The sequence below is a fragment of the Mytilus californianus genome, unplaced genomic scaffold, assembly GCF_021869535.1.
Source record: "Mytilus californianus isolate M0D057914Y unplaced genomic scaffold, xbMytCali1.0.p SCAF_58, whole genome shotgun sequence".
In the NCBI taxonomy this organism is placed as follows: Eukaryota; Metazoa; Mollusca; class Bivalvia; order Mytilida; family Mytilidae; genus Mytilus; species Mytilus californianus.
The window spans coordinates 482,507-554,595 of record NW_026262710.1 but is presented as its reverse complement, the minus strand read 5'-3'; the positions used below and the strand labels follow the sequence as shown (position 1 = coordinate 554,595).

Here is a 72,089-nt window from a genome sequence, read left to right as displayed (position 1 = left end):
TTCAAATAATTCCTTGTTCAAAGTCTAATTTTGGACCCTTTGGACCTCAATGTGGACCAATTTGATAACAAGGCCCAGAATCCAAATCTAAATACATGGTTAGATTCAGCATATCAAAGGACCTTATATATTCAATTTTTGTTGAAATCAAACACAGTTTAATTTTTGACCCCGATTTTGACCAACTTGAAAACTCTGTCTTAAATCAAATTTAAATACACAGTTAGATTCAGCATTTCAAAGAACACCTAGAATTCATTTTTTTTTAAAATCAATCAGAGATTTATTTTGGATTCTTTTGACCTTAATGAGGACCAATTTAATAAAGAGCTGCGCCATGAGCGCATGATACGCCCATTGTTTTTTCAAACAATAAATTTTCATAACTCCTCAATGTCATATCAGAAATTTATAAAAAAAAACTAAAGGGAGGTTATTTTAATAATTATAAACCAGTCACCAAAGTTTCATGAAAACTGGTCAAAAAACTTTTGAGTTATTGTCCGAAAACTGGAAAATCACCCTTTTTTAATGATATAAAACCAAATAACACAGAAATGTAAAATCTAAAATGTATAAAAATTGAAAGAGAGCTCAGGTCAATAGATATAAACAATTCACCAAAGTTTCGTGAAAACTGCTCAAAGCATTTTTGAGCTATTGTCCAAAAACTGGAAAAATCTCCATTTTATAATAAATAAAACCCCATAACTCAGAATCTTAAAATCTAAAATTTATAAAAATCGAAAGAGAGCTCACATCTATAGATATAAACAATTCACCAAAGTTTCATGAAGACTGCTCAAAGCATTTTTGAGTTATTGTCCGAAAACTGGAAAATCCCCCTATTTTAATGAATAAAACCCCATAACTCGGAAACGTAAAATCCAAAATATATAAAAATCGAAAGGGAGCTCACATCAATAGATACAAAGTTTCATGCAAATTGGTTAAAGCGTTTTTGAGTTATTGTCCGACATGTTGACGATGAACGAACATACAAAGGAATACCAAACATTTTGCAGTTGTATAAAAATTAGTTGAAAAAGGATTAACTCATCTGATCGATACAAAGCAGAAAAACAACTAACAACTAACAAAATAAATGTGGATAGGGTCCACATGTGGACACAGATGATGCCCCCGCTTGCATATCATATAGTTATAAAGGGACATAACTGAAGAACGATAAAAGTGACGCTACCCAAATTTGAACTTAATCTGAGTTTTGTGGTAATAAGCATTGTGTGTAAGTCTCATAACATTTGGTTGAGGCTAACTTAAGTAGAGAACAGAAACTAAAAATTCAGCAATTTTTCTATTTGTAAACTCGCACAACTCTAGAACGGTTGTGCATAAGTTTTATAACATTTGGTTGAGACTAACTAAACATGCTCAAGTTAGAGAACCAAAATAAAAAATTCAGCAATTTTTATGTTTATAAAGGGACATAACTCAAGAATGGTAAAAGTGTCACCACCAAATTTCGTACTTAATCTGTATTATGTAGTAATAAGCATTGTGTATAAGTTTCATAACATTTGGTTGAGGCAAACTAAAGTTAGAAAACGGAAACAAAAAATTTGTACTTGATCTTAGTTTTGTTGTAATGAATATTGTGTATAGGTTTCATAATGTTTGGTTGGGGCAAACTTAAGTTACAGAATGGAAACTAAAAATTTCGCAATCTTTCGATTTATAAAGGGGCATATCTCAATAATGGTTAAAGTGACACTACACAAATTCAACTTGATCTGTGTTTTATCAGTGGAAGTCAAAATTAAACAAGCATTGATTGTAGTTGATTCAACTATAATCATGGACAAAGGAAGATAACTCCAATTTTAAAAATTACTTGATATTGAGAAGAAAATAAAAATTTTGCAATATTTCCATTTATAAAGGGGCATAACTCTAGAACGGTTAAAGTGACAACACCAAAATTCAAATTTGATCTGTGTTTTGTGGTAATAAGCATTGTGTATAAGTTTCATAATATTTGGTTGAGGCAAACTTAAGTTAGAGAACGGAAACTAAATATTTTGCAATTTTTCCATTTATAAAGGGGCATAACTCTAGAACGGTTAAAATGACGCCACCAAAATTCAAACTTGATCTGTGTTTTGTGGTAATAAGCATTGTGTATAAGTTTCATAACATTTGGTTGAGGCAAACTCAAGTTAGAGAACGGAAACCAATTTTGGGATGTACGTACGTACTTCAGATGGACAAGGGTACAACTTAATGCCCCCTCTGCTACGGCAGAGGCATAAAAAGACTGGACGTGACAGGGATTTTATACATCCCCTCACAACAAAAAAGACACCAAGTACAGATCTGAGAGTACTCGCAGTTACAGACAGGTAGTTCAATGCAATTAATAACAAATAAAAATAATGTATCTAAGACTAAAATATCAATCAGTACACATCCAACATCCAATGGATTTAGTGTAAAAAGTTGGAGAAAAACAACATCTTGTGTAATGCCAAAATAAATGGTATCGACAGATTGTAGAACCGTGAATGTGCATATATGTATACCAATAATATTTAGTATGGTTTTAATATACAGATAACAAAATAAATATTTATACCAATAAAAACAATATTCAAAGATCTAATTACAGATTGAATTGGTAATATTTGAGAATAAGTTAATTTTAAGGATCGATAAGTTAACCCATATCATATCTAAATTTCCAGGCTGGGTCAGCAACATCACTGTAAAAATTAGGATGCGCTATATCCCCTTTGAAATAATTTTTCTACAGGTACAGCCAAATTTCCAAACCAAATCTTTGTTTCTATTGAATTATTTGGTTAAGGTTTAAGTAATTTGTGGAAACGAAATCCCTGACTAAATCATTTACTAGTAATAAATAGATTACACACATTGAAATTTGCATCTATATAGGTAATTCTGAAAGTGACTTGTTTTAAGGACTGCCTCTGACTGACGAAATCATTAATGCTCAGTGGACAACCTAAAATATTTTAGTTTGTAACTTTCATCAGAGGTGGGACAAGAAAATTACTTTAATACTTTCTTAAAAACTGCCTTTATTATATAAATACATACCAATTACTTTCCATTGTCCATTCTTTACTGTTAAATAAAATTTATCTTGGATATTATTTGTCTCTCTCTCTTGGCCTGTTTCTTTGTCTAGCAGATTGTGCCATAATGATGTTTTCCCAGAAGATTTAGCACCAATAATGATGAGGAATATCACCCTTTGTTTATAGACTTCAGTTTTGAAGACCCTCTTGAACATGTCAATGGCAGCTCTTCCATGTTGTTGTACTTCAGTTGGAATATGTTTTAATATAGCATCACCTAAACAGACATAAAGGTTATGATTATACTACTGTTGTAAAATCCTTACCACTTCTTCCTTTTTTGTTATTAAAGTCAATTATTTTCAATTTGAAGCACAACAAAGATGTTTTTTTTTCTTTCTTTTTGCACTGGAATTCTGTTTACCAATATACTTTGGACATTGGAAAATAGTGTTGGTTGGTTTGATTGTACCTTTTGGTATCTTTCGCCTCTCTTTGGCAACGCTTATCTAAGCAAATAAATTTAAAATCCATTACACTTTGTGACTGATATATTTCAAGTCTACAGATTTGATTGATAATTTCATATTGAATGCTCCTGGTGAATATTTCTCTATTATTTATATCAGCAATTTCAAATCACAGATCCTTTGCATTTGAAAAAAAATTAACACTTTGAGACGACCAAAATTATTTATTTCTTGTAGCTAGGTGATGTTAAACTCTGATGTTCAAGATAAATTTTATCTTAATCCATTGAAACAATGCAAAGATGGGTTATTCAATCAATACCAATTGTCTCTAAATACAAATAAATACACAAAAAAAGAATATATATTAGATTTTGATTCAAAAACATGGTAAGGTTTGAAGGGTTTGTTTTCTTCTATTTTAAGTTTTCTTTATGCATGTTTCTACATTGTGAAAATTTACAAAATAACCTGGTATTTGTTATTTTCTTTTAGCCAAGCATATTTGAGACATCATTACCGTATATAATTGACTAGCTAGTTATAATTCAAATAGGATCTTTGTTCAGAGGTTTGTTTCATTATTTTAATGCCCCCACGACAAAATGTTGTGGGGCATATCAATTTACCCTTGTCCGTCCGTCTGTCTGTCCGTCCGTCCGTCTGTCTGTCCGTCCGTCTGGATTAGGATTGCCAATGAGACAACTACCTGAGTTCAAATGAAGTGAATGTAAGCAACCCTAGTCTTCGACCATGAGTAAAACCCATAGCATGTAGTAGCCCACCATTATTCCACAGATAGTCATTGTGCTTAACTTTTTCATACCCCTTTTTCTGCACACCTTCAACCTTCACCCCAATAATGTGATATTAACTTATGTTTTCCACAAAATCAGATCATTGTCTCATCTTACAATAATAAACAAGAGATTTTTTTGACATATTAACTCTGCAAAAGAAAGTACAAAAAACTAAAAGTGTCAAGCCCAACAGTTGGTAATGGGAAGGAGTTTTAAATATTTTTTTTATAGAATTGGAAATCAGTGATGTGTATCAATTTATAAATATTTGCACCACCTGCTATTGAAATCACTTAAACACAGTCATTTTTATTGAATATAGGTAACCACTGTTAAGTCATGTGTTCTGTTAGCTTTCTCTGAACTTTGAATCAAAATTGCTTTAGAAGAAGAGGAAGTAAACAACAGTATTTTATCCGCCAGTCTCATTAATTTTTTTTTTATAGACGTATTTACACTTGTATGCAAATTTATCCGCCATTACGTAAAATCACACAGGTTCCCGTAAACTTTGACATCATAATTCAAAACATTTGACGTCACAATTAAAAAGTGATTGTTGCCTGACGTCAAAAGGTTATTCGGAGTAGATCTAAGGTCATTCGGAGGCAAAATATAGCTAAATACCTAAAGTGTAAATACGTTTATTGTAGTACCTGACATGACCAAAAATGAAGAATAGTTCTACCCAGGTACACACTTTGTGCTTATATTAATATATATCCAAGCAAACTGAAAATACTTTTGGAGATTCCAGGTTTTTCAAGTAATCTCAAGTCTTTGAATACTGCTGTATTTCATTGGTTTATCACTGATCAATTGTTAAAAATGGGCAGAAAACTTGTAAATACCAGGTAAATCAGTGACAAAAATGGGCAGATATTACTGTTTCTGTTATTGAGATTTAATATCACCTTTGACCAAATATAATACCCCTTCTTGCCAAAATTGTGGTGCTGAGGGAAGAGCCAAATTAAGTCTGAGCAGAGATAATTAAATGTCCTCATTAACCAATGAAATGAGCCATATCATCAAAGCAATTTGCATAAGATATATTATATCATAATATGGTCATCCAGGATTTCATATTACAAAGAGTAGCTAGATATATGGCATAACATTGGCATTTATTTTTAGACTTACATGTATATCATCCAAATCAAAGTTCTTAAGATCCATTACAGGTCTAATTATATACATTAAACATACCCTTGTATCTGTTGTATATATTCCATAAGTAAAAAAAAACCATGGTAACAACTGCAAAAATAATAATATTCAAATTATTCAATTTAATAGAACCTTTAATATTGAATAAAAGTTTGCAATAGTAATGATAAATATTTTACTATCACATCTTTATATAAAAGATTCACATACCCAGTGCCCCAACTTTTTTCAGGAAGCAACTACTAACCAGAACAATAGGTTTGACCTTTTTAAATCAGGCTTAAGGGGGCTAGAGGGTATAAATTCATTTTTTTTTTTCAAATATAGGATTTTGCTATTATTTTCTATAAATGAACTTTATCATATACTTAATAGAAAAATAAAATAAAAAAATGGGATCACCATTCATTTAAGCTCACAATCTGCCTTGGAAAGAAGCATGCATTTTTGTTAAAGTACTTTTTTCTGTTAAACTAATACACTGTGTCTAAACTACCCCGGCAAAAAATGTTTGGACTCGATAGTATCTAATGTCCGGTACGGTGACGGACAATCAACAGACAGAGAAAAGGTAGAATTTCTGTTTATTTATTTGTTATTTAATGACATTGAAGAATAAACATACACATATAACTATTTTCGATTGTGTGATGTAATATTTTCTACAACCGTTCTAGATTAATGGAGAAATAAGTAAAAAGGCACACGAAAATGGTGAATTGAGTGAACATTGTTACGAATTTGTTTAATTTCTCTTTAAATTGTGCACATTGCACGGAAAGAAAAGTACGGAAAGAAAGATATTAACACAGAGATTGCATGGCTAGTCACTATGAGCACCTCAATATTTGCATTTCTATGCATGGAACGAAATAAATGGGTCATGTCAAAATGGAAGGACCCTGTTTCGTCAATGTTGTTTATTACACAAGGACCCTGTTTTGTCTCAGTATAGGACCCGGTTTTGTTTTGTTTTGAAACCACAAAGGAATAGGCCCAGTAAGGCCCCTTTTTGGCCCAAAAATATAGCAGTTTTACAAAATTGTTAAAATGTAAATTTTTAGCTATTTATTGGAAAGAAGAATACTTCTGTTACATAAATATGTGCTGTTTTTGACAATACAATGCACATGTATCGGGTACTAGCATCATTAAGTCATGCTAAATTACTGAAATCTTCGAAATTTTCGCATTTTGGTTAATTTTTAGACGGTTTCCGTCTAAAATGGAAGTGGCCGCATTTGTGTTCATTCTTAATATTTAAATGTAAGTTGTATTTGATGATAATACATAACATATATAAAGGTTGAGAATGAACACGGATGCGGCCACTTTCATGTTTGACAAAAACCATCTGAAAAGGGACATATTATGGCATATTTGATAGATTTTTCATATTTAAGCTTGAATTTGAGCGTCTTTAATGACTAAATCAGTTCAAATCTTTCACATAAACTAATTGAATCGACTGAAGTAGATACTTAAGTGTTTAAAAAGTGTCCAAAATCTTTCATCAGATGAACCTGAATTTTGAGGCCAAAATCGGCCCTTACCGGACCTACTCCTTTATGAAAAGCTACGTTAGCACGGATCCGGACATTGCCCATCGGAAGAAATTAAATATTTGAGTCAAAAAGATGTTATAAAGATGTTATTGCAATACAAACATGTGTTAAAATATATTTCAAACGGGAACTTTTCGTAATAGGGAGTAGACATTTTTGAATGCTATACGTATACCTTATTGATCTTATCTTCGAACTTAGTTTAAATGGAAATAAATACTTTATATCATGTACTTACATTAATTCCTTATGATAGAAAAAAGAAGATGTGGTGTGATTGCCAATGAGACAGCTCGTCACAAGAGATCAAATGACACAGAAATTAACAACTATAGGTCGCTGTACGGCCTTCAACAATGAACAAAGCTCATACAACATAGTCAGCAATAAAGGCCCCCAAATGACAAGTGTAAAACAATTCAAACGAGGAAACTAACGGCCTAATTTATGTACAAAAAAATGAACGAAAAACAAATATGTAACACAGCAACAAACGACAACCACTGAAATACAGGCTCCTGGCTTGGGACCAGGTAAATATATACAGAATGGGGCGGGGTTAAACATCTTAGCGGGATCCCAACCCTCCCCCTAACCTAGGAAATTAGTGTAACAGTACAACATAAGAACGAACTAATAAAATCAGTTGAAAAAGGCTTCAGTCATCAGATGGATACAAATAGAAATACATCTCAAAAATGTTTGTTTGTTTTCTATACTACTGTAATGATGTAAAAATAAGATGTGGAATGATTGTGTTACCATATCAATTTATCAAAAGAGTAAGGATAGTATGCTTTACTACAATATACGCTATGTTTACAAAATATTTACTCATTCGTTCATCCATTGACGGACAGTGAGAGAAAAAGCTCCGTTTTGAAGGCCGTACTTTGACCTATAATGGTTTACTTTTACAAATTGTGACTTGGATGGAGAGTTGTCTCATTGGCACTCATACCACATCTTCTTATATCTATTAGAACGTTTTGGATATCTCAATCAAAATGGTTGCCTTTCGAACGTGTATTTTATGTCCGCTTTGAAATACACAAGTTCTAAACTTCCCCATTAGAAACAAAATAATTCTATCATGCCATGCTCTACGCTCATTTTAACATAGGTAGACATTATATTTGTCAATATTTAATACCTGGCTAACGCTTGGTTTAAAAATTTTAACAAATATAATGCCTTCCTATGTTAAAATGAGCATTGAGCATGGCATGAAAGAATTATTTCTTTTTATAAATAAAAGTTGGTTTGCAACATTATAACGTCCAATATCTTCGTCTTCGTCTTCGTAGAACAACCTAATAGGCAATTTAGCCCGTGAAAAATGACAATGAGACAACTTTCCATCAGAGACCAAATGACGTATAAGTTAACAAATATAGAACACCGTATGGCATCCAACAATGAGAAACGTCCATACGGCATAGCAAGCTAAAAAAGGCCCCGAAATGAAAACTGTAAAAAAAAACTAATGTGGAAACTAACGACCTAGATTTATGTACAAAATAAAAAACGAAAAACAAATACATGTATGATATATAGCAACAAAAGACAACAACCGATTTACAGGCTCCTTCTGTACCGCTCCCCCTCAAAAAAAAAAAAGAAAAAAAAAGTGGTATAACAGCACAACATATGAACAAACTATAAAATTCAGTGAGTTGAAAAAGGCTTAACTCATTTGATTACAGAGCCCCTATAGTAAATATGGGATTGGCGGCTGTCTCTGTTTTTTTCGTCTTTTTTTAAATTTTATGATGGTATACGATATAGTTACATTATATCAGTGGCGGATCCAGGGGAGTAGAGGGAGTACGCCGACCCCCCTTTTTTGGTGGCTAGAAATAATTATTTTATCATGTTTTTAAGGATTTAAATATGATTTTTCATTTAGCATTAAATCGTTAAAAAAAGTTCCCCTTGCTACGCTCGGCGGTATAAAATCCGTTTATGAATACGTCCCTTTCAAAAATCATGGCCTCGGTCCGCCCTTGCATATTGACAATTTTAAACTTGACCAAATTGCTTAAATTGTAGAACATTTGTCAATGTACGATAATCATTATACAATGAAGAGATAAACCTATATATAATAGTTGTATTATATAGGGCAGTTGTTAACAACTTGATACTAGTGCATTAAAGAATTTGTTAATGCTAAAAAAAAGAAAAAAAGAAAAAAAAAAGAGAGATGAAACATCGTTCATTTATATAAATTACTAATCAAATAATCATTATTGCAATTTCCGGATGGCCTAAGACTTTTATACTAATTTATACTTAGTATTATTATAACAAGGGGTAAACAGATTTTTAACGCACTATTATTGTGATCCTTTGCGCCGCATGGAAATTCCTTTTCTTGGGCGATTCTGGCATGCACATACATTTGTCTTATTCTCTTGCATTATAATGAACGTTTAGTTTCAGAATATTTATTTTCAAACGATTATACTGTCTTCCCTTTAAGTAGAGCGGAACACTAAGATAACCATCTTGTTGTCCCAAAAAATCACATATCAAATGTGTCCTTAAATTTTCAAGGCCGTACCCTAATTAAGTTTGAACACTTAAATTTACATAGATGATATAAAAAAAATCTAATTCCGTTTCAAAACCTTCATTTCTTTTTAATTTTTCCTTTTTTTTTTATACAAAACAAAATTGAAATTTGCTTTGTTCTAATATAGCAGGAGTTCAAGGGTTTACGGATTCAAAAAGGTTATAAGTTATCCTCTGAAAGAAAATGTTTTTCAACGATCCCTCAAACTGCTGTTGAACGCCATATTTTAATTTTCGTCACGCGATTATGCATTATTTTCTATGACAAAACCGGGTCTGCTTTGTGAAATATAAGGACAAAACCGGGTCGTACACATTGACAAAACCGGGTGCTTCAATTTTGACATGACCCACTTCTTTCATTCCATGCACAGACATGCAAATATTGAGGCGATCATAGTGAAAAGTCTTGAAATCTCATTGTTAATATCTTTCTTTCCGTACCTTTCTTTCCGTACAATGTGCTCAATTTAAAGAGAAATTAAACAAATTCGAGGCAGGGTTCACTCAATTCACCATTTTGATGTGCATTTTTACTTATTTCTCCATAAATATAGAACGTTGGTAGAAAATATTACATCACACTATCGAAAATAGTTATGTGTGTATGTATATTCTTCAATATCATTAAAACAACAAATAAATAAACAGAATTTCTACATTTCTCTGTCTGTTTATTGTCCGTCACCGTACCGGACATTAGATACTATTGAGTCCAAACATTTTTCGCCGGGGTAGTTTAGATACAGTGTAATAGGAGAAATAGAGGTAATATCGAAATAAAAAAAGAACTAAATGACAGAAATTGCTTAAATTTTACAATTATTTAGTTTAAGTACAGCTTATTTGTAAAAAATAATAAAAACATAGGTCACCAATGAGTTAAAAAAAGATATTTCAGTTTTAATGCAAAAAAATGGCATTGTTGCACCAAAAGGAGATAATTTGGAGCTTTTCAAATGATATAAACATTTTAAAAGTCATCTGGGGCCAAAACGAATCAATTTTTTTGGTTGTTTTTTGTACCATATCACAAAGTAACAACTAACAGTGTAATAAATAAAATTTGTAATGAAAAAAGAAATGTTTAAATTTTTGCTGAAATTTTTGTACCCTCGAGCCTCCTTAACCCTTTCATCCCCAACGATGCCTTGAGGCATCGCCTGTAGCGTGCCCAACGATGCCTCAAGGCATCGCCTGACGTTGGCCCAACGCATCGTTTTTCGGTATTTTTAAAATCAGTTTCACAACGAAATGACGGGGCGTATGAACGAGAAAATTGACGTAGTCATTGAGCGTATTTTGAAATTTGTTTCTATGCTTTGTTTAGTGCAATCGTACGGTTTAAAATAAGAAAAATACAGTTGAAATGTCGTTCACGATGGGGGAAATTAAAAGCTTCCTCCGTGGAGCAGCATGGGTTCAACAGCTGCTTATTTCAATGTTTTACGTTTTGAAAAAGGCTTTCTCCGGTTAAAATCATAAATATTTATTCCTTGACCTCATTTGCCATCATTTGCATATCAATGCGGATATTTAGGGGGCTTTTAATCCAAAATTTCATTGAAAGTTGTCATTTTCAAATTCAGATGCGCTAACCTTTGTGTTGCTTTGTTATTTCTTCAATTGTGCCTGCAAATGGCCACGACAAACATTTATTTAGTCCAAAAATGAGACAGCATGCAAATCTCTATTTGTGTTTTGTTTTTCGATTCTATTTTATAAATAAATTGACCTTTGAAGACGGCCTTCAGTTGACCAATAAAAATGGGGATTCCGTTTTTTTACGTCGTAGTGTCATGTGAGATGTCATGTGCTTGCAGTAAAAATAATGTGCATGTTTCGAAGTTATGAACACAAAATATACACAAGACGAAGAGAACTGTTTTTGGTGAATGGAACAAGGTATAAAATGATTCTAATTATATCTCCTCAGATATTTAAGAACGTGCAAGACTTTTAACTTACACTCCCAAGTATGCAGACCACACTTTTTAAAGTCCAGTCACAGCAGGCTGGATAAAAATAAATTATAAAATACACAAGCTAATACATGTGTATATCCAGTCTTTTTACTTTGTTATATATTGGAACTGTCCAGTCTTTTTACTTTGTTATATATTGGAATAAAATGGAAAAGGAGTTGATATTTGAACAGATTAAATTATAAAGATTGTTGTTAACTGGTATTGCAAAGTAGCCATAGACAAGAACAATATTTCAATGTGAAAGGAAAAGAACATTTTTACCTCCAGCTCCAGTTTAATGACATATATATATTTTCAATATAAAACCTCAGAAATTAAAGGGAAATATCTTATTAATATCCTGGTACTGTGGATTCATTTATTTTCGTGGGTATCAATTTTCGTGGATAGAGAAAAAAAGACGTTTCGTGGTATACGTAAATTCGTGGATCGCTGATTACAAAAAAAAAAAAAAAAATCAGATACGTAATTCGTGGATTTCTTTTTGATTTAGGAGATCATATAACCTCATTGGTTTGATTAATAATAAAACAAACAAACAAAAAGAAGAAGGAATTCATTGAAAAAGTTTTGAATTGTCAAAATTCTCGCTTGGTCATTCTAGGTTAAAGTGTTCATTGAAAACTTCTATTACAATAATGGACAGAGACAACTAATTATTTGTTTGTTTTACAATTTATAAATTCTTGTCGGAATTTTATAAGGCATTCAAAACTCTATGATTGAAAGCCCATTTCCCTAATCACGATATAATAATCGGTCATATAAGTAAAAGGTGTGAAAATAAATGTTCCTGTCATAAACAATATTACCTACGGGCAATATCCCTGTACTTAATCCTATTGATTTTTAATCGCCAGTAAACCAAACTATGACACGGTAATTAACAACTTGCAGTTATTTTCCATGAACAGTTTTGATCAATTTTAAAAAGTAAATTATCACTGATATTTTATATATTTATTATTGATTTAATCAAAATACTTGTATCTTCTTTCATTAAAAACACGTGTTATGTTACAATGTTTATCGCTAGTCAACACTAGACTAGAACTGCATAACATAACCGGAAATAAACATCCGACTCCATACACATTTCTAGGGATTATTCTTCGTTGAATTCTTAAATTCGTGGTTCGCTGTGACCCACGAAACCCACGAAAATTGGTATACCACGAATAAAAATGAATCCACAGTAATTTTTTTATGGAGGGCTTCAGTGGAAAGCAATACATTTTTTAAAATTTATTGACTAATACACCCACCAATATGCCCTAGGTAATAGTGGCTTAAGTTTACATTTTAAGGTACCCTAACTACAGGAGAGGAGTAATCTGACTAATATGTACTTCTGAAATATTGAGTCTTTTCAATTTCAAACCATAAAAATTAATATCACAAGTGACATATTCTATGATGTTTCATAATGAAACATATTAAAAAAATAAAATGTAAAAAGAAAGACTTTCAATTCAATATTAAATTTGAGACACCACAGATAATACCAAATTCTTATATTTTCCAAAATTGGAAAACAAATTAATGTATGTGATATGCCAGTCATGATGTACCATTTCCCTATCTATCAAGGACCATAAATCATGAAAAACAACAGTGAAACTAGTAAATACCAAATTTTACCTCCATTTTGTCTTCTTTAACAATACATTAAAGTTTGAAAAGCAATTGGTGAACAGTTCTCAAACTATTGCACAGAAAGGCTTGTAAAGTGCAATTTTTCAATCAATCAAAGAACATAGTTCTTGAATAGCAAAAGTAAAAATCGTCCATATATAACGGAACCTTCATTTTGTCATCATTCATCAATCATAAAATGTTATTAGCCTTGGAGGGAAAGGTTTTTAAATCATTTTACCGAAACATTTTGAGCGGCCAGCCAAAATGACCAGCAGCTCTGACATGGAGATTAAAAATTGTACCCTATTTCATCAGCCATTAATTTTTAAACTGATCCATTACATGGAGGTATGGAAGTTCTTTTATTGTATTATGAAAATGTGTACTTACTGTAGATAAATACAAGCAAAAGAATGGCACAGATGGCATTTTTTCTGTTCTTACTGTCTGAAAATGTAAAAAGAATTGTTTTAATAAAATTCTATCATATCAACACTACTGCTGTTGGTTTATTCATAGCATACTCAATGGCTTTGAATGATTACTCAATAACAGGTTAAATCATTCTTTATAACCCATGTCACTACAAAACAATTTGCATGTACTATACAATGTTTACTATACCACAAGCTTAAATTTATAAGCCTTCAGGGTTTATCAAGTTGTCTGAGTCAACAATTCACATATCTTTATTTTTGAACTTAGTAAAAATATGTTTTATAAACTTTTTTTAATTAGCACCACTTAGTATTAAACTTATCTAAAATAGAGTCAAGGATGTTATGCTAGCCTTCAAATTAATTCAACCCCTTTGGAAGCAATTTCTTTACCTCTTGGTCTTGCATGGTTTGAAATTAGCAGTCGCCCACTCGCCATTTGCAAGTGCTTTTTGATGTGGGCTAATAAATATGTAATCTGATTAGCCTACATGGCAAGTACACAAAAACAAGCTTTAATACAATAAGGCTTTTTTAAGCCCCAGGGATGACCAGAAGCTAAGTTAGGGCCAGGATCATCTGATCACAAGCTCCATTTTCACAACTTCATTTCATTTACGCATGTGTGTGTTAAACTCTTCTGGGTGTTCTTTCTATCTTATTAACAACTGTACATGTATAACAGGCATATTATGGTTTCTTATGTTCTGGTCTGATGCATGCATGTACATGATCCCTGAAGTTATAGTTGTCTAAGATGATATAAGCATATTAAAAAATGTTTTAAATGAAAATTGTTTTACTGCCTTAAGATTACATACCGGTACCTTATATCTTATTTGTACAGAATTTTCCAAATTATTTTGTCCTTAAATAAATCTATATATATTAGAAGTTAGAAAAGATGTTTCTCATGTCTTAATTGATAATACATGATTGCCCTGTCAGGGATTTTGTTTGGACATGTGAACTCGATGAAATGAAAGGACTAGACATTGGCCAAACTTATTGTAATACAAACTCAGCTAAATAAAACCAAATCCAATAGTTGCAATTCAATTTCAAAATGTTACCATATTAATATCTAAGGCAAATTTTTTACAGTTATTAGATATGGATCAACAGATACATCTATACTTGAGCAGCTTGTGCCTGCATATATGGTTTCAATTTATAGGTGTTAAAGCTGCAGAGAAAGCTTATTCACAATGGCCATTGGGCTTGGCAAATTTAAATAAAAAAAATTAATTTATTAAAGCTGACCCTCACCCCACTTCTGAACTAAAAATTTAGTTAAATTAAAACATGTTTGAAGGTTTTTTTCATAGATAAACATCATTAACAATTATTAAGATAGTCATATAAGTACAACTTTCGTATGCCTGATTTTAAAGGGGTATTCATTTCTACAACTTTTTTACTGTTTTTAATACTTGTTGTTTTCTTTTCTAAATAAGAGTTAAAAGCAGTGATCACTAAATACAAAAGAAAAATATTTTAACCATAACTAGAGGCTCTCAAGAGCCTGTGTCGCTCACCTGACTCTACTTTGGTTTTAGAAATCATGTAAAGATAGATAAAAATCATAACAGATACCCAAATAATGATTGAGGCCAAATTTAGTTTAATATTGGTCCCGTTATTTAATAAAATATCCTGGTGGCCATCTTGAACAGTAAATCGGCAACAAAGTAGCAACACTTGGTCAGCACCTCATAAGGAACATTCATGCCATGTTTGATTTCATTCCATTCAGTGGTACTCTAAAAGAAGACATTTGTATGTATTTCGTATAGGGTCCTATGTTAAACAAGTCCCCCGCTGGCAGCCATCTTGGATGATGGAACAACTGCAAAGAAACAACACTTGGTCAACACCTCATAAGGAACATTCATGCCATGTTTGGTTCCATTCCATTCAGTGGTTCTCTAAAAGAAGACATTTGTATGTATTTCCCATAGGGTCCTATGTTAAACTAAGTCCCCCGCTGGCGGCCACCTTGGATAATGGACCAACTGCAAAGTAACAACATTTGGTCATCATCTCATAAGGAACATGAATGTCATGTTTGGTTTCATTCCATTCAGTGGTTCTCTAAAAGAAGACATTTGTATGTATTTCCCATAGGGTCCTATGTTAAACTAAGTCCCCCGCTGGCGGCCATCTTGGATGATGGACCGACTGCAAAGTAACAACACTTGGTCAGCACCTCATAAGGAACATTTATGCCATCTCTTGTTTCATTCCATTCAGTGGTTCTCTGCAAGAAGACATTTGTATGTATTTCCCATAGGGTCCTATGTTAAACTAAGTCCCCCTGCTGGCAGCCATCTTGGATGATGGATCAGCTTCAAAGTAACAACACTTGGTCAGAACCTCATAAGGAGCATTCATGCAATATTTGGTTTCATTCCATTCAGTGGTTCTCTAAAAGAAGACATTTGTATGTATTTCCCATAGGGTCCTCTGTTAAACTAAGTCCCACGCTGGCGGCTATCTTGGATGATGGATCGGCTTCAAAGTAACAACACTTGGTCAGCACCTCATAAGAAACATTCATGCCATGTTTGGTTTCATTCCATTCAGTGGTTCTCTAGAAGAAGTTCAAAATGTAAAAAGTTAACGACGACAACGGATGACGGACGCCAAGTGATGAGAAAAGCTCACTTGCTTTGGGCCAGGTGAGCTAAAAAAAACCTGAGGATGCTGGACAAAAAATATACACAGATTTGACATACTGTGGTTTCATTCCTTTTTTGACCGTACTTATTTTTCCAATATTGAGGAAATTGTATTTTCATGGATCAAGCTTCTGAAAAATTTTATATTTTGTTGAACATTTAAATTTGTGGTTTCTTCATATACATAACATACATGAAAATTTGTATCCCCTGAATAATAATGAATCCACAGTGTTCTTTCTCTGTTCTGATCTCTATTGATGTAGAGCCAACATCTGCTATTATAAAATGTGTGCTTTTTAAAACAAAAGTAATTTTATCAGCAGGGTTATTACACAAACTTAAGTCTGCTGCTGATTCTAACCTTCTTCACTTCAAAGGATGCACTGTCATGTTAGAAAACCAAAAGTAATATAGCAGTTACTGTCAGTTAACAGGATCCATATCATATTACTGAGCAATTATTATCATGTGTATTGACAAAATACTTAGTCCTTGATAAGTGACGGAATCAGGTAAAGGCATAGTGGGTTAAAATCCCTCCCCTGAACAATGAAACATTTAAAATATCCAATAATGGCTAACATATTAATGAATGTCACGGTAAAAATGTACTTGGTATTTTTGTCGACATAACTCTGTCTTGGTCTAATCATATCATGATAATTATATTATCGAAAAAGTTTTCTCTTCATTTAGCCTCAATGAAGAGAATTTAAAAGTACTTGAATCAAAAAGCATTAATTTTATTTTACAATGCTTATTTTTTATTGTTTTGTACAATTTGTTGTTAAATGTATTGAACAGTTTGTTCTTGGGTTGTGCTATTGTACTACTGTCCCAGGGTAAGGAGGGTTGGGCGTGCCAACATGTTTAAAACCTCCCCCTTCCACACATTCTGTTTGTGCCTGTCCCAAGTCAGGAGCCTGTGGTTCAGTGGTTGTGGCATTATACTGTATATCTTTTTTGGTTTTTCATTCATTGTTTCATATATAAATCAGGCCATTAGTTTTCTCGTTTGAATGGTTTAACATTTGTCATGTTGGGGCCATTTATAGCTTGCTATGCTGTATGAGTACATAATTTTTTGGCTTAAATTGTCAAAATAAATTTTGCCTCCATTTGCTTCACTCTTATTTAACCATAATGGACATGTACCCCCTTTTCTACAAACCCTGAATTCAATTGTATAATTATTCAATAATTGTCTTGAATGCCTTTAAATATGAAAGCAAGAGATTGGAACATTTTATTTGGAAAACCTTGATCAAATGACAAATCCTTTGAATTTGTGTTCTTACGAAAAAGGGGGCAATGGTAAAGCAACACAAGAACATTTTGTGGGTGTGCTTTATAGAGTTGGCCTTCTTTTTTTTTCCATTGACCCTTGAGTTTTTTTTTTTTTTTAAAGCTGAGTAATGATAGGATGATAGTAGCCCAGATTCAACATCAAATTAAAGAAGGGCAATAATCACAAATACATTCTATAAAACCAAAGCTTCAAACATCAACAGCAAACATATTGTTTGCTTATGGTTTAGACTATCTATTTCATGAAAACATTTTGACATTTTATTGTTTTAGACTTTTTAAAATTTTATATGTGTTGACTAAAGATGTAGCCACAACAGCAATTGTAATAGATGGTTATTTATAATCAATATCACCAGTTGGTTGATGGTTATGGAATGTCTGTTTCACAGATGACAACAGATATGTTCCAATTGTCGTAACCACAATTGTGTCCTCTTGGATGCCACCTACAGATTTGACTTATTAACGGGTTTATACTTATATGAGCAACACAACAAATGCCACATGTGGATCTGCTTATCCTTCATAAGCACTTGAAATCACTCCTGGTTTTTGGTGGTCTTTGTTTTGCTCAGTCTTTAGTCTTAAGTCTTTTGTTCTGTGTGCTATTGTTTGTCTTTATGTCGTTCTTCGATATTTGCCATGGGATTGTCATTTTGTTTTCGACATGAGTTTGAATGTCCCTTTAGTTTTAATCACCTCCCTCATATCCAAACAGTTTATACTTACCAAGCTTTGGTATATTATAATGTGTATCATTATTGAAGAAAAAGTCTTTGCCTTTTTCAACATTCCCTTTATCAAAAACAGGTCTGAAATAGTAGATATTTTCTTCAACATGTGATGTCTATCTGAATATTCACTTTTTACAGACAATAGATGCATAAGTGAATTAGGACATTGTATAAATTATCAAAATAAAAACATATAAGTTAGATTAGATTATGAAAGTATAAGTCTAAACATAAAATTTTCAACAGAAATTGTCTATTGAGATGAAACAAAACTGGGACTCTTTTCTCAAAAAATCTTACGACAAAACTTGATTGTAAGTTATACTAAAATGTTCATGACTTACCAGTATTTTTTCTCATAAGATTTTTTGTGAAATGAGCCGCTGACCTATATGTTATTTAAGAGTTATTTCTTATTAAATCTGTTGTTCGTACTGTAAATATTCTGAATGTTGAAATTAGTTTTGTTTAAACATTTCCTGGTCATTTCTATGAAAATAACACAACTTACAAAATAGTGATTTTGAGGAAACAAAGGAAATTCTATATTTTCATAATTGTGAACATTTGTTTTTCCTGCTAACAATAAAAAGAGTACAAAAGTTAAATAACTATATAATAAAGTATCTATCAATAAAATACATGATAAAAAGTTATTGCATATACGGCTTCTAACTTACTGTATTACAGGACAGCTGTAGGTATTGTTTGGCAGAATTGAATTCTCTTCTAAGCAAGTATAATCTGTAATAATAAAAGAATCACCAATTATTATGAATATGATATATTTTCAAGAGATAAAAAAAAATGTAAGCTTATGCCAGTACAAATGTATTCTTTTCAAACTTTTCATTAAAGGGGCTTCAATCGTTAAAGAAAGTGAAATAGTGAAATAATAATTCGCTTTTAGCAGCCAGTTTGGTTCAGATTTTGTCAAAATAAGCTAAGAAACATCGCTGATGAATAATTCACTTGCAAGAGTTTTTGCAAGTGAATAATTCGAACTCATTGAATCCATATTCATGTAACCTTCAATTTAACCCCTTAGCTAGAGATGGGTTATGCATGAATTAGGCGTGTTCAGTTATTAAAAGGAAAAGAATGTCAACATTGAAAGTGAAACATAGGTAAACCATTTGATTGACTGATCCGATACACAAAAACTCATTCTTATATAGGTAAAAACGATGATAAAAATATATTTTTAACCTATAATATGAAATCACACAGAGCTAGAAAAATCCAATTGCACGGGTTCACTTTCTATTCTTTCTATATTTATAATGATATTGGGTTATATGACCGTCGGCAGTCTTCGGAGGTCACAACAATGGTTAATTAGACTTAAATACACGCAATTCTGATACATATTATCAAGCCCATGCATCGTAAATTGCTTATTTTAGACTTTTTATAATTTAGATATACCTTTTAGTATGTTATAAATCAAATATGAGATTTTGAGTCAAATAGTTGAACATAAATTTGACAGCTAATGCCCCTTTAAAACCATGAGGTTATCATTGTACCCTTTAAAACCATGAGGTTATCATTGTAAAACATATTAGACACTTCTTTTTTTGGACTGAATTTCATGAGTTTTTGTAATAAAAGTTAATGGATGAGAGACAATAGAGTCAACACACTATACAACAGTCAGGGGACTTACTTAAATGAATGATTTCTAAATCACTGATTCAAGTAACATTTTGTCCACAAATGTTGGAAGTAAGTGTTGTCTTTCTTTAATAATCACCTAGTACAAATAAATCACTAGACTAAGTGATTTAATTTTATTGTAGCTTTAAATATACAATACTAATGATCCAGGGACTAATTATGTTGCTTAAATTTTCAGAACCAACATCTGTGTTGATAGGATGACCAGTCATGTCAGGTGATGACCCTTGTACTAAATCTGGGATAATGACATAAAAATCACTTGTTTAAGTATCATACCTCTATTTTCTTCCAAAAAATCACTTCTTTAAGTATTATTATTTTAATAACCCCACTAATTTCAACACCCCCGAACAGTGAAATTTTGATCGCGAACAGTAAAATTTTATTACATAATCTGTAAGATGAAACCTTGAATTTTACAGGAAAAATACTCCCACTGCTGGGAAAAATTCGTAAGGGTTCCACGGAACCCAGTGTCTCGCCTACTTTTGCTGTTAGTCGCAGGCTTAACAAAAATGGGGAAAAAATTATTAAAAATTTTCCTCTAGATACTATCTTTTGATTGTAAGAAGCTTCTGTCCAAGTTTTGTAAAAATCCAGGATGGTTTATGAATCTAATAAATGTTTTAAAAACTTTAACTGCAGACTGTATGTAATGTTAACTGGAAGAAAAACTAAGTCCATTTATAAGTAATATACAGAAAAACAGGAAACAAATTTTTGCAAAATTTCCTTCTAGATACTAGCTTTTGATCATAAACAAGCTTCTGTCCAAGTTTGGTACAAATCCAGGATAGTTTAAGAAAGTTATTTAAATTTTTAAAACCTTAACCACAGAGTGAATGTAATGTTAACTGGCAGAATCAAAGTGCTGGATAGCACCTCTGGGAAGTTTGCAACTGTAGATGTGTATTATTTCAAATAGGTTATAGATGCGTATTATTTCAAATATGTATTTAATCACGGTTTTTTGTTTTTTTACTAAACCATTTTCTTTTTAGCAATTATCAAAAATCACTTTTTTTCATATGTTTGTCATATAAAATTTTGATATTTTCTATTGCAACCTTTAAACTGTTGTTCTAAAATAATCAAATGTACAGAAAGCTCTGTTAATTTCTTTATGTGCCCATGCCATATCTAGGACCTGTGATTTTATAGGTTTTTTCCATTTGTAACTGGGCATAACCTTAACCATTGCTAACCATAACAGTAAAATAACGGCACCAAAATTCAAACTTGATCTTGGTTTTGTGGTTAAAAGTATTGTGTATAAATTTCGTAACATTTGGTTGAAGCACACTAAAGTCTGAGCACGGAATTGAAAAAAATTTGTAAGTGTTCCGCGGAACCCGGTGTCTCGCCTACTTTGTCTGTTAATTGCAGGCTCAACAAAAATGAGGAAAAAAATTAATAAAAATATTCCTCTATATACTATCTTTTGATTGTAAGAAGCTTCTGTCCAAGTTTGGTAAAAATCCAGGATAGTTTATGAATCTAATAAACGTATTGAAAAATTTAACTGCAGACTGTATGTAATGTTAACTGGAAGAAAAGCTGTCAATTAATTAGTAAAATACGGAAAAACAAGAACAAAATTTTAACTAAATTTCCTTCTAGATACTAGCTTTTCATCATAAACAAGCTTCTGTCCAAGTTTGGTACAAATCCAGGATAGTTTAAGAAAGTTATTAAATTTCAAAAACTTTAACCACAGAGTGAATATTTGTGGACGCCAACGACGAAATGTTAAGGATTGCTGTCTCGCTTTTTCGACAAAAGTCGAAGGCTCGACAAAAATCAGCAATTTTTAAATTTGTAAAATGCATAACTCTAGAACAGTAAAACTGAGGCCACCAAAACTCAAATTTAATCAGTGTTTTGTGATAATGATCATTGTGTATAAGTTTCATAACACTTGGTTGACATGGTTGAGACAAACTAAAGTTAGAGATCGTAAACAAAAAATTCAAACAACTTTTCCATTTATTAAGGAGCATATCTCTAGCATTGTAAAATCGACGCCACCAAAACTCAACTTGACCTGTGTTATGTGGTAATAAGCATTGCGTATAAGTTTCATACAACTTGGTTTAGGAAAACTAAAGTTAGAGAACAGAAACCAATTTTGGGATGTACGGACGTATGTACAAGTAAGGGACGTACATACTTACAGAAGAAAAATTCGTAAGGGTTCCGCGGAACCCAGTGTCTTGCCTACTTTTGATGTTAGTCGCAGGCTCAACAAAAATGAGGAAAAAAATCAATAAAAATATTCCTTTAGATACTATCTTTTGATTGTAAGAAGCTTCTGTCAAAGTTTGGTATAAATCCAGGATATTTTATGAATCTAATAAATGTTTTAAAAACTTTAACTGCAGACTGTATTTAATGTTAACTGGAAGAAAAACAACTGCAGACTGTATTTAATGTTAACTGGAAGAAAAACAAAGTCCATTTATAAGTAAAATATGGATAAACAGGTACAAATTTTAACAAAATTTCCTTCTAGATACTAGCTTTTGATCATAAACAAGTTTCTGTCCAAGTTTGGTACAAATCCAGGACAGTTTAAGAAAGTTATTAAAATTTTAAAAACTATAACCACAGAGTGAATGTATTGTTTCCTGGCAGAAAAACTAAGTCCATCTATAAGTAAAATACGGAAAAAAGGAATTTTTTTTTTTAACAAATTTACTTCTGGATACTATCTTATGATCATAAACAAGCTTCTGTCCAAGTTGAGTACAAATCCAGGATAGTTTAAGAAAGTTATTAAAATTTTAAAAACTTTAACCACAGAGTGAATGTAATGTTTCCCGGCAGAAAAACTAAGTCCATTTACAAGTAAAATACGGAAAAACAGGAATTTTATTTTTACAAAATTTACTTCTGGATACTATCTTATGATCATAAACAAGCTTCTGTCCATGTTTGGTAGAAATCCAGGATAGTTTAAGAAAGTTATTAAAATTTTAAAAACTTTAACCACAGAGTGAATATTTGTGGACGCCGCCGACGACGACGGAATGTAGGATCGCTATGTCTTGCTTTTTCGACTTAAGTCGAAGGCTCGACAAAAAGGGTAAAACTTAATACGGTGGGGACATAACAATAGCAGTATGACGACAGGAATAAAAAGTTTATATACACTAAATTCATTTATAACCCTGTAACACATTTTATAGTTGATGCGGTGAAATTTAGCATTGAGGCAATAACATTTGAGATTTTTGGTTTTCAGCCATTCATTTGATATACTATAGTAATCATTCTCTGTGTTGAGATGACACACTGTTAATTACAGGTCAATCTTTAAGAATCATACTGATACAGGAGTAAGGATAAAAAGTTCTGGATCTGCCACTGCATGGTTAAACACTAAGAGTAAGAAAGTCATTTTGCTATTACATGGACAGATTTTATTTAATTATGTAAATAATTGCTACAGCACTTGTTTTGATACACTGAGTTATTCTAAATAGAAGCTGACTTGTCTGCCTTATCCATGTAACGATTTTTGTACAAATGTAATTGTTAATCGTAACACTGAGGAGGCTGTGATATGTACGATCCACATGACTGTGAGCATGCTGGACGAGTGAAGGTCCTAAAACCCATTTGGAATGTGAAATAGCTAGTATTTAATAAGTTTTCAAATGTTTTTGGCATCAAAACATTCCGATCAATGTTTTGACAAAAACATGCACTTTTCTATCATAGCCGGAATTTACCTTTACTCATCCTTGGCGTGTGACATAAGCCATATGATTATCGAGTATTTCTGTCACCTGTGTATAATTGTTCAATCAAACTATTATCACTTGTCAATTATCCGATGGCTTGGTCAAAATATAAACATGTTTCAGTAATGTCAGTCATACAGGATTCTTTCGATACACTCGGGCTTTTACTTTATATTTAATAATAAACATTTGTAAATATCGTACGTATTAAAAATTGCGCGGAGAAAATGTTCATTCATGAAATATTCATGAATGAAACGATGTCTAGCGTAGATTTCTTTTGATTTTCTCTTCAGCGCATGAAAATCCGTGAAGTAGTGTTTGTGATACTCATTTTCAAAATGAAGTTTAATTCACCTGAATTGTCGGTGAACATTCATTCCTTTTTTATTCAAGCTGTAATCTTTTCAACAGGACTCAAAATTTCAAAAGCATCTTCCTAGAATCAGTATTCAAACACTAGTACTACATTATCTTGGAGCAGAACATTTGTGATAGTCTGTCACCTGGAAGTTTGAGGCTGACGCCTTAGGAAAGTATTGCTATAGCAAACTTCCCAAAAACTAAGTCCATTTATAAGTAAAATACAGATAAACAGAATTTTTTTTTTTTTTAAATTTACTTCTGGATACTATCTAATGATCATTAACAAGCTTCTGTCCAAGTTTGGTAGAAATCCAGGATATTTTAAGAAAGTAATTAAAATTTTAAAAACTTTAACCACAGAGTGAATGTAATGTTAACTGGCAGAAAAACTAAGTCCATTTACAAGTAAAATACGGATAAACAGGTTTTTTTTTTTTACAAAATTTACTTCTGGATACTATCTTATGATCAAAAACAAGCTTCTGTCCAAGTTTGGTAGAAATCCAGGATAGTTTAAGAAAGTAATTAAAATTTCAAAAACTTTAATCACAGAGTGAATATTTGTGGCCGCCGCAACCGATGAACACGACGGAATGTAGGATCGATATGTCTCGCTTTTGCGACAAAAGTCGCAGGCTCGACAAAAATCTGTTAAGAAAGCATCAGTTCGTTTGTAAAGCCTTCATTATAGCATTTTTTCAACAAATATAGAATTTACAGCTAAATGATTGCATCAAAGGCATAAACCTTGCTACTTAAGAGAAGCAAAAGGTTCATTTTTTTCAATTTTACTAATAATAAGATATAATCTAAATCTATATGTTTAAAAATGGTAAAACTACAAAATCACAATTTGTGACAAAATTTCGAATTTGCTACTTAAATAAGTGATTTTATAAATCACTTATTTCGGTAATTCCCCTGACTGTACAATGACAATGACTCTCACTTGCCTTTTGTGCTAAAAATGTAAAATAGATAATCACTCCTATGACAGAGTAATAGTCATTTCAGTCATGTTGACCTTATTGGAGATCTGGTATTGCTGAGGTCAATTTAAAATAATATGCTTCGCTGGGCGCATCTTGATACGACCGCAGAGGTCGAACCCTGAACAGTTGGGGCAAGTATGGACACAACATTCAAGCTTGATACAGCTCTGAATTTGGATTGTGATTAAATATTTGACACAGCATAGGTTTCTGACACAGAAAGAATGTCAAAATGAATGTGGTCTAAGAACTTGAATTTTTTTAATTTACCTATTATGGTCCAATGTCCAAAATCAAAATACATGGTTAGATTCAGCATATCAAAGAACCCCATATATTCAATTTTTGTTGAAATCAAACAAAGTTTAATTTTGGACCCCAACTTTGACCAACTTGAAAACTGGGCCCATAATCAAATATCTAAACACATGTTTAGATTCAGCATATCAAAGAACCCCAAGAATTCAATTTTTGTTAAAATCAAACTAAGTTTAATTTTGGACCCTTTGGACCTTAATGTAGACCAATTTAAAAAAACAGGACCCAAAATTAAAAATCTAAATACACGGTTAGATTTGGCATATCAAAGAACCTCAATAATTTAATTTTTGATGAAATCAAACAAAGTTTAATTTTGGACCCTTTTGACCTCAATATGAACCAATTTGATAGCGGGGCCCACAAATAAAAAATCTTAATACATGGTTAGAGTCAGCATATCAAAGAACCCCATATATTCAATTTTTGTTGAAATCAAACAAAGTTTAATTTTGGACCCCAACTTTGACCAACTTGAAAACTGGGCCCATAATCAAATATCTAAACACATGTTTAGATTCAGCATATCAAAGAACCCCAAGAATTCAATTTTTGTTAAAATCAAACTAAGTTTAATTTTGGACCCTTTGGACCTTAATGTAGACCAATTTAAAAAAACAGGACCCAAAATTAAAAATCTAAATACACGGTTAGATTTGGCATATCAAAGAACCTCAATAATTTAATTTTTGATGAAATCAAACAAAGTTTAATTTTGGACCCTTTTGACCTCAATATGAACCAATTTGATAGCGGGGCCCACAAATAAAAAATCTTAATACATGGTTAGAGTCAGCATATCAAAGAACCCCATATATTCAATTTTTGTTGAAATCACAAAAGTTTAATTTTGGACCCCAACTTGGACCAACTTGAAAACTGGGCCCATAATCAAAAATCTAAACACAGGAATGACAGGTTTAGATTCAGCATATCAAAGAACCCCAAGAATTCAATTTTTGTTAAAATCAAACTAAGTTTAATTTTGGACCCTTTGGACCTTAATGTAGACCAATTTAAACAAGAAATGATTGTAACAAGATGCTGTTACGAAGTCTCCCAAACGAAGCTCCCATAATTTTTAATTCCCAGGGTCGCCTGACATTGGGCAACGTCCAGTGAAAATTGGTTTGGTCCAGTAAAGTTATATGCATTAGTGATTAGGGACTAACCTTGTATATCATTCAAATCATCTTGGCATGACAAACCAGAATATATATGGTTTAGGGGTGGGGATCTCGACCATTTACAAGATACTAGAACATTGGGGGTGGGGAGGAACCCCTGGGGACTGGCCCTATACGTCATTCAAATGTTCATTACATGACGAACAGGAATATACATGGTTTAGGGGTGGGGATCTCAACCATTTACAAGATATTAGAACATTGGTGGTGGTTGGAACCCCTGGGGTCTGATCGTATACGTCATTCAAATGTTTGAGACATGACAAATAGGAATATATATGGTTTAGGGGTGGGGATCTCAACCATTTACAAGATATTAGAACTTTCTCAAATAGCAGGGGGTCTGGATGATCCCTGGGGACTAACCCTGTTTATCATTCAAACCATCTTCGCATGACAAACCAGAATATATATGGTTTAAGGGTGGGGATCTTGACCACTTAGAAGATATTAGAACTTTCTTAAATGGCAGGGGGTGGGGTGACCCCTGGGGACTAACCCTGTATTTCATTTGATGTGCTTTATCATGGCAAACCAGAATATATATGGTTTAGGGGTGGGGAATTCGACCATTTACAAGATATTAGAACTTTCTCAAATAGCAGGGGGTCGGGATGACCCCTGGGGACTAACCCTGTATATCATTTTAAACCAACTTAGCATGACAAACCAGAATATATATGGTTTAGGGGTGGGGATCTTGACCACTTACAAGATTTTAGAACTTTCTTAAATGGCAGGGGGTGGGGGTGACCCCTGGGGACTAACACTGTATTTCATTTGATGTGCTTTATCATGACAAACCAGAATATATATGGTTTAGGGATGGGGATCTCGACCATTTACAAGATATTAGAACTTTCTCAAATGGCAGGGGGTAGGGATGACCCCTGGGGACTAACCCTGTATATCATTCAAACCATCTTAGCATGACAAATCAGAATATATATGGTTTAGGGGTGGGGATCTTGACCACTTACAAGATATTAGAACTTTCTTAAATGGCAGGGGGTTGGGGTGACCCCTGGGGACTAACCCTGTATTTCATTTGATGTGCTTTATCATGGCAAACCAGAATATATATGGTTTAGGGGTGGGGAATTCGACCATTTACAAGATATTAGAACTTTCTCAAATGGCAGGGGGTAGGGATGACCCCTGAGGACTAACCCTGTATATCATTCAAACCATCTTAGCATGACAAACCAGAATATATATGGTTTAGGGGTGGGGATCTTGACCACTTACAAGATATTAGAACTTTCTTAAATGGCAGGGGTGGGGTGACCCCTGGGGACTAACCCTGTATTTCATTTGATGTGCTTTATCATGACAAACCAGAATATATATGGTTTAGGGGTGGGGATCTCGACCATTTACAAGATATTAGAACTTTCTCAAATGGCAGGGGGTCGGGATGACCCCTGGGGACTAATCCTGTATATCATTCAAACCATCTTAGCATAACAAACCAAAATATATATGGTTTAGGGGTGGGGATCTTGACCACCTACAAGGTATTAGAACTTTCTTAAATGGCAGGGGGTGGGGGTGACCCCTGGGGACTAACTCTGTATTTCATTTAATTGGCTTTATCATTTAGAACATTTTCAATTAAAAAGATTGTGTCTATCACAAACGGTTTTCAATTTATAATCATTTGAAAATTTAAAAAAATAAAATCCCATAGGGTTCTATAGTAAAACCCTCTTTTCTTTTTGCCCCTCAAAGTACCCCTTTATAAACCCCATTACACAAACAAAACCCTGATTGCACCACTAGACATGTAAGTCTAACATATTGTGAAACCCTAAGTTAATCTGACAAGCGGTTTTGGAGAACGGGTGCGGACAACTTCAAATTTAAAAGCGGCGGAAGAAGAAGAAGAAGAAGAAGAAGAAGAAGAATGAGCGCATGATACGCCCGTCGTCTTGAGTGTGAATTTTTATGCAATAAGCATAAATAGTTTCTGACATACGGCGTGACATGCGAAAACACCATTTTTTTTTACAAAAAACTCAATATCTCTAAAATAAAATTTTGAATCAAAACCAAAAAGTATACAGATCTTTAGATTAATATAACTAAGAAGTGTGTAAAATTTTAAGCAATAATCATAAATCGTTTTTGAGATACGGCGGGACATGTGAAAACCCCCCCTTTAAAAAAAAAAAAAATCAATATCTCAAAAATAAAATTTTGAATCAAAACCAAAAAGTATACAGATCTTTAGATTAATATAACTAAAAAGTGTGTAAAATTTTAAGCAATAATCATAAATCGTTTTTGAGATATGGCATGACATGCGAAAACCCCCTTTTTTTTTACAAAAAACTCAATATCTCTAAAATAAAATAAAAGTATTTGTCCATTAACCAGGACAACCTTGTTTTTCCCCCTTTTTTGCCCCTAATTCCTAAACGGTTTGAGCCATAACCCCCCAAAGCAAATCCTAACCATTCCTTTGTGGTATGGAAACTTGTAGTATAATTTCAGAGAGATCCATACACCGTTCCACAGTTATTGTCTGGAAACTAGAAAATGCTTATTTTTGGCCCCTAATTCCTTATGGTAAAATTTCAAAGAGATCCGTTCACTTAAACTAAAGTTAGAGTGCGAAAACCAATGTGTCTTCGGACGACGACGACGACGCCAACGTCATACCAATATACGACCGCATAAAAACCTTACCCACAGATATGTACACCTTACAATCATTCCATTCAGGTGTAATACCACCATTGATTTTCCCCTATTAGTCTTTGTTAAATTTGCACTTTTCAAAAAATTATGCAGAATTTACCTTTGTTTCAAATAAAGAAATACTTGGCATGAGTAAAGTTTTATCCTGTCCAGTACTATAGACAAAATTTCACATATCATTTCATTGCATATAAGAAAATAACCATCACTGGAAGTTAACCAATCAAATTTTCACCCCTTTTTTTCCTGTGTACAAGCTTTAGTAACCATGTAACCTCAAGTTTCCAAAATATTCTATAGAAACACCAAATAAAAAAATAATGGTGCTTTGAAACACCCAAGATATATGTTTATGACCCAGAAATTTTTTACTGCAATGAAATGTAGGATTATTTTCCTACAACTGTCAAATTCAAGGGTATATTTTTTTTCGACCCTTTTCGTATGCAGCCGGAAGTGACGTACTATGATTTGGTGGTATTAAACCTTCACCAAATATAGTTCAGTTGACCTATTTTTTATATTATCTGAGCAACACACCAAAACTCAAAAACTTAAACATTAACTAATCAACCATGAAATGAGGTCAAGATTAGATGAAACCTGCCAGTCTGACATGTACACCTAACCATCATTTCATACACCAAATATAGTTGATTCACTGCTTATAGTATCTGAGAAATGGACCTAAACACATAAATAACCTTGATCAGTGATCAATAAAATGAAGTTAAGGTCTGGTGAATCCTGTCTGATAGACACGTAGATCTTTCAAGGATTCCATAGACAAAATATTATTATAAAATCACTCATTATAACTGAGAAATTCACATGATAAAAACTTAAGTTTTTTTAAGCAGTTGCTGAACCTTGAAAAGGAGGTTAAGAACAATGGTCATATGACAGACCAAAACTTCATCACATAAGACATCTATATACAAGGTATGAAACAAACAGGTCTTCTATCTTTTGAAATCTAAAGCTTTATAAATATAGTTTATGCCACTATCACCCGACTGTAATCCCTATGTCTAGCTAATTGTGACTTTTGTCAAGGCGAGACAAAAATAACCTGTGAACAATTCCCTTAGTTATCCAGGTATCATGCTAAGAGTTCCATTTAACTTAAATGTATGAGTCAAATAACCAGGTTTAATTGAAGGATTAAAAATAAAATCTACTTCAAACCTTCAATTTACAATAAGTTTTGAAATATAAGCACATGTTTATCGTAGAATACATCTTATTTTAAGTTTGAACTTTAACAGTAAGAGGAATTACTGAAATAAGTGATTTATAAAATCACTTAAGTAGCAAATTCGAAATTTTGTAGTTTTACCAAAATTTTAAACATATAGGTTTAGATTATATCTTATCATTAGTAAAATTGGAAAAAATGAACCTTTTTCTTCTTTTAAATAGCAAGGTTTATGCCTTTGGTCAGGGCTCACGCTACCAGGCGACTAGGGCGAAGAAGTCGCTTTCCTGGCCGTCACTTTGCTTTGCCAGACCCTCAAAAGGGAAAACAAGTCGCCTGTTGTTTACGATACTCGCTTTCAGTCGCTTTCGTCATCGGCAATAAATGCCAATATTCCATTTTTACCAAGTCGATGAAACAGCAATTTTTCATTTAAAAGTAAAGAAATTCAAGGCATAAACTATTTATTTTCATCAGAAAAGAGGTTAAAGTATTTATTTTAATTTTATTTTAAATGATATAACAACTTTCTTTTCCTTTTTGATATAAAAAAAAATCTTTTTTATTATTGCCAGATATTTAATTGGTTTTTTTTCTGACAAGAGGACTCATATGATTGTGCAACTAGATATGATAAAATTAAACAAGTTATTTTAATTGTATACCCAGGTACAAATTGAACAATATAAAAAATAAAAATAAGATACATATTAATATGGCACTTAAATTGACTTAATGTATTATAGTAATAAAATGCTCCGCAGGGCACAGCTTGATACGACCGCAGAGGTCGAACCCTGAACAGTTGGGGCAAGTATGGACACAACATTCAAGCTTGATACAGCTTTGCATTTGGATTGTGATTAAATATTTGACACAGCATAGGTTTCTGACACAGAATGAATGTGGTCTAAGAACTTAAGAACTTAAATTGGACATTCACCTATTATGGTCCAATATCCAAAATCTAAAATCTAGATTCATCATATCAAAGAACCCCAAGAATTCAATTTTTGATGAAATCAAACAAAGTTTAATTTTGGACCCTTTTGACCTCAATGTGGACAAAGTTGATAACGGGGCCACAAAAACAAAAATCTAAATACATGGTTAGATTCAGCATATCAAAGAACCCCATATATTCAATTTTTGTTGAAATCAAACAAAGTTTAATTTTGGACCCCGATTTGGACCAACTTGAAAACTGGGCCCATAATCAAAAATCTAAATACATGTTTAGATTCAGCATATCAAAGAACCCTAAGAATTCAATTTTTGTTAAAATCAAACTAAGTTTAATTTTGGACCCTTTGGACCTTAATGTAGACCAATTTGAAAACGGAACCAAAAATTAAGAATCTAAATACACGGTTAGATTCGGCATATCAAAGAACCCCAATAATTCATTTTTTGATGAAATCAAACAAAGTTTAATTTTGGACCCTTTGGACCTCAATGTGGACCAATTTAAAAACGGGGCCCAAAATCCAAAAACTAAATACACGGTTAGATTCAGCATATTAAAGAACCCCAAGAATTCAAGAATAAAACCCCATTGAAATTGGTCAAGAAATAAGCAATTTATACGAAGTATCTTCTTTTGCACAATACCGTGCAATTAAATATTTCTTGCTATTGCCCAATACTGTACAATTGACAATTTTTTGCTATTGTGCAATATTGTGCTATTGGATATTTCTTGCTATTGCGCAATACTGTGCAATTGAAGATTTCTTGCTATTGCGCAATAATGTGCAATTGAAGATTTCTTGCTATTGTGCAATACTGTGCAATTGAAAATTTCTTGCTATTGCACAATACTTATTATATAATAATTTACACATCCTGTTTGGTGTGTATCTCCTACCATATCATTATTATTTGCTTTTAAATATAAATCAGAAATAACCAACTTAAAATGGAAAATTTTAAAAGAAAAAAAAAAGGAAAAAAAGAAAAAAAAGGAAAAAAAAAATCCCCCCCCCGAAATTTTTTGAACCCCCTTATGATTCATCACCCCCAAACTCAATCCCAGCCTTCCCTTTGTGGTATGGTACCTTGCAGTACAATTTCAGAGAGATCCATACACTTGAACACAAGTTATTGTCTGGAAACTAGAAAAATGTGTTTTTTGGCCCCAAATTCCTAAACGTTTAGGGCAATTACCCCCAAACTCAAACCCAGCTTTCCCTTTGTGATATGGAACCTTGTAGTACAATTTCAGAAAGATCCATACACTTACACACAAGTTATTGTCCTGAAACTAGAAAAATGCTGGTTTTTTGCCCCTTTTTGGCCCCTAATTCCTAAAATTTTGAGGCAATTACCCCCATCATCAATCCCAGCCTTCCCTTTGTGGTATGGTACCTTGCAGTACAATTTCAGAGAGATCCATACACTTGAACACAAGTTATTGTCTGGAAACTAGAAAAATGTGTTTTTTGGCCCCCAATTCCTAAACGTTTCGGCAATTACCCCCAAACTCAATTCCAGCTTTCTCTTTGTGATATGGAACCTTGTAGTACAATTTCAGAAAGATCCATACACTTACACACAAGTTATTGTCATGAAACTAGAAAAATGCTTGTTTTTTGCCCCTTTTTTGAGGCAATTACCCCCAAAATCAATCCCAGCATTCCTTTTGTGATATGGAACCTTGTGGTACAATATCAGAGAGATCCATACACTAACACAGAAGTTATGTCTGGAAGTTACAAAAATGCTTATTTTTGGCCCCTTTTTGGCCCCTAATTCCTTTACTGTTGGTTCCATAACCCCCAAAATCAATCCCAACCTTCCTTTTGTGGTATTGAACCTTGTGGCAAAATTTCATAGAGAACCATTCACTTAAAAAGTTAGAGTGCGAAAACCAATGTGTCTTCGGACGACGCTGGACAACGACGACGACGCCAACGTCATACCAATATACGACCACAAAAATTTTTTTGCGGTCGTATAAAAACCAAACATTGTAGCGCCCCGAGCAAACAAGCACTTCTTTTTCAAATCTCACCACTTCTCCCTCTCAATTTCAAAAAGAGAAGTCACTTCTCCCTATGATTCTGAAGTAGTGTGAGCCCTGCTGGTGCAATCATTAGCTGTAAATTCTATATTTGTTGAAAAAATGCTATAATGAAGGCTTTACATAATGAACTGATACTTTCTTAACAGATTTTTCCCAGCAGTGGGAGTAATTTTCCTGTAAAATTCAAGGTTTCATCTTACAGATTATGTAATAAAATTTTACTGTTCGCGATCAAAATTTCACTGTTTGGGGGTGTTGAAATTAGTAGGGGTAATTAAAATAATAATACTTAAAGAAGTGATTTTTTGGAAGAAAATAGAGGTATGATACTTAAACAATTGATTTTCATGTCATTATCCCAGATTCAGTACAAGGTCATCACCTGACATGACCGGTCATCCTATCAACACAGATGTTGGTTCTGATCATTTTTGCAACATAATTAGTCCCTGGATAATTAGTATTGTATATTTAAAGCTACATTAAAATTAAATCACTTAGTCTAGTGATTTATTTGTACTACTTGAATAGGTGATTATTAAAGAAAGACAACTCTTACTTCCAACATTTGTGGACAAAATGCTACTTGAATCAGTGATTTAAAAATCACTCATTTAAGTAAGTCCCCTGACTGTTCAAAGTCATATGATAGTTCACATTTGAAGAAAAAAAGTTGAATATCTTTTATATATTTGAATGGCTCAGTTTAAATTTAATACTATAAAACAAGTGTACATGGACTTTCTCTGGATAGTACTTTAGCAACTGAAGAGCACAGGTGCCAGTGAAAATCCATGATACAAGAAACTGTAAACAAACATTGAAGTAAGATAGTGTTAGTTGATCATGAAAGAAAATTTAATTACACTAAATCATTTAGTAATGGTTATGACAAAATTTAATTAACAAATAGAAACTTGTGGGAAAAAAATAAATTAAGCATTGCTCTATTGCATGTCTATCAATCTCACTTATTTTTCAAGTGCTCCATGATTCTGTGTTGATTGTTTATTAAAGTCACGTTTGAAAAAAAACAATAGAACACACAGTTAATAAGCAGGGAAAATTTTCACTGAATGAAAGATTTTTGTCAACTATGTTAAGGATTTGTAAAAAATGTTAATCTTGCATAGAGGACTTAGTATATATACATGCATTGGTTCAATAATTTCCTAAACTTTTCATTTTAAGAAACTTGTTGCATAGACTTTAACATTACCATCATGACCATACTCATATTCAGTAAAATTGGCATCTAAATATTTGTAGTTCCTTCGGGAAATTTGCCAAAATTATATTCGGAAAATTTGCCAAAATTATATGTGAAAAACAGACAACAACTACCTTAATTACCTTGATTAATCTTGGAAGTGTCATTACATGTTTGTCGATAACAGGAACAGTCTTCTTGTGAAGATGTACAATGACAGTTGTTCATAGGGGATGATACAAACATGTACCCTTTGTTGTAATCACATCTACATGTCATGTCTGCTGTTGTTGATCCATTTGTATGAACTACTTGTCCCTCCTCATTGCAAACAGATTTCTGATAAACACATTTGTTTCCAACATTTGAAAACATAGGCCTTGGTTGGTATCTGTCAGGAGGACATCTTACTGAATCCAAGTTACCACTGATCGAGTCCAAAATTGAATAAAAACCTAAAATTAAAAGATTTTTGCTTTGCATCACGGTGCAGAGCTATTAGTTTCAGTCGATATACACGCCATCTTGAAATAATTACTTATCACATAAAGATTCTGATTGGTTGCTTTATGATTCGGCTGAGATACAGCAACAGCTATTGGCTTAAATGAGATAAAGAATTACAGACTTTTCTCGTCTCAGGATAAGATATCAAATGCCGGAAAATTAACTATGTGTATTTCAGTTCCAATCAAGTGTTATTAATTCATGTTCGTTTTATTATGCAAATATTGCACACTGAAATTCAATATTGAAATATCAATTGTTTAACAGCTGTTTATTTGCTTTGTTAATCTGTAATATGCACGATTTGTTTAGCTAAACAATGTTCCTATACAATGTTTACAAAAATGCATTAACTGTATTTTATAACTTCTGCCAATCTGGGCACACCTCCAGCGAGGCACACCTCGAGAGTCGTGTTTTGTAAATGTTTTAAATTTCAACAAGTAAATCGAAATTTTTTTTAAAAGCATTGGTGTATAACGTACAACACTGAACAGCCAGTTTAAAATTTTAGAAAAGTTCATCTTAATATATATACAAAAATTGATATTCCAAGTCTAAGACATCCATTTTATATCAATGAATCAATATCTAAAAATACCACATTTTCAATACTAAATCAACACCCACATGCACACGTATTACCTTAAATTAGGATAGAGCGAAACAGTCCACAGCTTTTTAAAAAGCTCAAACTTGTATTAACTAACTTTGAAATTACTTTAAATTTTATTGCATGATTTCCATTTTCCAATGCTGAACAATTAATTCAATGTTTTACTCATGCTAGAATATTAACAACATTAATAACAAAAACTTCAGTTTTTCTATTTATATTCTACTTCAACATGTACATGATGTATAGGAGACACATAATTCAACCTTTCATTATCTGATTATTGTCAAAAGACTATATATTTTCATTTTACATACATTTGACTCCGTAGTATATAGTTTTTCAACAGATTACCTACTCTGTAGTAGGACATTCTGTTACTCTGTCAAGTAAGAGCAACTAAAAGTAAAATCAAGCTTACAATTGGTAAAATTTGGGGGGAAAATTAACTGTTATAAGTTTACCATATATGACAAAATCATCAGAAAACAGTTAACTTTAATTTTCCCCAAAATTGCACAGATTGTAAGCTTGATTTTAATTTTTTGAATTGCTCTTACTTGACAAAGTACCAAGAGTTTGAAAACCCGTCACACTCACTATCTGGTCAAAGAAAGGCCAGAATAGAATTGTGATTTAACTAAATCAATTGAGGTCAAAATAAACATTTTTTTTACCAAATGCATGAAGTAAGATATTTGATTTATTATGCCTAACCTTACAATCTATATATGTAAATGACTGATATATTCAAATGCATAATGTACTTAGTCAAGAAGATAACACAGTTCCATTATGTATTTGAATTAAGATATATTTGTGTATAAATGTGTATTTCTAGGAAATTTTACAAAAAAATGATGAAGTTCAACCATACATGTATCTAAATTTATCAAATATAGACAAAACATTTGAGCACGCTTTAGAGTAACTATGTGGCTTAATTATGATATTATGTTTGATTTCTTTGCCAGATTTATATCATAGATATTACTTCATGGCTTTTTTCTTCAATTCAGTTGTGGTGTGATCACCAGTTTGCAAAGAATTCCCCTCAAACCGGTGCTAGGGACTGACTTAAACTTGCAGTGAAGTGAGTTTTAAGCTCCAAGTTGAAAGCCTCAATGTGGCTTTGAGATGAAAAACAGAAATAAAAGTGCTGTTCCTTTGCTTTTGTATTTTTTGCTGTGCATATACTGATTTTGTGTCATGGATGGATACCCCATCCCCATATACATGATATATCTTTTTTTTCTATTAAACAAGAGTGCACATGCTGAAATGTCTCGCCTCATTTACTAACCATTGATTTTATGTTGATAGTCCTAAATTTAATATAAAGCTTTACTACAAGTATCACATAAACTTAAAATGATCCAAGAAAATGAGGCCAAGGTCAGATAAACCAAACAAGAAATACATGTCATGGTGGATGCATGTACACCTTACAATCATTCAATACACTAAATATAGTTGACCTATTGCTTATAGTTTCTAAGAAACACCTAACCAAGAAAACTAAACATTGACCAAGGTCAAGGTCAGACGAACCATGCCAGGCAGACACGTACACCTTACAATCCTTCCATACAACAAATATAGTTGACCTATTGCATATAGTTAAAGAAAATAAATGTGGAATGTGTCCATGCTTGCATATCATATAAAGATATAAAGGGACATAACTGAAGAACGGTAAAAGTGATGATACCCAAATTTGTACTTGATCTGAGTTTTGGGGTAATAAGCATTGTGTATAAGTTTCATAACATTTGGTTGAGGCAAACTAAAGTTAGAGGAAACGAAAAATTCAGCAATTTTTATGTTTATAAAGGGGCATAACTCAAGAACGGTAAAAGTGATGCCACCCAATTTCAAACTTTATCTGTATTATGTGGTAATAAGTATTGTGTATAAGTTTCATAACATTTGTTTGAGGCAAACTAAAGTTAGAGAACGGAAACAAAATATTCAACAATTTTTATGTTTATAAAGGGGCATAACTAAAGAACGGTATAAGGAACACCACCCAATTTTGAACTTGATCTGTATTATGTGGTAATAAGCATTGTGTATAAGTTTCATAACATTTGGGTGAGGCACACTAAAGTTAGAGAACGAAAACGAAAAACTCAGTAATTTTTATGTTTATAAAGGGGCATAACAAAATAACCGTTATCGTGACGGCACCCAATTTCAAACTGGATCTGTGTTTTGTGGTAATAAGCATTGTGTATAAGTTTCATAACATTTGGTTGAGGCAAAATAAAGTTAGAGAACGGAAACCAACTTTTAGGACGTACGTATGTACAGACGGACAAGGGTAAAACTTAATGCCCCCTCCGCTATGGCGGGGGCATAAAAAGACCAAAACTAAAAAACTTAACTTTGACCACTGAACCATGAAAATGAAGTCAAGGTTAGATGAACCCTGCAAGACAGACATGTACACCTTAAAATCATTCCATGCTTCAAATATAGTTGACCTATTGCTTATAGTATCTAAGAAACAAAGTTAACCAGGAAAACTGAACATTGACCAATGAACCATGAAAATGAGGTCAAGGTCAGATGATACCTGCCAGACAGACGTATACACCTTACAATCATTCCATACACCAAATATATTTGACCTATTGCTTAAAGTTTAAGAAAAACAGACCAAAACACAAAAACTTAACACTGAGAAATGAACCATGAAAATAAGGTCAAGGTCAAATAAAACCTGCCAGACTGACATGTACATCGTAAAATATTTCCATACACCAAATATAGTTGACCTTTTGCATACAGTATTAGAACAAGAGTGCACACGCTGAAATGTCTCGCCTTCTTTACTAACCATTGATTTTATGTTGATAGTCCTAATTATAAAGCTTTACTACAAGTATCACATAAACTTAACATGATCCAAGAAAATGAGGTCAAGGTCAGATAAACCAAACGAGAAATACATGTACACCTTACAATCATTCAATACCAAAACATAGTTGACCTATTGCTTATAGTTTCTAAAAAACAGTCTTAACCAAGAAAACTTAACATTGACCAATGAACCATGAAAATGAGGTCAAGGTCAGATGAACCATGCCAGACAGACATGTACACCTTACAATCAATTTATTCATTAAATATGACCTATTGCTTATAGTATCTAAGAAACAAACTTAACCATGAAAACTTAACATTGACCAATGAACCATGAAAATGAGGTCAAGGTCAGATGATACCTGCCAGACAGACATATACACCTTACAATCATTCCATACAACAAATACAGTTGATCTATTGCTTATAGTTGAAGAAAAACAGACTAAAACACAAAAATTTAACACTGTGAAAATGAGGTCAAGGTCATATAAAACCTGCGAGACTGATATGTACATCATAAAATGTTTCCATACACCAAATATAGTTGACCTATGGCATATAGTATTAGAAAAAAAGACCAAAACTCAAAAACTTAACTTTGACCACTGAACCATGAAAATGAGGTCAAGGTCAGATGACACCTTCCAGTTGGACATGTACACCTTACAATCATTCCATATACCAAATATAGTAGACCTACTGCTTATAGTATGTGACGCCGACGGAATGTAGGATCTCTATGTCTCGCTTTTTCGACTAAAGTCGAAGGCTCGACAAAAAAGATACAAAAAGAAACCAAAGGCCGAATACCAAATTATTGCCCATATCCAAAATCTAAATACATACACGGTTAGATCAGCATAATTCAATTTTTGTTAAAATCAAACAAAGTTTAATTTTGGACCCTTTGGACCTTAATGTAGACCAATTTGAAAACAGGACCAAAAATTAAGAATCTAAATACACGGTTAAATTCAGCATATCAAAGAACCCCAATATTTCACTTTTTGATGAAATCAAACCATATCATTATTATTTGCTTTTATATATAAACAAGAGTGCACACGCTGAAATGTCTCGCCTTCTTTACTAATCATTGATATTATGTTGATAGTCCTAAATATAAAGCTTTATTACAACTGTCACATAAACTTAACATTAACCAAGAAAACTAAACATTGACCAATGAACCATGAAAATGAGGTCAAGGTCAGATAAACCATGCCAGGCAGACATGTACAGTTAACAATTCTTCCATATAACAAATATAGTTGACCTATTGCTTATAGTTTAAGAAAAACAGACCAAAACACGAAAACTTAACACTGAGCAATGAACTGTGAAAATGAGGTCAAGGTCATATAAAACCTGCGCGACTGACATATAGATCATAAAATATTTCCATACACCAAATATAGTTGACCTATTGCATATAGTATTAGAAAAAAAGATCAAAACACAAAAACTTAACTTTGACCACTGAACGATGAAAACGAGGTCAAGGTCAGATGACACCCGCCAGCTAGACATGTACACCTTACAATCATTCCATACACCAAATATAGTAGACCTATTGCATACAGTATAAGAAAAACAGACTAAAACACAAAAACTTACTATAACCACTGAACCATGAAAATGAGGTCAAGGTCAGATGACACCTGGCAGTTGGACATGTACACCTTACAGTCCTTCCATACACCAGATATACTAGACCTATTGCTTATAGTATCTGAGATATCGACTTGACCACCAAAACTTAACCTTGTTCACTGATCCATGAAATGAGGTCGAGGTCAAGTGAAAACTGTCTGACTGGCATGAGGACCTTGCAAGGTATGCACATACCAAATATAGTTATCCTACTACTTATAATAAGAGAGAATTTAACATTGCGAAAAATGTTAACTTTTTTTTCAATTAGTCACTGAACCATGAAAATGAGGTCAAGGACATTGGACATGTGACTGACAGAAACTTTGTAACATGAGGCATCCATATACAAAGTATGAAGCATCCAGGTCTTCCACCTTCTAAAATATAAAGCTTTTAAGAAGTTAGCTAACGCCGCCGCTGCAGCCGGATCACTATCCCTATGTCGAGCTTTCTGCGACAAAAGTCGCAGGCTCGACAATAAAAAATAACCAACTTAAAATGGAAAAAAAACTAGAGGCTCTCAAGAGCCTGTGTCGCTCACCTGTATTTACTGATGCTTTGGAAATCATGTAAAATAAGGTTAAAATCATAATTAATAGTATTAGATATTAGATATTATAATGATATCTAAGATAATAACAAAAAACTGCAAAATTTTTGTAAAATTACTAACTCAGGGGCAGCTACCCAACAACGGGTTGTCGGATTCGTCTGAAAATTTCAGGGCAGATAAATCTAAATCTGATGAACATTTTTGCTCCCTGTCAGATTTGCTCTAAATGCTTTAGTTTCAGAGATATAAACCAAAAACTGCATTTTACCCCTATGTTCTATTTTTAACCAAGTCGGCCATGATAGTTGGAAGGCGGGGTCATCGGAAATTTTTTTTAAACTAGATACCCTAATAATGATTATGGCCAAGTATGGTTAAATTTGTCTCAGTAGTTTCAGAGAAGAAAATTTTTGTAAAAGATTACAAAAATTTACAAAAAAATTGTTAAAAATTGACTATTAAGGGCAATAACTCCTAAAGGGGTCGACTGACAATTTTGGTCATGACAACTTATTTGTAGATCTTACTTTGCTGAACATTATTGCTGTTTACATTTTGTCTCTATCTATAATAATATTCAAGATAACCAATAAAATGCTCCGCAGGGCGCAGCTTGATACGACCGCAGAGGTCGAACCCTGAACAGTTGGGGCAAGTATGGACACAACATTCAAGCTTGATACAGCTCTGAATTTGGATTGTGATTAAATATTTGACACAGCATAGGTTTCTGACACAGAATGAATGTGGTCTAAGAACTTAAATTGGACATTCACCTATTATGGTCCAATATCCAAAATCTAAATACATGGTTAGATTCAGCATATCAAAGAACCCCAATAATTCAATTTTTGATGAAATCAAACAAAGTTTAATTTTGGACCCTTTTGACCTCAATGTGGACCAATTTAAAAACGGGGCCCAAAATCCAAAAACTTAATACACTGTTAGATTCAGCATATATAAGAACCCCAAGAATTCAAGAATAAAACCCCATTGAAATTGGTCAAGAAATAAGCAATTTATACGAAGTATCTTCTTTTGCACAATACTGTGCAATTGAATATTTCTTGCTATTGCGCAATACTGCACAATTGACAATTTCTTGCTATTGCGCAATATTGTGCTATTGGATATTTCTTGCTATTGCGCAGTATTGTGCTATTGGATATTTCTTGCTATTGCGCAATACTGTGCAATTGAAGATTTCTTGCTATTGCGCAATACTGTGCAATTGAAGATTTCTTGCTATTGTGCAATACTGTGCAATTGAAAATTTCTTGCTATTGCACAATACTTATTATATAATAATTTACACATCGTGTTTGGGTGTATCTCCTACCATATCATTATTATTTGCTTTTAAATATAAATCAGAAATAACCAACTTAAAATGGAAAATATTAAAAGAAAAAAAAAAGGAAAAAAAGAGAAAAAAGGAAAAAAAAAAAAATCCCCCCCCCCAAATTTTTTGAACCCCCTTATGATTCATCACCCCTAAACTCAATCCCATCCTTCCCTTTGTGGTATGGTACCTTGCAGTACAATTTCAGAGAGGTCCATACACTTGAACACAAGTTATTGTCTGGAAACTAGAAAAATGTGTTTTTTGGCCTCTTTTTGGCACCCAATTCCTAAACGTTTCGGGCAATTACCCCCAAACTCAATTCCAGCTTTCCCTTTGTGATATGGAACCTTGTAGTACAATTTCAGAAATATCCAAACACTTACACACAAGTTATTGTCATGAAACTAGAAAAATGCTTGTTTTTTGCCCCTTTTTTGGCCCCTAAAATGGCCTAATTCCTAAAATTTTGAGGCAATTACCCCCAAAATCAATCCCAGCATTCCCTGTGTGATATGGAACCTTGTGGTACAATTTCAGAGGGATCCATACACTTGAACACAAGTTATTGTCTGGAAACTAGAAAACTGCTTATTTTTGGCCCCATTTTGGCCCCTGCTTCCTAAACGTTTCGGGCAATTACCCCCAAACTCAATTCCAGCTTTCCCTTTGTGATATGGAACCTTGTAGTACAATTTCAGAAAGATCCATACACTCTCACACAAGTTATTGTCATGAAACTAGAAAAATGCTTGTTTTTTGCCCCTTTTTTGGCCCCTTATTCCTAATATTTTGAGGCAATTACCCCCAAAATCAATCCCAGCATTCCCTTTGTGATACGAAACCTTGTGGTACAATGTCAGAGAGATCCATACATTTAAACACAAGTTATGTCTGGAAGTTACAAAAATGCTTATTTTTGGCCCCTTTTTGGCCCTTAATTCCTTAACTGTTGGTACCATAACCCCCAAAATCAATCCCAACCTTCCTTTTGTGGTATTGAACCTTATGGTAAAATTTCATAGAGATCCATTTACTTAAACTAAAGTTATTGTGCGAAAACCAATGTGTCTTTGGACGACGACGCCAATGTCATACCGATATACGACCGCAAAATTTTGCGGTCGTATAAAAACTGACAAAAAGTATGCCCCTACAAAAAATTTTGGTGCTGAATTTTATTGTGAACAGCATTTTTATGGTGTTTTTGCAGTCTATACATTGAAATTTGTCCTTATATAAGCATAAAAAATGTAACAAAACTAAATACCAGGAGTTGTAACTTTTCGTTTTTTGCATGTTTCCCTATATTCATCCTCATCAGAAAGCTGTAAGCAGTGATAATCATTTGACTTCTCTGGACATCTCCATTTTGCAATGAACATCCATGCTATTCTATCAGGACAATAAATTGAATAATAATCAATTTTAGCAAATAATGTTACAGGTATGTTTTCCAGTTTTACCTGAAAAAATAAGTGAATAAAATTTATGTAAGAAGAAAACAGTTTGCAACATCAATATTGAATCAAGTTACATTTATGTTTATGTACATGTTACTATGATGTATGCACTGTACTTGTATGTAGTTGTCACATGTAATAACATAATGATAAGACAAAGAAATAAAGCCCTTCAAGCCAATTATGACATAATCACATTGAGCAGTTTGAATGAAACTTTGGTGAATTGTTTATATCTATTGATGTACGCTCCCTTTTTGATTTTTATAAATTTTACATTTTACATTTCCGAGTTATCATGGTTGTGGGATAATATTCATAAATAAGTGGCTCCAAGGAGCTTTTGTCGCTCACCTGATATTTTTGTTTACAATTGATGCATGAAATAATGCAACCATTTATACTTTTGCTTTATATTAGTTTCAGATATATAAGCCAAAAACTACATTTTACCCATATGTTCTATTTTCAGCTATGTCAGCTTATTTGGTTGGCATGCGGAGTCATGGGACACATTTTTTAAACTACATACCCTAATGATGATTGTGGCCAAGTTTGGTTAAATTTGTCTCAGTAGTTTCAGAGAAGATTTTTGTTGACTTACTTGTAGATCTTACTTTGCTGAACATTATAGCTGTTTACAGTTTATCTCTATCTATAATAATATTCAAGATAATAACCAAAAACTGCAAAATTTCCTTGAAATTACCAATTCAGGGGCAGCAACCCAACAACGGAGTGTCTGATTGGTCTGAAAATTTCAGGGCAGATAGATCTAAACCTGATGAACATTTTTACCCCGCTCTAAATGCTAAAGTTTCAGAGAAATAAGCCAAAAACTGCATTTTACCCCTATGTTCTATTTTTAGCCATGTTGGCCATGTTGGTTGGCCGGTGGGGTCATCGCACACATTTTTTAACAAGATACCCTAATGATGATTGTGGACAAGTTTGGTTGAATTTGTCTATGTAGTTTCAGAGGAGAAGATTTTTGTAAAAGTTTACAAAAACTTACAAAAAGTTGTTAAAAATTGACTATAAGGGGCAATAACTCCTTGAGGGGTCAGTTGACAATTTTGGTCATGTTGACCTATTTGTAGATCTTACTTTACTGAACATTATTGCTGTTTACACTTTATCTCTATCTATAATAATATTCAAGATAATAACCAAAAGCTGCAAAATTTTCTTAAAATTACCAATTCAGGGGCAGCAACCCAACAACGGGTCGTCTGATTGGTCTGAAAATTTCAGGGCAGATAGATCTAAACCTGATGAACATATTTACCCCAATGTCAGATTTACTCTAAATGCTTGAGTTTCAGAGATATAAGCCAAAAACTGCATTTTACCCCTATGTTCTATTTTTAGCCATGGCGGCCATGTTGGTTAGCAGGCGAGATCGTCGGACACAATTTTCAAACTAGATACCCCAATGATGATTGTGGCCAAGTTTGGTTAAATTTGGCCCAGTAGTTTCAGAGGAAAAGATTTTTGTAAAAGTTAACAGACGACGACGATGGACACCAAGTGATGAGAAAAGCTCACTTGGCCCTTTTGAACCTGGTGAGCTAAAAAGGGGTGATTTTCAAATTTTCTGACAATAACTCAAAGTGCTTTGAGTAGTTTTCATGGAACTTTGGTGACTGGTTTATACCTATAACTAGAGGCTCTAAAGAGCGTGTGTCGCTCACCTTGGTCTATGTGCATATTAAACAAAGGACACAGATGGATTCATGACAAAATTGTGTTTTGGTGATGGTGATGTGTTTGTAGATCTTACTTTACTAAACATTCTTGCTGCTTACAATTATCTCTATCTATAATGAACTTGGCCCAGTAGTTACAGTGGAAAATATTTTGTAAAAATTTACAAAAATTGTAAAAAATTGGCTATAAAGGGCAATAACTCCTTAAGGGGTCAATTGACAATTTTAGTCATGTTGACTTATTTGTAGATCTTACTTTGCTGTACATTATTGCTGTTTACAGTTTATCTCTATCTATAATAATATTCAAGATAATAACCAAAAACAACAAAATTTCCTTAAAATTACCAATTCAGGGGCAGTAACCCAACAACGGGTCGTCTGATTGGTCTGAAAATTTCAGGGCAGATAGATCTAGACCTGATAAACAATTTTACCTATTTCAGATTTGCTCTAAATGCTTTGGTTTCAGAGATATAAGCCAAAATCTACATTTTACCCCTATGTTCTATTTTAAGCCATGGCGGCCATCTTGGTTGGTTGGCTGGGTCACCGGACACATTTTTAAAACTAGATACCCCAATGATGATTGTGGCCAAGTTTGGTCAAATTTGTCTATGTAGTTTCAGAGGAGAAGATTTTTGTAAAAGTTAACGACGACAGACGACGACGACAACGGACGCCAAGTGATGAGAAAAGCTCACTTGGCCCTTTGGGCCAGGTGAGCTAAAAATAACCTACCTTTAGTTTTTTATAAATTTCTGACATTGACGAGCTATAGAACTTTATTCTTTGAAAAAGCAAGACATATCATCATGATCATGTGCTCATGGCGCAGCTCTTTATTAATTTTGGGCCCCATTTTCAAATTAATCAACATTTAGGTCCAAAGGGTTCAAATTGAACTTTGTTTGATTATAACAAATATTGAATATATGGGGTTCTTTCGTATTATGAATCTAAACATGTATCAGATTTTTTTATTTTTGGCCCAATTTTCAAGTTGGTCCAAAATAAACATTGTTTGATTTCAGGGCAGATAGATCTAAACCTGATGAACATATTTACCCAATGTCAGATTTACTCTAAATGCTTTAGTTTCAGAGATATAAGCCATATATGTTCTATTTTTAGCCATGGCGGCCATGTTGGTTAGCAGGCGGGGTCGTCGGACACACTTTTCAAACTAGATACCCCAATGATGATTGTGGCCAAGTTTGGTTAAATTTGGCCCAGTAGTTTCAGAGGAGAAGATTTTTGTAAAAGTTAACGAACGACGACGAACCAAAGTCAGATTAATTCTGCCAGACAGAAATGCACATCTTCTGACACACCAAAGTTTATAACAGACGACGGACGCCAAGTGATGAGAAAAGCTCACTTGGCCCACTGGGCCAGGTGAGCTAAAAAGGATTAAAAGCAAGAGGCTAAAAGTACCCATGAATATATATACCAGATATATGCTCCTTAGTAAGAACTGAAAAATACGGATACTTACACCATGTAAACAGAACAAGAACAGGATAGATAACAGCACTTTATTCCACCTGAAATGGATATATAAAAAATGACTGCTTAGTAGGGGAAACAAAAAATAATAAAAGTGTGAAAGCACTGAAAAAGGCATAAGCTGTATACATCATGTACATACTAAGAAATATATGCATGTGTTTTAGTGTTCCCACTTTCAGTATAATCTTTTATCACAGTTCACGTAATAATTCCATTCCTAATATCACCACAAAAAAACAATTTAATATTTAATTTGACAATTATCAGTTAAGTTAAACTGGCGTATTTGGTTTTGTTTCCTCGTCTCATTCATGTTGTCATTCTTCGTTTCTTTAAATTTTGTCAACTTTTAATTTCATCTTGTTCATCATGTTTTAATTTCATTTCTCATTTAAGTACCCCCTATGACCCCTGAGCCTGAGGCCAGTCAGGAATGAAAAATCTTCCATGTGCACAGGTTTCTGTGGGGTCAGAATAAATTTTGTAAATATCGATATGACCGTATATGATGTCAGATGAAGTGTTATGATGAACCTTAAGAAGCTCTGACTGTCAACTCATTCAACTTCAAATACAGTCCCACACCCAAACTACTTGCGTAACATTAGATGAAAAAATCAAATTTGACATACACACGGATACAGTGCATAAAAAGCAAACAATGCATTAAATGTTATACGAGAAATAATATGAATAAAGGGCCTAGGAAAAATCTCAAGAACAAAACTACTTCAGATATATAACAGCATGGTTAGATCTATCATTGATTACCCATGCCCAGTTTGGCAGATAACATCAATGAAAATATGAAAAAACTGGAAGCAATACAAAGATTGATTGATTGATTGATTTTTGGTGTTTAACGCCACTTTTAAGCACCGCTTTTGGGCTATTTCGTGGCGGCCATTTTTTATTGGTGGAGGAAGCCGGAGTGCCCGAGAAAACCACCGACCTTCGATAGGAAAACTGACAATCCTAGTCAATTAAGATTGGAGTCGAGTGCAACCGCACGAGCGGGGTTCGAACTCACAACCTCAGTGTTGACTGGCTAGTGATTACAGTAGTAACTACTTAAACCACTCGGCCACCGAGGCCCCGCAATACAAAGAAAAGGATTATCAGTCTGCCTTGGATTACCAGGAACAGCAGGTAGAGAAGCAATGGAAGAAGAGGCTGATATGCAACCAATCGACCTCCGAATGAAAGAAATCTCAGTGCGAGAAATAGCAAAAATCCAATAAAAAAACATAGCCGAACCAATCAAACAACAGATGGAGGAGTATCTTACCAACAATGATACATATGAACGACAAGAATCTCCATTTGGTAAGGCTATAAATCAGGCTATGGACATGCTTAAAACAACAAAAGTAGACATAAAACTTATAGAACCAGAGTTTACCTACAAGGCAGGAGCGATTTTATGCTGATGAGAGCACCAAGCTACTGGAGCCGACTAGGAAGCTTGAAAAACAGAACCGCAGAACAAACTGCCCAAAGCAAACAAGTCGTACAAGAACTGATAGGAGAAAGCTCAGATTCAAAAGCTATCGCATTTACAGATGGCTCCTGTCAGGGAAATCCAGGACCATGTGGAGCAGGAGCAGTAATTTATACTGTGAACCACCAAGGAACTAGCTTAAAAAGACAAGTAGCTAGCACAGGCTCAATATTCTTAGCGGAACTCGTAGCTATCCTTATGGTTTTGGAACACTGCATTTACACACTTAAGAGAACAGTTCACTGAAGTAAAGATTCTATCAGATAGCCAGACAGCTGTTGGCGTCTTGACTCTCAACTGGAAGTCAACTAACTACATCGACACTATCACAGACATCAAAGAAAGCATTGGGACCTTCCTGAGTGGCGGCATACAAACTACCCTATCTTGGATCCCAGGCCATGCTAATATAGCCTGGAACGAGATGGCGGACCAGTTAGCAAAAGATGCAGCACAGGAGGCCTCAAGTCTAAATGACCAGTACAACGTCATAACAATGTCTGATGTGAAAAGCGCAGTTAAGATGTCAACAGAACTTAAATGGCAAAATAGATGGACTAGAAGTGAAACTGGGAGACAACTACACCAATTAGTTCCTATTGTAGGTACGATCCATCTACTTGATTATCCGAATCCAGATATCATGGTTATAGGTAGAAACATGTCGAAATTTAGAACAGGCTACAATAGACTAAATAAATACCGCCATCAGATAGGCCAATCCCTCACGCCATACTGGGAATGTGGTGAAGAGGAAAACACAGAACACTTCCTACTTAATTGTTCGAGATACCACCAGGAAAGAGAAAAAATGAAAAGACAGCTGGAGATTCAAAACATCCAAATAGATCTTCAGACCCTTAAAGCACCAGCAAGGAAAGAGACATACGAAAGAACAGCAGATATAATTGGAGAATATTTAGAGTTCGGGCGATTTCAAGATTCACTTAGCCCTGAAGAAAGTTCAGGGCGATTTCAAGATTCACTTAGCCCTGAAGAATCCTGATCCTTCGCCTAAACAAATTAATCTAACACGTACAGTCAGTGTGACAATACTAAGAGAAATTATAGCACCAAGATGAAAAAAGCTAGCACAAAGAGACTAGGTGTGTCACATAATATTGACCTTAGGATCAGGATCAGGAGCAGTTAAGGTTCATGTGGACCCTTCGTCTAAAATGGCTGCATTTTCACCTCAAAATTTACTCTGAGTACAGACAAACCTGTGCATCTGGAAAAGTTTTAAGGCATAGCATGCCCTAGATAAATAAAATTCAAATATATTTTATGTTTTAGAAAATTAAAAACTTAACCGGATTTTGCAGTGCACTTTTTTTCATTCCTCCAGAAGGTGCCAAAATAAACTAAGTTGGGAAAGAGGTTTGAGAACTTCCCCACAGGTAATAATTGAAGTGAACTGTTTTGATTGACATGGACAATAGATGGACAATAGATACCTGACAATAATTGGTGATTTAAACTGTGTACCTGAGTGGACCATATCAAGTGAAACTCAACTGTTTGTTAATTTTATCATCTTCTGCAGGGACGAAAAAAAGTGCACTGCTAAATCCAGTTAAGTTTTAAATTTTCTAAAACATACAATGCATTAGAAGTTTATTTATCTAGGGCATGCTATGCCTTAAAACTTTTCCAGATGCGCAGGTTTGTCTGTACTCAGAGTAAATTTTGAGGTGAAAATGCTGTCATTTTAGCCAAAGGGTCCACATGAACCTTAATAATCATCAAAAAATTTGATGGATAACTGGACACCAGGCATGCCAGGAGAAGAAGAAGAAGAGAAGAGTGCGTTTATATAGTTTGTCCGCCAAAAGTGGTATTTTCATGGTATTTCCTGGATTGACTGGAACATTGGCAATTTCTAAAAAAAAATAATGTCCTACTCTTGCACAAAGAAATATAATATCTTACATAACGATCTAAAGTACACCAAAAGCATGTTTTTGTAAACAGTGCCCAATTGACCAGTACCAGTCAGCTTACAAACGCTTAGTATACCAAGCCCAAGGTACAATAGGTATAAATGTCGTGGTTCTTGCCATTTAAAAAACCACGATATGGACCACGCTCTGATTGGCTTATTTATGTTTCATTTTTGTTATCTATCATACAATTGGTTCTCAATGAAACTCAGAATTAGTCTACAAAAATAGAACTTAATTCCGAAAGCTAGTTTCCATATCATTAGTCTCGATTACCTAGTCTCGATTACCCAGACGCATATATAAATATAGCGTCTGGGGTGATTAACCGGTCTGGTCAGATATTTATAGGGGGCGTAACAAATAATTAAATATAGAACATATCTATAAATAGCACTTCCGTTATCCCCAAAATAATAAAATTAACAACAGCAAGCAGTAAAGGATTTGTATAGTACTATAAAATCCTTGAAGCAGTGTACTAGTATATGTAAATGTGATTATAAAACTGACATTCCTGTAGCTCAGTCAGTGGCGGATCTAAAAAATTTCATAAGACGGGGCCCACTGACTGCCTAAGAGGGGGCCCGCTCTAGTCATGCTTTAGTGATTCCTTATATAATCAACCAAATTTTTTCCACAAAAGGGGGGGGGGGCGGGCCCCCTGCCCCCCTCCCCCCATAAATCCGCATCTGGCCTCACCCTATGTTGCCCAACTTGATGATGGGCAATTTAAATAGAAACGTAATGTGAAATAAATAAGACTGCATTAAAAACTATTTCACACATATTCTTGTCCTCAGAGTTCTTGTATCAGTGATTTATAAACATTTAATAAGTATCTATATTCAAAATAAACCTTTTGGTCGTACTTATTAATATTTTGGACAATTTTTTCGTTGATTAAAAGTACTTTTTATAAGTTTTTTTTTTTTTTTTTTGTCATGATTATTATCTAAGACTTTATCATTAACTACTTTTCTAGCTTAAATTTCTAAAAAAGGATTAAAAACTGTTTCTCCGACCTGTGTCCCGAACGGTCTATAATTCAGGACCTCCTTTATAAATTTATTGTTTATTTCTTTCCGTCCTGAACATTACCATAATTTACCACAAGATGATAAACAAGCAACCAACAATCAATCTATTATATCATTACAGCACACCACGTTATTCTCTTATCTTCATACTATAAAAAAACCCATTATGCTCTTTTTTTCATATTATTATATATAAAAAAAGAAGATGTGGTATGATTGCCAATGAGACAACTCTCCACAAAAGACCAAATTACACAGAAATTAACAACTATAGGTCAGCGTATGGCCTTCAGCAATGAGCAAAGCCCATACCGCATAGTCAGCTATTATAAAAGGCCCAGAAATTCTCTTCTCTTTATATTGTATCACCATTAGTCTCTATTCTTTATTTTTCTATCCATTTTTCTTAGTATTTTCTCATTAAACTGATGTCTGTAAATTCCTGTTATAATTTATGCTGTCCTTTTTATATATTCTTTCAGATATCTGATGCACTTACCTTACAAAAAAAGCACACATCAAGTAACGTCTATGCTGGGAACAGTATATCTAATATATATATGTTCCTGGTCTATGTAAAGAAAAACAAATGCTAAGAATGCAATGTAGAAAAACTTCCTTAACAACTATTACTGGCAGATCAGTGAGATCACACAATGAGCCAATTCAATTTTCATTTACAAAATTAACCGATCTTAACTGCTAACGACAGAATAGTCTGAATATTTCTTAGCTATTACACCAATAATCTATATCGCCCAACCCTTTCGGGAAGAAAATATTTAGGAACCAACCTTCACCTGTCTATGGAGGAAAAACAGAACTTAACCAGTCATTCATGAAACCCAATACTCTTTGAATGCATGTTTGAATCATCCTCATGGAAAAGATAGAATGGGATTTATCCAATACTGTATGGTAACTTGTAAAAGAAAACCAATAACTCAAAAATGTATTCTACTTCTCCAACTATTATAATATCCATCATGAATTAGCATGCAATAAAGGACAGCTTCACAAGAACAATAACTTCTCCAGTGAACCTTTATATACAATTACAGAGATTGGTATGATTGCTAACGAGGCAACAACCCAGCAGAGTTCAAATGACGAGGATATACTCAAATATAGTCACTTTAATTGACAACTGACTATATTGTATGGAGTTTTTTTAATATTCCACGGCCTTCAATATTAAAAAACTCCATACAATATAGTCAACTATAAAAGGGCCCTACATGAAAATGAGATACAATTCAAACGTGAAAACTAACTGTTTAATTGTTTATATGATTTTTAATTTGTTAATACAAATCTTTATTCTCTGACATATCTGACAACAATGTGTTTCTTGAATTTTGTTTTATTCACTTAATATACGTCTGTGTACCTTTTTTCGCTTTGTGGTTGCTGTCAAAATAATGTTTACCCAACATTTTTGGTACTGTGATTTATTAATACTGATTGATCCTTCACTAATTTTAGAAAAGTTCTTTGAATCTAGTTCTAATAAAATTGAAGCTGTGTAAGTAAGCAAGATACAATAAAATTCCTGAAAAATTTAATATATATCTTTTTAATTCTTCATATTTTCGCATGAAATCTGTGTCCAGAAATCACCATTTGTTTGTCTACAAAAGAAAGTGAATATTAAAATCATATTAATTTTTGGTCACCAGCATAGCATATATGAAAAACAAATTGAAAAAAACAACATCATAGAAATATATGGTATACATTATTGTCCTGAGCCAAGCTGAAGACCGCCTCAGGTGCGAGAATTTCTCGACCCGACCCTTGATGGCATTGGGCTGTTTTCTGCTCTTTGGTCGGGTTGGTGTCTCTTCGACACATTCCCTGTTTCTATATTCTCTATCCAAACCATGCATGGGTTTTTCTCATTGTTGAAGGCCATACAGTTGCCTATAATTGCTCACTTCCACATCATTTGAACTTGGGTGGATAGTTGTCTCATTGGAATTCATACCGCATCTCCTTATTTGTATAATGTTGACATTTTGGTACTTTTATCTCCACTTTTTGTTTTAGTCTACATGATGACCTCTTAATCATGTTGATGTCTACTTTTGGTTATTCGTGGCATTGGGTTCACCGGTTGCTGCCTCATTGACACCTCCTTTCATTGATGCTGAATCTATTGTTTTGCAGAAAATCGAATGTTCTGTGTTTTTCTCATGCCATGGTTTTGTTCAACATTAAAAAAAAATACAGGTTTAGATAGCCCCTTGGTATCTTCCCTGACAACATTTTTATTCATTTATGAATGTTTTTTTGTGTGTGAAAAAAATGCCTTTTAGTGCAATAAAAGTGCACAAAAAATGTATTTTTCTATTTTAATTTGACCGGTCCAGAATTTTTTTACTAACAGTATATGTAAATTTTTAGATAGTGAAATATGAGTTAAAAGAAATTACTATTCAAAACAACGTGTCCCACTTCTTATCTGTATAGTATAAGCTAAATGCATTTTTTTTTTTTAAACAAGTATAAAATATTTTGACCGTTTGGTGTATGAACAAAATGACATCTTCTAGATACACTTTGTTTTTTTTTTCTTTTACTTATGGCTTTGTATTGCGTTCCCTCCTTTGAATGTGTACATCATTGTGTATATCTCCACCACCCCCCCCCCCCCTTTTGACACATAAAGTGACATATCAAGATGCAAACTCCTTTATACGGATAGATACAACAAATTAATCTTGGTTGGAGGTCATATTTCGGCGTCATAGCATTATCCATCAAGTATTTATAAAGTTAAAGATACTACATATCAACCCCAAAATGTATTTATAGCGTATACGACTGTTCGAGTGGTCCCAGTCAATACAAAAATTGCTATTTATTGTATAATTATTAACTCGTTTGCATAGCACGGACATGCATGAAAGAATATTATCACTCGGTGTATCAGGTTGCATGGAAATTTATGTTACAGTTTGTGTTGTTATATCATCTTACCAAGGTTGGATGTGCTGTTATTTTCCCTCGCGGCCATTGAAGCCATGCTGTCTGGTGTTTTCCATTTCTTCTTTCAGTTTCCGCACTCCATCATAATATTGATGACTATGTGCCGTGCATGCGTGGGTAGAATTTACAAGTATATATTTACATCAAAATTTAAATAAAGAAATAATAACTTGTTTTTGATTTTCACTGTACATATAAGATAAAACTATTTACAATGTGTTACAATTACATGGTGTAGTATTGGTTGAGAACAGAGGTAGGAATCTGTTCTCTGAAGGCTTCAACTGTGGTGCATTGGACAGCAGTAACTGGTAAAAGGTTCCATTGGATGATTGTCCTTGGATAGAATGAAAATTTATACGAGTCTTTTTTTGCCTGTATGTGCCTGAATGAGTGACTGTGAGTGTATAGTCTTGTGCGACTGTCTGATGGTATTAACAAGTTCGTGGGGTATATTGCTACTTGGTGGTGTATGATTTTGAAGAAAAATATAAGTCTTGTTCTTATTCTTCTAAGTTCAAGTGTTGGCCAGTTGAGATGGTTAAGCATGTTTGTCACAGAGCTGGTGTTATGGTATCGATTGCATGTATATACCTGGCTGCACGTCTTTGGACCATTTCTATTTGGGATTTTTGTGATTTTGTATGTGGGTCCCAGATGCAGCTACCATACTCTAGCTTTGGTCTCACAAGTGATATATAGGCCTTTTCTTTAACTGACTGTTAGCTGACTTTAAGGTTTCTTTTGATAAAATTAAGTTGTTTATTTGCATTTGCTGTGATGTTATTTATGTGTTTGTTAAATTTTAAATCAGTTTGTATTGTTAAGCCATGATATTTAGTAGATGTTTCTTGGTGCAAACTCTTTATACAACACACTGTTTATTTATTTCCCTCTTTAGAACAAAATCTGCTTCAAATTAATCAATATGTAGATCACAATTGTAACCTTCATCTTCACCTGTTTTCCATCCTAACCTGAAATTATAATGTTATACATGTAGTGAAAAACAAAAGCATTTCAAACTAAAAATTTGAATTGAAATAATCAATGATTGTGTGTTCTTAAAAAGTGGCAGTCCTGTCAGTCTGGACCCCAAAAATCAAGAAGGTCAATGATGTAGTCCTGATTGCAAACCATTAAAAAGGTTGTGGTTGTTTTATTCTCTTATCTTAAACTGTCTGGTATTTTATATTGGTATACATGTAGCTGCTCAGTGGCAGATCCAGAACTTTTTGTAAGGGGGGCCCGCTGACTGACCTAAGAAATTTTTTCTCACAAAAAGGGGGGGGGGTCAATCTTAATTACACCTACATGTACGAAGGTATGAAAAATCTGCAAATACATGACTGAATTTCACTGAGACCACACAATTTGTAGTCTGTGTTGTAAAAATGGTCAATAGCTGTAGGCTATAAAAATATTTTGAGAACTTGGCAATGTTAATTATAGACAATAATATTTTAATGTTTGTTTATGTACATGTGCACTTGTTTGTATTCTTAAATCTTTGAACTTCCAATTCATTTGAGACAGAGTTACATTTGTAAGTCAATAACAGGAAGAAGAAAGAATATTTTCCATGAAATATTACATGCAACTTTTCTCACAAGTAAAAATAACTATTTGAGTATAACTTTAATATCTTACCTTCTTCATTCATTTTTGTACATATAGTTGATGAAAAGTAATTTGTTACAACACTACAACATGTACAATGTTTTAAAGAACACTATACTCTATAGTAACTGTTTTCATAGTCTGTATGAAAAATTGCAAAAGTAGCTAGGATGTTGGATTCTATGTATTTCCATTGACTGAAATTATATGAAGACATAATATGAAATTCAATATGAACATAACTAGTACTGGATCATTCAAAACAAAAATAAAATATTGTAGGCTAGCTAAAGGACACATATCTGGAGTGATATAATTTCATGAATGATGGATATTGTTTTGCAATGGTAAATCATTATATGCAAATACAGATATAAAAAAAACCAACACTATAATAAAAAAAAAATCAAATCAAATATTTATTATTCCAATCATGGTCCCACAGGGGGCATTTACAATTAACAATTATGATAGTATAAGCAACAAACATGAGACATTGTACAGTATATAACGTGACAGATATTATAATAGACAATGAAAATAGCATTAATAACAAAAATACATTAAAAGTACTCTTGAGTATTTTTTTTCCCTTCCAGCAGTGTAAAAAAAAAAAAAAAAGGTATTAATAATAAAGTTTGAACAAACTTAAATTATTATCTATAAAGATGGAAATTTGTTCATCTGCAGGAGACACCAAGGGACGGTGCTTTAGGATATACTGTTGATTGCGATAGGCAATAACAGCAATCCTCCCCGTGTCAGAAGCAGATGAACAAAATAAATAGAGAAACTGAATCCGGTCAATTAACAAATAATTATTATTATTATTTTTTTTTTTTTAAATAACAACAATTGCTAATTATGCGAAACATGTCATATAAATCTGCTATTTGCAGTGTTTAACCAGGAATAAACACAACTCTTTTAATACAGTTAAGTTCTCACAAGACAACAGCCATAGCAATTTCTCTTGGGAATTTAAGTTAATGAAATTGTGACATGATTCCGAAATAATGTCATATAAATGGTGTCTGTCTTCGTTATATTTTGTGCAATAAGTTAATGAAATTGTGACATGATTCCGAAACAAAAATACATTAAAAGTACTCTTGAGTATTTTTTTTCCCTTCCTTCCTTATGTCCAGCAGTGTAAAAATAAAAAAAATTAAAATACTTCATCTTCAACATGACCAGAGTTACACTGCTGACATAGTCTAAGGTGTGAAGGAGTACCCAAGTATCGTCCTATTTCAATCTGCAAATGGTGAGATGACACCCTAAATTTTGTTAATGATCTCCTAAGTTCAAAATTGGACATGATATTTAGATATTTTTCGAAACCATAATTATTCTTAAATTTTACATAAGTGCGGAGCTTCCCTTCTGAATTCTTGGTCAGTTGATCCTTCCAAATTTTTATGCATGTCTCTTTCAATATTTTCCTGATGGTATTTTTGAAATATTTTTCCCATCATTTAGGTTTGCAAACTCAGGAAGAGTTTTTAAAATTTGTTGGAGAGAGCCATACCATGACGATTTATGCTGAGAAAATAAAGTTTTTGAATGCTGGTATGCATCTTGTAATAAAGGAAATGAGTCTAAATTTTCTAGTCTAAGCCAATAATTCAAAATAGATTTGACTAAGTCAAAGTACAGTGGAAACCGACCAAGTTCAGATAAGGCTGCAAAATTTGTGTTTTTTTTGTGCTCACCCAGAATAAATTTACAAAATTTACTGTGTAGCTTTTCACAAATTAAATTCGAATAAATTTTATCTAATGTTAACTGGTTTCCAGATCTAAATTTTGCAATAAAGGGATTAAATGAGCTCCAAATTTCACTTCCATAAAGAAGAATAGGCTTAACAGTATGATCAAAAACATGTATACTAGTTTTTAAGCTAGGATTTAGAGATAATAAATCTTTTCTAAGTTTAAAATATGCTTTTAAAGCTTTCTTGTATAATTCATTCTGAGCATAGGAGAATGTACCTGAAGCACTAAAATACACACCTAGATATTTACAATATTGTACACATTCTATATCATATTCTTTGTATTTAAATTTGAGGCGGATGTGTCTGCCTGCCTTGTTGAAAATCACAATTTTTGTTTTATTAGGGTTGAGAGTAAGACACCAATCTTGACAATATTTTCCCATAATATCAAGTTTTGATTGAAGACCAGTAGCTGTAGTAGATAGTAAAATGATATCATCGGCATACATCAGACAATGGATATATTAACAACTGGTAGTTTATAGTTATACCATAGTGAGACTTTTTTACTTTCAATTAGAAATGTTTATTCCACATATTTTACATGATGGTGAACAAGATATATGCTTACTCTTCTAGAGATCAAACTCATACAGTTTATCTAAATGGTTCTATCAAAGATATAGATATAAATATGGCTATTATATTATGGATGTAATATGGATATGGCTATTATATTATAGAGCTACGGTTCCGCAGATAATTATAACTATGATTCTATATATATATATGTAGTGTTTCAAAAATTTGTTTGTCTTTACATCATTCATTTGTCTTTTTTGTCTTATTGTGTTGTAGATTTTGTTTGACTTAGGTTTTACATGTCCTTTTTGATGTCTTCTAGCTGTTTCTTTTTTCTACTTCATTGTTTTCAATATATTAATAATTAAGTTAATAAAATTTTCATGTTTTCTTCTTCTTCGTATTTCCTTCCAATTAGGAACACCAAGTAGAAACGGAGTTGTTTTCACTTGTATTATTTAAGATTATTTTTACAGTACTATATACATCGGATAGTTTTAAAATGTAAAAATTTGTTGAACAACTCCAACCCCCATGTACAAGATAAAAAGTGTCATCCACTAAGTTATATAGATACAATGGATAGGCGTGGATTCTTGAAAAAGAAACCATGAGCCCGGAGGGCAAATGGTTTGTTTTTCATGAATCTACGCTTATCCATTGTATCTATAACTTAAACTATTGTGTTAATTTCTTTTCAAAATTAAAGCCTTTTCTTAATTAGAAGGTATTGTAAGTGAGTTTAAATAACCGTGTTATAGTGTCCAACGATGCATTGATAAATCTTAGATCACAATTAATTGGTTAACAAAATACAAATATAACACTTCTACCTTTAAAGATCTTTATATCATCAGGCATCTGAATATTATCTGTTTTTACAAAATAAGACATATTCGAACTTATTTCTAATAAAATTGAGAATGGAAATGGGGAATGTGTCAAAGAGACAAAAACCCGACCAAAGAGCATATATAAAGTATATATAATAAGTATGTTACCGAAATTTCTAGCACTCTAGGCACATCACGATTTTCTCGCATAGGAATTTGCGAACAAAAATTTGTAAAATTATGTAGTAAAACAGATGAAATCATACTATATTTATACAACAAAAATTGACAAATAGAATGTAATCATTTTTGTTTCAAACATAGCCAATAATAATCCCAAAAATAAACGGTAAAACTCGCTATTATTACAAAAATATCCACTATAACATGCAAAATTAGAAAAAAAAAAAAAAAAAATTGGGACAACAGAGATAATACAGGGATTCGAACCTATACCGACAAATCCCTATCTTTTAAATCGTTGATTTTAAGCATGCTAACCTCGCGGCTACCAACTTATACTATACGACTGCCCATTGTGTATATATAAAGGTACAACCCCTGTTTGTCCGATGTTCATTTATATATATAAAATAGACATCTAAGTTGTAACCCATTGGTAGCCGAGAGGTTTCGTCGATGTGTTGATGTCAGTCATTCATAACAGATTTCGAGGAAGGGTTCGATTCCCAGTGAAGGCATATACAAATTACAAAAATTAAAGGTAAGTTTTTAAATTAATTCCATTAGTGAACAGAAATCAGTAAATTAGCCAATTCAAACTTAATGAAATTAGACACACAAAGGAAACAATTGAATATAATTTGGTGAGTCCATTTCAGCGGCAGATTTAGGAAGCGTTGATTCTAGAAAAAGAATCCACGGTAAATGAATAGGCTGACGTCACCACAATGGTTTAAAGAAAAAGAATCCACGGTAAATGAATAGGCTGACGTCACCACAATGGTTTAAAGAAAAAGAATCCACGGTAAATGAATAGGCTGACGTCACCACAATGGTTTAATATATATACAACTCTATCGTGCAAAGCATGTGCAACATATACACATCCATATCCTTGGGTTATGCTACAGGAAGCTTAAAATGTTTATAAGAGTAAGCACATTGTCTAAAAGATAGCTCATGTTCAAAGCAAGCAAAATTCTTCTTTCCTTCGGATAAGATTTTGTACAGTTAAAACGTTATTCTTATTTCATGCGGTTCACCATAAAATAAAATTATATTTCAAAAACACTATTTGGTTTCCTCACAAGTACGTTATGAATGTGGAGAATAGTTAAAACATAGAACAGTTACTTTCATGCAGCATTCAAATATTTAGAAGGATAAGTTACTATATTATACTGTTTGTTAAAAAGTAGTATCTTTAAAATCTAAGAATGATTGCTGTTTGTTGGTTGGGAACCTTTATGTAATATTCAGTTCTAATTTTAATTTCAGTCTTTTATGATGGATTTCATAGCACATTTCACTTGTTGCTTTTGTTATATGTACTAAATTTGATGAGGATTTCATTGTTTTACTGTAATAGCTGGGATCAACTATCAGCTGTGTTATTGATTGTTTATCAAAAAAGAATTCATTCCATTGTTTTAGTCCAATGTATCCAATGATGATGATTTTTAATCGTAATAGATGTGTTTTTCTGACATCACGTAGCAGTATGCAACTTGTGAGCATGTGTATCATATCTTCCTCTTCTAGACCACATAATGGACATGTTGCAGTTTCTTTATTGTTACTGAATTTAGCTATGTTGGTTTGTAGTAGGTATGTTCCTGTTGCTATACGACAGTGGTTGATAGACCTTTTCACCTCAGTGACTGATGACCCAATAGATTGCCAAATTTGATGCGGTTTTCCTATTTCCACTTGATCTACACAGAGATGTTTTAGTGTTGATTTATTGGCTGATTGGTCTTTATAGGTTTTTGACCAGTAGTTATTAATCGCAACTTATATTGATGTTTCCACTGTAATTTGTTCATTTGATTATTTAGTAAGAATTCTAGATTCGGTAGGTTATACAATTCCAACGTTTTGGATACTATGTTATAAAAACTTCCTGGGTTGTCGATGTTGATAGAGATCTGTCTTTGATTAAGTTGTTGTATACTATCATTTTCATTGTTTAGAAGGCTATATAAAAGACTCAGTTGACGTTTGTGGAGCTCTGCTTCTATGGGTAGTGCACCAATAAGTAGATAGACGGCACAGACGGCTGTTCTTTGAGACAGTGATTGGAATTTTCTTAGACAGTTTATGTGGAACTTTCTAAGGCGGTCAATATCTATTTGTTTTAGTGGTAGTATTTCAAGTCCAAAAAGAAGTTTAGGTATTACATAGCTCCGATATATTTGATAAGAGGTGATGGGATTTAAGCCATTTGATCCATGAAGTCCGCTGTTAATTAAAGAGTAGAGTGTCCTGCGAGCTAGGGACAGTCTGTCCTCTACATTTATGTTATTTTCTTTAATTTCAGCTCTTATTATACCTAGATGTTTAGTTTGGTTGGTTGGTGTTATACAAGTGGTGCCGAGATTCCATTGTAGGTTTTTTTCTTACAGTTTTGCCTTTATTGATGATAATAGCATTTGTTTTTGTTGGATGAATTGTGACCCTGTCCTGTTTGGCATTTCGTAGAACAGTGTTTAGCATAATTTGTAATTCTTCACAATCATCAGACAGAAGTGCTATATCATCTGCACATGTTGGTGTGCCAGTGTAAATATTTCCAATTTTTATTCCTACACGGCTTTTCATTAGTTCATTCAGTACGTTGTTAATGTAAACCTTATATAGGTGAGTGGAAAGGACTCCACCTTGTCGCACTCCTTGTTGTATTGGAAATTTGTCACTTATTTCACCTTTCCATTTTATTTTTGAGGACATGTCTGTATATAGATCTTTGACTATGGACAAAGCTTTGGATGTATGCCACATTCATACAGTTTATCTAGAAGAATGATGTGAGAAACCACGTCAAATGCAGTTTGGCTGTCTACTGCAATCATATATAAGGGTTTTAAAGTTACGTGTTTGGATTCTGATTTACATTCTGATACGAGAAAGGCAGCTATTAGCATAGAGAGACCTTCTGTAAAACCAAATGGCATGTCTGCTTGGATAAAGTTTTTGGTAAGACGTGGTAACAGAACATATTCAAATAGTTTGGTGATTGTTGGTGTCACTGTGATACCTCTGTAACTTTCTACTAATGTTGGATCCTTCAGCTTTTTTAGTACTGGGTTTGTAATTCCAGTCTTAAAGAAAAGCGGTATTTGTTTTGTAGCTATGATTTGATTAAAGATGGAGGTGAAAATTGGTGAAAGAATACTTCTAGCAGTTTTGAGATGTTCTGCGGAGATGCCAAATTCATCCGTAGCTTTGCCAGTGTTTAGTTTTTCCTATTGCTTCAAAAATTTCGGTTTCTGATAGTGGTTCTAAATCAATGTTCATGTTGTCATAAATGAGATCTATGGCATTTGTTCTGACTGTACTTAATTCTAAAAATGTATTGTCGTAGTTGTTATCTTTTGGTACAAATAAGTCTTCCATATATTGTGAAAAGCGTTTAGCTTGGTTTTTCGGATCAGAAATATCACAATTTGGTCCTTTTATTATGGAGGTTGTTGAGGTTTTGGATTGGCCTCTATTTCTATTGATAAGTTGGTAAAATTTCTTCATTGATAGGTTTTGCATAATTTCTGAATATATTTTTTGTCGATCTTCATATTTTTCTTTTCTCATCTGTTTTCTGAGTTCTCTTTGAGCATTTATTTTTGATGTTTTGGAAATATCATTTGGTTTTCTTTTATCGACCCATTCCTTGTGTTTTGTTTTAGCTGCTTTTATCAGGGGTAGGACAGATGGAGAAGCCTTCCACTGAGGGCCCTGTAATTTTATTATTTTTGATGGAACAGCAGTGGCATCTGCTTTTATCAATTTTTTCATGACATATTGTAATTTTTCTTCAACAGACATTGATGTTGTTAGATCGGCTTTTAAGTTTGAAAGTTCATGCTGGTATGCTTGGGTATCGACATTTGACCATTGTTTTTTGATAATTTTACCACTTTTTGGGGGGATGGTATTTTCCCTTTGGAGATTGATTTTTATATTTGCACTGACACAAGTGTGGCTGGATGTGTTGACCGGATCCATTTCATGTATTTTTTATTGATCTAAGATTTCACTTGGGGTTGATAAGATGTAGTCGATTTGAGACTGAGAGTTACCATTGTGATGGATGAAAGTAGACTGTTTTTCTATAGTATATTTCAATTGGAGATCCAAAATAAATTTCTTAAATTGTTCATCATGCTTGTTGTATGATCTAGAGGCTAATAGAGTGGCATTAAAATCTCCTGCGATAACAATTTTATGTGTGTCACTTAATTTGAATATGATGTTGAAAAGAATATCTAGGCAATCTGAGTACTCGTCAATGGAGTGTACTGATGGATTGTGAGTTGGTAAGTAGGTACAGATGATGCAGAGTTTTGTTTCTGTATTTATTTCAATAGCTACAATTCTTTCATTTCCATCACTTAACTTCTTTACTAGATGTGAGATATTTGAAGGCCATGATATTGATACCCCTCCTTTACCTCTAGGTAGATTTATAGATGAAATATCATCAACAGAGTCAACACTACGGTCAGTTGTGTGTTTATTTGGTAGATATTGGTCTAGCTCATGTTGCTGGAAGCTATAGAGCCAATGTTCCTGAAGGCATATAATGTCAAACTTTTTACATAGGTCAGTGAGGTATTTACTGTTTGATTTTACCCCTTCAATGTTGCAAGTTGCTATTGTGAGATCCGAGACTGATTTTCTAGGTTGAGTAGTGCTCTGTCTGGAGGATCTTGATGGATTTGAGCGTGGTATAAAAAACAGTTCTTGGGTTCTTGAATCATATTTGGAGTCGGCACTACATTTTGCTCCTGGCTTGTTATTTGGATTGGATTCAAATTTGTTTTGTCCATGTCATGGGATATACCCTGATGTGGTTGTGTAGTTCCAGGCGGACAGTTGGATTTAGGTTCCATCAAATTTAGCCTTTGTTGGATATGGCTATGCTGCGGTTTTTTGTCCCTAGTATCTTGACCCTTTGATGTGTTAGGGTTGTTTACAGGTGTTGGTGCATTTATTAAAGTATGCATGTCAACTCTGGTTGTTTCAGATGAGTTTGATTTTGATGGTCTATTACGACTCTGGTTTTGAGAATTTGGGTATTGATTGTTTGTAGGCAATGTTTGTTGATAGCCATAGGGTAGCCTTGTTGTTACATCGGGTTGTGTTGGTTGTTTTACAAATGTATTTTGATTGACATTTGTTGGATGGTATCGCTGCTGAGTTGGGATGGTTGGTCTGTAATATTGTGGTGCCTGTCTATACACGAGGTTGGTATTTACATATTGGTGGTTTTGTGGTAAATACATTTGGTGGACAGCTTGGGGTGGCATTTGTGTGTAAACTGAATGATGGTATTGAGGAGGTCCAGGAAGTTTTGATGGTAGATAAGGTTGATGGTGTTGATGGCTCTGAAATTGCATCATTAATTGTTGATATTGAGCTTGCATAGTTTGCATATTTTGAAGCATTTGTAGTTCTAAATTCCTAATTCTGTGCTCATTTAATTTTTGTTCAATAAGTTGGCTACAGAAGTTGTGAAGATGCTGGTTTTGAGAAGCACTATTTATTGAAGTTTGGTCTTGGTGTATGTTTGAAGGTTCAGACCAATGGTTATTTTGGTGTCTGCCTAAATTTTGAGATTTTTGTAGAATCTCTACTGTAGAGGTAAGCCTTTCAATTTGTGTCTCTAATTGTGAGATATATGCCTTATCCAGACTGGATTCTTCTTTGGCCTTAGATTTTGTCTGTTGTTTTTTCCCTTTGATTTTGGGAAGATCATTTACTTCTTGTTGAATTCCTCTTTGTTCAACATTTAGAGTTGTTTTATTTATTTCATTGATCTCATGATTTTCTGTATAATGAACCTCTTGTTCTGGAATTAGATTCCTAATTGGTGGATCTATTACAATATTATCAGGCTTATTAGTGACAGTTTTGGTAGAGTTTATTTCGCTGTTATTATGCAGCGTTTTTACTGTAGTGAGGCTATCATTATGTTGGTGATCATGTTCATTTTCTAACTGATTTGTGTAATACAGAAGGTTTTCACTACAAATGTGACATATGAAATCATTTTGTCTAAATGTTTGCAGATTTTTGTCTGAGATTCCAGCACATGTAAAGTGTAGCCATAGGCTGCATTCACTACATTCAATTGTATCATCCTGCGAGGATTGTTGGCACATTGGACAAAGATATATATTTTGAAAAGATGATTCTTGAATAGAATCATTGCTTACTAGATGGTCATTTCTAGAAGATTTCAGCTTTATTTGTGGTATTTCCAACTCTTGAGATGTGTTGGTTGCATTTTGGTCCATAGTTTGTAAATTTATAGATGACTTTTGTTTTAATTCCAAATTTTCCAAGGTTTCAAATATATTGTTGTTTACGACATTTAAATCATGATGTTTCTGTTTTATTTCATTGCATAGCTGAGAGTAAATTTCTTTCACAAAAATGTCAATGTGAGCCCCATTTATAAGTAATTGTGAGGATATATGGTAGAAATTAATAGTGAATTTCTTTTGTTTTCCTTTGGAGCCATCTAACTTTTTATTGAATACTTGATACATCTTATCAACACTGACCCCTTTGTTGTCCACAGCATTACGTTCTTCAGTTGAGAATGTTTCCATATGGCTTGTGAGAATTAAAGGTATAATGTGTTTTGCAAGCTCATAGGCAGCAGTGCTGAGTGAGATAACTAAATTTTTGCCTGGTTTAAGTTCTGCAATTAGATGTTGTCTGTTGCAGTTTTCACCCTTCTTTTGTAATGCTTTTCCTTTATTAAGGTCATATTGTTTTTGTATTGGTGCTGTAGATTGGATGGCATTTGAGAGGGGGTTAGGTATGTGCTGGATGTTGCTAGCTGAAGCATGGCGTCTTGTAAGCATGATTGTAAAGCCCACCCTGACTAGGTCCTACAGATCCTTTTCAGTCTTATTATGGTGAGTTATTCAGATGAGTATTAGAGCTGTTGTCTCACGTTCTTTACTATTTAGGTGCTACTGTAAACCTAGTATAGCGTAGAAAAGCCCACACTGACTAGGTCCTACAGATCCTTTGCAGTCTTATTATGGTGAATTATTCAGATGAGTATTAGATCTGTTGTCTCACGTTCTTTACTATTAGGTGCTACTGTAAACCTAGTATAACGTAGAAAAGCCAACACTGACTAGGTCCTACAGATCCTTTGCAGTCTTATTATGGTGAATTATTCAGATGAGCATTAGAGCTGTTGTCTCACGTTCTTTACTATTTGGTGCTACTGCCAACCTAGTATAGCGTAGAAAAACCCACACTGACTTGGTTCGGCAATGCACTGAAGCTGTTATTGTGGCAGTTTATTTAGGTGGATATCTGAGTTGTTGTCTTTTTTTTCTTTCTTAGGTGCTACTGCCAACCTAGTATAGCGTAGAAAAACCCACACTGACTTGGTTCGGCAATGCACTGAAGCTGTTATTGTGGCAGTTTATTTAGGTGGATATCTGAGTTGTTGTCTTTTTTTTTTTTTCTTAGGTGCTACTGCCAACCTAGTATAGCGTAGAAAAGCCAACACTGACTTGGTTCGACAGAGCTCTGAGGACGTTATTATGGTAAAAATATAATCAAGTCAAGCTGCCAACCAAGTATAGCGTAGAAAAACCCGCACTGACTTGGTCCAACAGAGAACTTGAGCTGGTTATGTGCTGTACTATTTAGAATTTTATATGAGTTGGTCTCACTGTGCTTATTTACCAGCAGTCAGTTTTCATTTGTTTCAGTATTTTTCGGAGCCAAACTTCAGCCAAAATTCTTTCTGGATGTATACCGTCCTGGTAGAGAGAAAAGTTATAAAATGCCCTTGCAGCAGGGGTACGATGGTTGTTTCCTCGTCTGTAATTTGATCGACGGTATAAATCACATGAGAATTGAGGAGAATGTGAATTTATAGTTGTATTTGTATAGCGAATACAGGAGTTAAGCTCTTATATTTGGTCTTGAAGTTTAAGGTCCTGGTTTTTGAATATATTTGGATCTGGGTGATTTCGTGATTTGTTGAAGGACTCAATAGAGAAGACTGTGTTTCTAAAAAAGTTATTTTACATTCAGGATACTTTTGGATAAGTGTTGAAAATTCTTGAAACTAGTGTGTGATATTTAGCACAGCTTGGTTATCTTCTGAGGTTAAGGATATAAAATTCCCTTCTTTTGTTGCAATATTACAGGTTCCCAACCAAACATAAATCCAGAGTTTACCGTGGAGTAAGATTTTATTTTCTATGTTTGCCTTGAGCCATTTATAAGATTTTTCAACGGTTGAGCCACTTCTGCACCAGAATTTTACTTTCCTGTCAACGACTGTATTACCAATGAATTCTTTTAAATAATTTCCTTTACTGTCAGATAGTAAAATAGGTGTGTAATTGCATGGAGTTGGTGGTTGTGGACTAGCCGGTCTATTGAGAAATTTCCGAAGTTTATTTTCGGACATAAATTATATTGATGTCAGCAAGCAGCAATTAATTGAAATGTTATTATCTAAAACCACAAATAAAACTTCTACAATGTCTAAAAAGCAGCTATATATTAATTGCTATTTGAGTCTTGTACATGGGGGCGAGGGAGATAAAAAGAAAATGGCTAACGCGGGAAAAATTCCACGGATATGTTTTTGTATTATCACAAATAAAGTTCTAAATTTGTTTAGACTTGAATGGAATTGTTTTGTGTCACTCAATCATTAAAACAATGTCTTTGTACAATATAAGTGTTGTGAAAAACAATGTGAACTCTAAAATCTAAAAGATTTGCTGTTGCTGTAACAGGTGCGTCTTCTCGTGTCAAACGTGGGTCGTTGTAGCAATTTTAAACAATATCACTGTTGAGTCTACTATTTAAATAAAATTTAAAGACAAACATACATGTACAGACCCTTGATACAAGATGTATGTAGTTTATTATTTACATGTAAAATCATGTCATTTTTTTTTATATAATGTAGTAATTAAAACAGATATATTGAAATATTCATACCATACAATTCCTACACGTTTTCAATGATACATCATGTGTTGAAGTACACAAACAACTGGTTATGGTCGCTCATTTGAATAACAATGAAGAGGCATAACATGTGCGTCAAAATGCATAATTTGCATCCGATCTGCAATGATGTTGTCATATAAACATTCGAAAACCTATTAAAGTTTTATCGGACCTTAAGTTTTAAGAAATATCTTATCAAAAAAGGAACAATTGTCAAAAATTCATAAAACCAAGACTTGGTTTTATCAGACATGTGTTTTCGCATCATTTTTAGAAACATTGCAGATTTTCTCAAGAACCTGAGAAATTTCAATTATCAAAATATGATAACATCAAAATTTTCAACTCAGAGTACCATAAACACTAATCAAATATAAATTTGGGTTGCTCGATTTTCTAAATTCAGACTTTCAAATTGACCACTTACCTCTCTGACTATGACCGGTTTTTTCCAATATGGCGTCTATCCGGAAGTTAGGTAGGCCTGCTTTAGAGCCCTGTCACGGAATCCATGATGTGTAAACAGGAAGTGTAGTACCGCAGTGAATTTTTGAGGTCAGTATTATTAAGTTATTTCTTTTAATAAATTATGGAAACATCTTTTAATTAATCGTACTATTTAACTATAATAAAATATTACTTTAAAAATAAGTTTCAATTGTTTGTTCTATTTATTTTGTCTGGGTTGAAATTTTTACAAGGGAGGTAACTCTTCACTACTGAAAAGTAACAAGGCGGCGAAATTCAAATTTGAAATTTAAAATTTCTAACACTGAAGATAAATATAAGCATTTATATCATAATATATATCAATGGCAGGGAATATAGACATAGCTGAATGGTAATAGTTAATAATACACATAATTATTTACCTTTGAATAAGTTAACAAGTCATTTTTTAAACCTAAAAAAAAAAGGGGGGTGTCAAGTCAAGAACATGTTTTACCCTCTTTAACTTATATAAGGCCTACTTCAATTTGTCCAACTCGGGTTAGCAGAGTCTGTCGAGTTTTCGCAACTGACAATTCAACCCACGAGTTTGACCTTTTGAACCTACCCGAGTTAACTCGACATCATTGTCATCAACCATGGGTTAGGGCACAGGAGTTTGAAATCTTAGCGATAACGGTTAATTAATATGTCAAACTCGACTACCACAGTAGAGCTTCACTCTAAGCCAAGGCTTTGTGTTGAAGGCTGTATTTGACCTAACTTTTAATACATTAGGACTTGTCACTTGGATGGAGAGTTGTCTCATTGGCACTCATACCATACTCATATTCTTATTTTTATTATTCTAATGCTCTTCAATTTTGTACTTTATTTGGCCTTTCTATTATCTTGATTCGAGCGTCACTGATGAGTCTCTATAAGACAAAACGTACATCTGGCGTAGAAAAAAATTATAAGTTAGCCTGGTACTTTTGATCAGTATCTAAAACATATTCATGAACTGAAAATAAATGTATTCTTCTATTGTACATTAGTTTAGTTACCATTTTGTATCTGGTATAAGTTCAGATTTGGCCTGCAAAATAATATATTATAAATGCATCATACTCATGATACTTTGTATAATAAATCTGCATGAAAAATTACATAGATTATTAAAAGTTTTGGCATATATTTGTTTTTTTAATTCCAAGTACCTTCATAATTTTTATTATACGTTAACAGTAAATTTGGGGTAATTTTGATTTTCTTTTTTACTGATTAATAAAAGTCAAATAACAAAATTATGGCTTAATAAAACATACCGTCCTACTTAAAATGCTTCTTCCTTTAAAATCAAAATTCAATTCTTCTGCTCACTCATGTTTGCCATTTATGTTTTCTTGTGAAAATTTGCGAAAAGTCTTCTTAATGTTAATTCAAAGGCAGTAAATACAGCTGTATTAGCTGAATTGGGAATGTACCCTATTGGTATACAGGCCCTTAAGTCTTCTGTAGGATTTTGGTTACATATTTTAAATTCAAATGAAAATGAGTCTTTATTATATAATGTTTATAAAGTTAACAAGCAGTTAAATGATGGATTTGCTTCAAAAATTAAAATGCTACTATCAAAATTGAATTTCACTCATGTTTGGGAAAATCAATGTACCTTTTCTAAAAAACGATAACTTTTAGCTCTCGTGAAGAAGCTCAATGAAAATTACATTATATTTTGGAAAAATTGTCTCTTTAATGATGATAATTCAATAAATGGAAATAAACTAAGAACCTACAGAAAATTTAAAGTAAAGTATGAACTAGAAAAGTACCTTTTATTGAATTTAGATAAAAATGTTACAAAAAATTATGCCAAAATAAGAATAAGTAATAGTATGCTGGCTGTTGAACGCGGTAGATACAACAAAACAGCCTTGGAAAATAGAATATGTCCTTTATGCCATAAAGAGGTGGAAGATGAATACCATTTTGTCATAACATGTACAGAAATTAATAAAACTAGGATCAAAATGTTTAATGAAATTTCTAGTATTGTCCCCAGTTTTAATTCAATGAGTAAAGAAAACAAATTTGATTTTATATTTTCTTGTGAAGAATGTGATATTTTACTTATCATTGTTAACAATATAAGTGAAATGTATAATGAGAGAAACAATTATAATGTCAGTATATGAACTGTGTGTGATTGGTGGCTTAACTTATAATGTTATATATAATCATAATATTTGAATTGATAATGTTATAGAGGAGGCATGCTGTCAAAAATAGTATAATACTTAATATTAATAATCTTTATTTTTTTTTTTTCAATGCTACATGTTTATATTGTTTAATGTCTATCGTTTTGTCATTAATATGCCTGTCTGTCTGTCTGTTTGTTTGTTTTGTTTTGGTTTTGTATTGGTTTGTTTATTTAGTAACAATCCTATTGTTTGGATTTTAAACTAATAAAATTCTTATTCTGATTCTTATTCTATTGTGATGAAATTACCAAACAAACATTTTGCTGAATTTAATATGGCAATAGCATGTTGCAGTTTTTTTGTGATGAAAAAACCAAACATTTTGCTGAATCTAATATGGCAACGGCATGTCCCAGTTTTCTTGTGATGAAATAACCAAACATTTTGCTGAATCTAATATGGCAATAGCATGTTGCAGTTTTTTTGTGATGAAAAAAACAATCATTTTGCTGAATCTAATATGACAACGGCATGTCCCAGTTTTCTTGTGATGAAATAACCAAATATTTTGCTGAATCTAATATGGAAATAGCATGTCCCAGTTTTCTTTTGATGAAATAACCAAACATTTTGCTGAATCTAATATGGCAATAGCATGTCCTAGTTTTCTTGTGATGAAATAACCAAACATTTTGCTGAATCTAATATGGCAATGGCATGTTGCAGTTTTCTTGTGATGAAATAACCAAACATTTTGCTGAATTTAAAGTGGCAATGGCATGTTGCAGTTTTCTTGTGATGAAATAACTTAACATTTTGCTGTATCTAATATGGCAAAAGCATGTCCCAGTTTTCTTGTGATGAAATAACCAAACATTTTGCTGAATCTAATATGGCAATAGCATGTCCCAGTTTTCTTGTGATGAGATAACCAAACA

The 72,089-nt window shown here is 33.1% G+C and overlaps 1 protein-coding gene and 1 long non-coding RNA gene across 2 annotated transcripts; both read right to left on the bottom strand.

The window, feature by feature from the left end:
* Positions 1 to 18,393: 18,393 nt before the first annotated feature.
* On the bottom strand, positions 18,394 to 43,872 carry LOC127704121 (uncharacterized). The gene is made up of 4 exons (XM_052208018.1): positions 43,683 to 43,872; positions 35,008 to 35,319; positions 19,117 to 19,180; positions 18,394 to 18,514 (listed from the first exon to the last, which is right to left on the bottom strand). Exons 1-4 carry the CDS (start codon positions 43,795 to 43,797, stop codon positions 18,394 to 18,396), a joined length of 612 nt encoding a protein of 203 aa, XP_052063978.1. The 5' UTR covers positions 43,798 to 43,872.
* An 11,576-nt stretch (positions 43,873 to 55,448) lies between these two features.
* On the bottom strand, positions 55,449 to 68,891 carry LOC127704127 (uncharacterized). Its single transcript, XR_007983151.1, has 3 exons — positions 68,504 to 68,891; positions 56,222 to 56,388; positions 55,449 to 55,548 (listed from the first exon to the last, which is right to left on the bottom strand). It is a non-coding gene; the product is annotated as an uncharacterized LOC127704127 (long non-coding RNA).
* Between the last annotated feature and the right edge of the window lie 3,198 nt (positions 68,892 to 72,089).

Coding starts and splice junctions, on each gene's coding strand:
- LOC127704121 (XM_052208018.1), bottom strand. CDS start 43,797: ATGTTCATTGCAAAATGGAGATGTCCAGAGAAGTCAAATGATTATCAC. Junction 35,320..43,682: donor ACGAAAAGTTACAACTCCTG/GTATTTAGTTTT, acceptor TTTTAATTTTAG/GTTTTTATTCAATTTTGGAC. Junction 19,181..35,007: donor CACTTCCAAGATTAATCAAG/GTAATTAAGGTA, acceptor TTATTATTACAG/ATTATACTTGCTTAGAAGAG.